The 60948-nt window shown below is 36.6% G+C and overlaps 2 protein-coding genes across 2 annotated transcripts; one reads left to right on the top strand and one right to left on the bottom strand.

Moving 5' to 3' along the window:
- Positions 1-498: 498 nt before the first annotated feature.
- TMA16 (translation machinery associated 16 homolog) lies at positions 499-36873 on the bottom strand. The gene is made up of 7 exons (XM_063108512.1): positions 36748-36873; positions 21130-21242; positions 9181-9218; positions 7925-8009; positions 6641-6789; positions 3135-3177; positions 499-1620 (listed from the first exon to the last, which is right to left on the bottom strand). Exons 1-7 carry the CDS (start codon positions 36748-36750, stop codon positions 1440-1442), a joined length of 612 nt encoding a protein of 203 aa, XP_062964582.1. The 5' UTR covers positions 36751-36873; the 3' UTR covers positions 499-1439.
- Positions 36874-53955: 17082 nt separating this feature from the next.
- On the top strand, positions 53956-55783 carry TKTL2 (transketolase like 2). The gene is given in 5 exon segments (XM_063108689.1): positions 53956-54111; positions 54114-54143; positions 54259-54538; positions 54541-55062; positions 55065-55783. Coding segments are annotated over 5 exon segments (1605 nt in total). The 5' UTR covers positions 53956-54057.
- Positions 55784-60948: the final 5165 nt, after the last annotated feature.

The following is a 60948-nucleotide window of genomic DNA, read 5'->3' as shown; positions in this document are numbered from 1 at the left end:
GGTAATGTAAACTCATTCTTTCAAAGAATATTCATCTCTTTTAGTTTTTAACAGTGTAGCTTGTTAGTTTTATTTTTTACTTTGACAGCATAGGAAAACTAGGAACAAATGCTTGAGGGGGAGAACCACCTGCTGTTTTCACAAGTTATTCATCTAACAGTATGGCCTTTTAAATATCAGACCAGATAAAACAGTTCTTATTCTCTTTACTGTAATTTATGACTCAGTTTTTACAACCATTTTGAGACTAAATACAAACAAAAAAAGAGAACAAACTTCTCAGTGACTAAAGAGATATTAATTTCTCATGTAACCATAAATGACACTTTTACATAGATTACTATTAGCTAATCAGCATTGGTTATATCACTGAAAATTAAATAACTAGAATCTTAAGAAGTGAAATTATGTAAATAAATTTTATTTTTCATTTTCGGAAGTAAAAAAGCTATACTACTTTAAATAAACTGTTAAGAAAACTTAGTTGATATCTAGTTAACTTCACACAATGCTAATTTTTCTTTTTTTGAAGACATTCAAATACACTTGCCTTGCAACCTTCTGAAAACTGACTAAAGGATACTTGAATTTAACAAATTCTGTGAAAAACAAAATTCTTCAACACTCATCTTTCTAATGATACTTGAAATAGCATTACATATCAATTTAACCTATCGCTAGGAAGAAAAAATTAACACAACTAAAATCATTGGTTCACCAATCATTAGTTCTGTCTCCATAAATAAAATCTATTACTTTTCACAATGAGAAGGCAGAAAATAGTATGCAATCAAAAGGAGCTAACCTGGTATCATTTATCCCCTTTGTCAAAAGATGACAGATTAAGTGGGGAGATCAACATAACAAGGACAATCATTGTTTATTTTTTTACCATTTAACTCCTGCTCAGTAGATAATAAATAATAATGTACATCAGTGTATGTGAATTCCATATCACATCATTCCCCTGTTTTATACTGAAAGAAAATAGGTTTAATGTTTAAGGGGAGGATTAGTGTGACATTATTGTTGAAAGACAATTTTGCTATTGTCACAGCTCAAGAACTATCCACAGGAGCTTTTTAGAAAATAGGTTACTGTCCATTCCCCCAAATGTGAGATTAGGCAATTCTAACTGCACATGAGGAAAAAAAATCAAAATTTTTTTGTTCTCACCCACATTGCCCCCCCCCCCCCAAAATACAGGTCAAATAGTTTTTGCAGATCACTTTTATCTATTTTAACAATTTAATGTAAATGAAAAGCAATCTTCATTTTCAAATAAAAATCATAACACCATTTTTGAAACTGCAAATAGAATACTCATCATGTAATAAAATGAGCGAAATAGCAAATTCTTTAATCTAGACAATTATTTAACATAATGAATGAGTGTAACCTGAAGCTTTCAAATTATTTTTCAACTCAAGTAAAGACAATTAGGCCACTGCAGTCATTTCCTCATCTGAGTCACTTGATTCATCTTTCAGTTCCAGTTCCTCTAAACCTCTGTCTACAGTTCTAACAGTTTTCCTCTTGTGCTTCTTGGAAATTGCATCATTAGCACAAATTTTTCTCATTTTAATGTTTGGCAATTTCTTCAGATCAAAATCCCATTCCCTAGAAAAAAGAAAGAGTATAGAATGTCGGTGCGAGTTGAGGTGGGAAAGCAGAAGACAGTCAATTTTTGAAACTCTTAAAGTAGCAGAAGAAAGCTTATATAAATTTAAAGCAGATTCAAATGGAATAGAAAATTCACTAGAGAAAAAAAACAATGTTCCAAGAACTGAGGCTTGCTTTTACCATATTTATTGTATTTTCTCATTAATCTACAGTAGCAATAACCGCACAGAGAATCCCACATAATCAAAATTTCAAAAGCAATATGGGAAAATACTAAGCAGAAGTTTCAAGGAGGCTGTGTTCCCTTATTTTATTCTCTCTAACCTGAATATCTCCTTCTAATGGACAGACTACATGGTATCAGGAACTCAAAAGTAGAAAGTATGTCATACTTGGCAAATCTCCAAAACAGATAGTCAAAAGAGCTTTCTCTTTTTACACACAGGTATATGTCACAGTTAAGCTTCAGTAATCTAACAACTGTTATTTTTACAACAGAATATTTTCAGTTTTCAACCTTAGTATATTCTGTGGCAATTTTATGTTCAACTGCTTTAGGAGCAATGTGAAGACTGTTTTGAGAATTACACTCTAACCAGCAATACTAACAGGCTAAATCCATCGCTTCTCTTGTTTCTGGATTTCTTTGGCAGAGGCACAACACACACTGTTTTAGAAATAAGAAGCATATTTATATACTTGAGTAATTAATATTACAGGAAAAAATAGATTTAGGGTATAAAAAGGATCTTAAGCTCCGTGTATGTAAATTATAAATACATGTTGTACATGAGGCTAAAGAGTGAACAGCTTCTTAAATATGATAGATGAATTCTATTAGAGTTAATTTAGTTCCTTGAATTCAGAAGTATAAGAATACTATAAAATAACTTTGAAAAAGTATGACTAGATTTAAATTTATCTAATTTCAATTAACATTAAATTTCAGACCCATCAACATGGTCTAGTTAAGACCAAAATGATTAATAAAAATTACTTTTTAAAGACAGAGAACCTATGCTTGAGAACTAAAAAACTGAAATCCTACTGAGTCGTCTCCCTGCTCACAAAGGAGTACAATTAGAGAGACCCCTGGACCAAGCAGCTATTGATGACTTAATCCTTTCCCTGGCATCACTTTCCATTAACCATCTTCTCTTCAAAAGAGGGTTGCAGGTTAGTCTTAGTCTGGGGATGTTACTGTTATTTTACCATTTTAAAAAACAAAAGCTGGGGAGGAATAGTGAGATCAAGTTCTTTGAAGTACTATATCAAAGTATTCTAAACTATTTTGAAAAACAAAAGGTATACCGTGTCATTATCATTTCAGTGTATATAGGTGCTTCAAATAAACACAACTTTGAAAAATTTCTCCTTTGATAAAAGAGAAAAGGTTAAAACAAACCCTTGATTTTTTTCAGCTCTAACATCCAGAATCAAAAGGGAAGAAAGTTTATGCTTCATATATTTTACATGGAGCTTCCAGGGAACAATCAAAGAGACAGACGTACCTAAAAGTTTTCAGATTACTTGCATTTAGAATGTCTGGAATCTCTGGGCAAAAAAAAAAAAAAAGATTATATCCATTAAGCAATGTTTTCTAAATCACATCACTGCACAGCTTCCTCATTTATTATCTCTGATACAAGCAAACAAACAAACAAAAAAACCAATTAACAGCAAAAATATCCAAAGGAAAACAAAATTTCAAAGCACTGGTATAATTAATGTGAAAAGTAAAGTTTGGAAAGTATAAAGTGCTTAGTTTAAGAAGGTGATTTAAGAAGAATGCTATTAAATATTAAAGTCAAGCACAGAATCTGTGAAATAAAACAAACCTATTAACAAAATAAACCTCATCCTTTTTAACCATAAAAGTTATAACAAAATCTAACTATCAGTTCCCTAAAACAACATGCTGGGCTGTGTTGTATTTTTGGGAGTTTTTTTTGGTGAAAAGTACAATTTTTTTTCAAGCATATACTTTACCTTACAAAGTAAAATTTATTGGAGGGATGCAAGGATTATTTAATATTAAAAAAATCACATTATTCAAACTGTGAAAATTTTTTTTTTTAAAAACTACTATCAATAGATGCTAAAAAAAGTTGAATAAAATTTAAACCCATTTTTAATAAAAACTAGGTGTATGGCAGTTCTCTATCATGATTATTAGAAAGTTTATCACAGGGCCGGCTCCATGGCACACTCGGGAGAGTGCAGCAGCGCTCCCACCGCGGGTTCGGATCCTATATAGGGATGGCCGGTGCGCTCACTGGCTGAGCGTGGTGCGGGCGACACCAAGCCAAGGGTTGCGATCCCCTTACCGATCACAAGAAAAGGACAAAAAAAAAAAAAAAGAAAGTTTATCATAAACCAATACACGTAATCATACTTACTGGTGAAACACAAGAGGCATGTATAACAAAAACTGGAACCTGTTGCAAAAAATTTGGCCAATGCAATATTTTTAAAAATTCAGTATTCAATTAATAAAAAACAAAAACCAAAAATGTTTGATACAACTGTATACTGACTTTTACAATAGTTTCAGAAAAGAGTCTGAGGGGTTAAGTATAAAAGGTGTAAATTAAAGCACAAATTTTTTTAAAAAATCCTAATAAAATGAGTCAGAAGCAGTTATGCCACCAGAGGGTGAGGGGGAGGTGGTGTTCACATCTAGTCTTCTCAGAATCTTATCAAAACAGAATTTGTGACAATTTCCCCACAGGTTTCTAGACACTTGTGAAGTAGAGTTCACTTAACAAATTTGATGATTCTGGACGAAGCATTTGGCACACCTGGAAGGACACTTGATTTGAGTTCTTGTACTGGCTCTATCTTCAGTAAATGTTTTACCTTGGACGTGCTCTGCTAATTCCTCCTACTTAATTTAGCTGCTACACGTTGAGCAAAGTTTAGGGGGAAAGAGTGGAAGCACAGAGACCGACTGGGAGGCCGTTACAATGGTACAGTTGAGAGGACGGTGGCTTGAACTAGGGAGGTGATGGCAGGAGTAGCAAAAAGTCATCAGATTCTAAGCATATGCTGTGGATGGGCTGGATGTGGACTGTGAAAGTGACTCTAGGGTTTCTGATCTGAGAGACTGGGGAAGTGGCAATGCCACTGACTGAAATAGGGAACTTATAGGAGGAGCAAGTTTTAGGTGAAAAGTGGGACTTTGCTTTGTGACAAGTCAAGTTTGAGATGCCTATAAGACATTCAAGCAGAGTTTGAGAAACCCAAGTTGGATAATGCAAGTCTGGAGTTCTGGGAACAAGTAGGGGTTGACAACATAAATTTGGAAGTTATCGGCATTTACACGGTATTTAAACCCACAGGAGTGAATGAGATCAACTCAGGAAGGGGTGTAAAGAGAAGAGGTCCAAGGACAGAGACCTGGGCCATCGTAGTTTGTGAAGATGATGAGGATTCAACTTAGGACATGGAAAAGCCATGGCCAGTGAACTAAGAAGAAAACTAGGAGACGTCAAGGTCTTCTCTGCCAAGTAAAAAGTGTGACAAGAAAATGAATTATCATCTGTATCAAATGCTGGAGAAAAGTTGATTAAGAGTCAATGCCCAGTATAGCAACTATTTGTTTTAGCAACTTGAAGTTCATCGGTGATGACTACCTTTTGGTTGAGTGGTTGGAACAAAGGCCTAATTAAAAAAAGTTCCGAAGATAATTTAAAATGAGGAAATGGAAACTACAAGTAAAGACAAATTTTACACTTGTAAAAGGTAACTACTTAGGTGAAAAAGGACTGGCTGAAGCCCTCCAACACCCTCTTATATTAGGTACGGTGTCAGGCAGTTTCATAAATAAAATCTCACTTAACTTTTAAACAACCTGCAGAAGTGGGTATACTCTTTATTCTATTTTTAAATTGAGGAAAAGGAGGCCTAGGACTTGTTAAATAACTTGCCCTCCATTATACGGTAAGTTGTAAGGATTGAAGTATAGATCTAAATAGTTCTAAAGCTATTCTCTGTTGCTTTTTCAGCTAAGACACTTCTCAGGAATAAAGAGGAATTGCCATCTACTTCAGGGTTTCTAGTGTTACCCACAGGATATTTCCTTTAGGGTTTTATACAAGGGTACTTCAAAAGGTTTGTGAAAAAATAGAATTAAAAAATAATACAAATCTTTCCATGAACTCTTTGAAGTACCTTTGTACTTCTGTGTTATTAAAATTTTAAAACTTGATCTTGTTATTAAATATTTCACTTACTATACTTTCCAAACAAATCCACATAACACAAATGCCTACAAGGACCAAGCAAAGAATGTGAATGAAGGAAGGGTTAGAACAATAGAAAACTTGAGAATATATGTCATCTAAAAAGGACAGTTGCTACTCCACTCCAGCAGATTAAGTTGCCAGACTTAAGAGATTTTTTTAAGAGAATCTGAAAATCCATATTTTTCAGGTGAAATCACCAGATATTTTTAATATTGACAATTAATAAGCCAATCAAATATATCTGCAGGCCATATGTAGCCTTTAGGCAGTGACTAGTTTGTGGCTTTGCAAGTCTTAAGCATACTCTCCCTCTGTTTTTCTTCAGACTGTTGCCAAACTAATAACATACTACAATGCTAAGAGAGAAAACTTTATTTCTATAGTTTCTCAAGAATGACCGTAAGTGTACCTAGGTACTGTAAGAATGACAAAAATCAGAAGGACATACTGCCTGCTCTAAAGAAGGTTGGATGTAGTTGGAGATGGGCAAGTAATAACCCTATAACAAAGCAAAGTAGGTATGTGCCAGAAAGGAAAGGAAAACATACTGGAACAGTAGAAAGGGATGATGTCACTTTCGTAAAATTGATAGTTTTGTTGGGAATGTAGAAGAAAAAAATATCTGACATTATTCTAAACACTCAGAAAAGGAAATCAAAGGAAGAAAATCAAACTAAATAAAAAGAACAAATAAAATTAAACCTTTGAAATGAATTATAAATCTGATATGTCTACGTATTTTAGAAAGAAAAAAGTTGCAGTGGACACACCAAGGCCGTATCCTTCATACTGCTGTCGCTCCCGCTCTGTGGTCTGCTTGATGACTGTCTCTCGGGAACAGTGCCGCCTTCCCTGCCTGTCTTTGATGCTGTTGTGCAGCTCAATCTGCTCCAGCTCACTGATGAATCGATTTAAATATCTAAAAAATAAGAAAACAATTTGAGTTACAAAGTCCATATATTCAGCTTTTATTAATGCACTTAAAACTTAATCCCCAGGCTTCACCTGTCTTTAAATTTTTATATTCCTCTCGGTACCTCGCTTCCTCAGACCTCTTTACTTCTTTCCTGGATAACTCAACCACTTCCTTAACTTCAGTGACTAAATCACAGCCTGCCATTAAACTATCTATTGATGTCCCCTCGTGGCTTCACCACATCAAATCTGAACTTGTCATCAGTCACCCTGCCCCCACCCATTCCCCATCATAACTGCTCCATCTCTTGGGCTCCCTATCTCAGGAAACAGTATGACCATTGATCCAGCTGACCAAACGAGGAATGTAGGCATCTTCCTTGAAACCGCTTCTCTCTTCCTTTTATTCTACATCTAAGTTTTCACTGAAGACTGAAACTTCTACTTCTTAACATCTTTGGAATCTTTCACTTCTCTTCATCAAACTGCCACTAACCAGGCAGAGGCCAGCATCACCTCTTGCCTGGATTGCTACATCCACCTCTCAGTGGTCTCCTGGCCAAACCTATGTACCTTCATTCTCATTTTCCTCATTCTCACAACTGTGGCCTTTCTAAAGTTTAAATATGAACATCTCAGCTGCTTGCTCTATGGCTCCTTAATGTACAAACTCTTAGACTGACACCTGTGGTCTTTCATTAGCTGATTGTAACTTATTGTACTTGCCACACTTCCCTACTTGAACTTGTAATTTTAATCATATTAAATGTCTAGCAGATCATTAAATATGTCATCTTTGCTCTCAACTCTGGGCCTCGTAGATATCATTCTCTCTGGCTAGAGGCTCTTCAGACTAAATTGTCTTAGTCTACTAATCCCTACTTCTGAGGTGCCAGTGTAGATGACATTTCTCCAGGAAGCCTTTCCTGATCCCAAGAAACTGGATTAAGTACCACTCTGAGGCCCAGAAAGATTTCAAACTTACTAAAGTGGCTAAGCTAGGATAAGAATCTAAAGTCTTTCTTACAACGAATCCCACCTACTCTTCTACAAATCCAGAACAGAGCTCTAGCTCATAAAGAACCAGGTTGGAGAATTCCCTCTTCTGACCCTTTGCTCATAATATGCGCAGTGTTTACCTTTCAATTAATTCACAAGCATCTTTCTTAGAATATCTCACTTTTTGGGGATCAAGATGATTTTGAAACCACTGCAGTTTTTCACCTATAAACAACAAATACCAAGATAGTTTACCACCACAAGTCATCATATTAGTAAAGTGGTATTCATTATAATTTTCAACATCAATATGTTTAAAACAGAAACAAAATTTATTTTAATGTTAAATATAAAGCTTTAGTGGGCTCAATGCTAATTAAACCAGTCTGTCAGAAATTAAATTGTCAAATTTTAATTTAGAGAAGAGACAGGAGTGCGAGGGATGCACTTCTGTGTATATGTCTTATCCAATATGGACGTAAAAAAAAAAATAATAAAAATACTTTAACATGAAGTTCTAAGTATTTAAAAAGCAAAGAAACAGAATTTATCTAAATTTAATAACATTAAAACTTGATTAGATTAATGATGAGCCTGATATATGCTCAACATTTAATAAGCTGCAGGCACTATGTCACAAGCTTTACAATCCTACGGGGATAAATACTATTATTATCCCCCATTTACAGATGAAAGAGGTTAAAGACTCCAAAGTTAGTAACTACATTAAACATACAATAGCTGCCAGATACCATGCAAAAAGTGACTGAGATACATTATTAAAGAGCCAAAAGAATTCATCCTTATGAGTAAATCTAATCATCGGAGTCACTTTCAGTTAGATTTCTCAACATTACAGATCAAGAAATGGCCCTACCCAACATACTGATACCTTGTTTAGAAATACTATTCTATTACCCAATGAAGAATTAGAGACGAGGGTTCAAATACCTTTAATTTTAGTAATAAAGCCTAGATGACTATTTTTAAATCTCAGACTTATCAGTAAAAAGTTACTAACAATAAATTTGACCCAAAAAGTTTAAAAAAAAGATTGTGAAGCTAAGATACAGACTGAAGATACGCATATTCATAACATTAAATGTGAACTGTTGTTTCCACAATAGGCCATAATCCTTCATAATCCTAAAGGTCAGTAAACTAGAATTAAACTATACATAGATAGAAAGACAGATGGATATAGAGACAGTCCCCAACTTATGATGGTTTGACTTAATTTTTTTTTTTTTTACTTTACAATGTGTTTGTTGGGGTGTTAAATGAAAATTAATTTTGATAAATGTAGTATTTCACTAGGAGAGTAAAAGGAAAAATAAGTATAGGGCAGAAATTCACTATACTCTAGCCAGAATTTCAAGTACATAAACCCACTTACCAATAAGATTGAGACGCAAAGCCTTTTCATTCTTCAACCTTAGAAGAAAAGGTGTATGTGTTAGAAAATTTTGAAACCTAGTTTTAAAAATCTGTCAATAACAACAAAAAGAAAATCTGACTAAACAACTTCAATTCAAAGATCATTCTTTTACACGTGAAATTAATTTTGTTAACACAGAAACACTGAATACTTTTAAGTCAATGGAACAAAATGTTATCAGAAACTTTTTTCTTAGCTCTTCAATGACTAAAGGAAGCCTATGGAACAAATCAGTTTTGAAAACGCAAATCAAAATGTGACTAGATTATCAAAGTTAAGATAGGTTTTATAATACGTAGAATACTGTGCACAAAAGAGTAACAAACACCTTCTAGATGACTGAGTGCTGCCACCAAAACCAAAATGTATACTGTAATCTTCTAAACTTCAATAGGAACAAAACAGAATGATTATGTTTTCATAAATTTGAAAAGAATTATAACAAAAAATAAACATTTATTCTCAAAGAGTATAGGTAATCTATGTCTCGTATTTATTGGTATTCTAAATACTTATTTAAGAAGCCTCTGGATACCTAGTCTTTGCCAGACTTTACACTAGCCCCTAGAGATACAGCAATGAACAAAAAAAATCTACTGCCCCTATCCCAACAAAGCTTAAAATCTAGAGGGCAATTAGAATATAGAGAAGCAAACAGAGCCACTAAAACATATTTACAAAGCACCTACAGGAATTTTCAGGATTTGGGAAGGTTTTCCAGAGTAAGTAATTGTAAGCTGAAACCTGAACATACAGAGAAATTATCCAGGATTAAGAAAAACAGAAAAGAAAGGAATGGCGCGCAAAGGAATGGGGTGGGGGGACTTTTTCTCTAAAGGAGAAGACTTCTTATACAGAGAAGTACACATTGCTTGTACTCTTTAAGGAGTAAGTAAACCAGATTTACCCTCCCATTTTATACAACTAGAAAACTAGAGAAATAAAATGAAGCCTTTTTTAAAAAAAAATGTTTTTAGACACAGTGTAAGAGAAAATATTCATAATACAAGTAACTAAAAAAGGACATATACCTAGAATATACAAACCGTTCTTACTACTTAATAGACAAACAACACAGTACCAAAAAGAGCTAAAAGAGCTAAAGATTTAAACAGATTCTTCATCAAAGACATATAAGTGACCAAGAAGCACATAAAAAAAGCTCAACATTAGTCATCAAGAAATGAAAATTAAAGCCATACTGAGATAATACTATCCACCTATTAGATTGGCTAAAATTAAAAAGAAACAAACCATAAAAAACCTGACAGTACAACATGTTCAAGATATGTAGCAATTATTACTCTTATAACTGGTGGTAAAAATATAAAATGGTACTATCACTTGGGAAAAGGTCATTAAACATAAACCTACTGTATGACCCAGGAATTCTTAGAAAGTTAATTTCTTAAAAACTGAATTTCATATATTCTTAAACATCTATCATATTACCCAGCAATTCCAGTTCTAGGAACTAAAAGAAAAATGAAAACATATGTCCACACAAACACTTGTACATGAATGTTCATAGCAGCTTTATTCATAGCAGAGTTAGCAATATTTTCTTAAATGGCCAGATAGTAACATTTTAGGCTTTGGGAGACATGTAGTCTGTCACAACTACTCAATTCTGCCATTGCAGCATGAAAGGAGCCATAGAAAACAAAAAAGGAATAGGCACAGGTGTTTTCCCCGTTTATTGTAACATGTGGTTGGCCCATTAGTTTGCACCCCCTAATAATATAGCCTAAAACTGTAAAAAATACGAATGACTATCAACAGTAAATGGATAAAAAAGTTGTATGTGCATGCAATGGAATAATACTTGCAATAAAGAAAAGGACAACTAATACATGAAATGACATGGATAAATCTCACAAACAGTATGCTAAGTGAAAGAAGTTTCCACAAAAGATTACATACAATCTAATTCTATTTATATGCAACATTAGGAAAGACAAATCTCCCTATCAAAATAAAGAGCAAATCAGTGGCTGTCTGAGGTTAGGGGTGGAGGATTAGGATTGATTGGGAAGATGCACAAGAGAATGTTTTGGGAGAATGAAATTGTTCTACATATTGATCATGGTGGTTACACCAACATATACAATTGCTGAAACCCAAAAATTGTACACTTAAAATGGGTCCATTCTATTGTATGTTAATTATCATAACAAGGTGGAAAATGGCTTTGCGAGGAATTCATTCCTTTCAAATAAGCCTGGAGGAAAGAATGTAGTTCGAAGTCAAGATGCAATAATTCTGAAAAAACTCAATGGGGGCCTAAACTACAATGGTATCAGTTGGAATAAAGAAAAGTAGAGAGATTCGAGAATTACTTAAAACTGTAACTGAATGTAAATATAGGAAAATTCCTAAGATAGGCTTAATATGTGAAGTGACTTTTAAAAAGAATCAATTCTTTAAATGAGGTGGTATCAATCAACAAGATTTATTCTCAAAAGTAATTGTTTCCTAGATTCTTATCCATTATGCTTAGTTTCCTCTGTTAATGTTCCATACAGTCGTTTGCATTTGGTATCTAGAATTCTTTGCTAAAATGTTGCTACACTCAGAAACCATAAAACAGAGTTAAAATCATACAATAAAGAACAGCCATTCACCACCTGTAAGTTGTGCAGTTTAGAATGTGCTAGTCTTCAAACTACCTTAGCTTTTGTTCATAGTTACTATGAACATAAACAATATTTTATAAAGCCCTAAACCAGAGCTTTCAAATGCAGAAGATGAAGAACATGTTTGAACTTCTACTCTAGCACTGCTATTTACTCCTGCAGTTATCTTTAAGTAAACTAAGGCCTTTACTAAGCATCAACCCAATCAAGCCAGCAAGTCTCGTTTTGTATTTTCTTCCACACATCAAAAGGCACAGTGCCCTAATGGACATCCTCCCTGACCTTCCCCCCACCTCTCCTTCTCCCTGAAAAGAAACCCTAGGAAATGTTATGAAGAATCCTGAGTTCTGTGAACAAGTATAGAGACTGGATACTTCAGGCTGCCAGGCTACCTTTGTTCCTTATAAAGCAAGTACCATTGGTAGACATGTACTACCAAAAGACTGTAGTGTCGAGGATGGTCCCCAGTGATCCTTGCTCTCTATGTGTATGACTGAACCTAGAGACACACTTCTAACAAATAAAATAGTGCAATAGTGATGAATGTGTTATTCCAAAATTAGGTTACAAAGACTGACTTCTGTCTTACTCATCCTCTCTTCCTCTCCATCTCAGAGCCCTTGCTCTGGGGAAACAATGCTGCCATGTTTTAAGCAGTCTTATGATATCCTCAGCCAACAGCCAGCCATGACCTGAGGTCTGCCAACAGCAATGTGAGTAAGCTTGGAAGCAGAACCTCTCCTTAATCAAGCTCTGAGATGAATGCAGTCACAGCCAACACTTTCACTGCAACCTTGTGAGAGCTCCTGAGGCAGAAGCATCCAGTTAAGTGGTACTCGAATTCCTGAACCAGAAACTGTGCTTTGAGATGTTAAATTGTGATGTAATTTCTCACACACCAATAGTAAACTAAAATAGTATCTGGTAACTGCTCTTTATGTCTAAGAAGCCACAGGTACTTGATGTTCAAGTTAATCCTGTTGGTATCTTTTCTGTCATCTTGCTTTCAGTTGTCCCAACCACCTGGGCATCTTGTAACCAACCATCTTTTGAAAATAAGCAACAGCATTTCTGTCTTGCTGGAAGTACTGCTCTAGTACAGGGAGATAAACAGCATTTCAAGATGCTATTTGTGATCATGCACTTAAAGTTACATGTGACTCATGGTAACTGATGCTATTACTCAAAAAACGGACACCTATGACAGGCCTAAGTCTAAGGTTTCACAGTCATTAAATATGTTAGACACTACCAAAACTGTATTTGCTTCTGGGGCCATGACTGTTAAGACGGTGACTTCCTCAAAATAAACGAGAAAAAGGAGAAAGCCCAAACTGTTTAGAACATTGCCCAAGCAGAAAAATTAAGTAATACCTTTCAACCCTACGCTACCAAAATAAGAGCCCTGAACAATAGTAGAATTTCCTTAGGACAAGTTATATATGATATTACCATGTTGTTCTATTTTAATTCATCCATAATTCTACTTAGTGCTGATTCTGTAAATCAAGACATAAAATCCTGAATATACTTGACAACATACAAACATCCTAGGCTCACTGTCACAGTGAACCAAACTACTTAATCATATTCTAAGGCAGTATTTCCTAAAATATTTCCCATTATGCAATTGCTACTATGTAAGATCATTAAATAGTTCACAGACACAGAATTAAACTATGTTTAATCAAATGGTAAGCAAGTTCCCCCTCATCCCCCCCATTTTCTTTTGACCCTTCCAGGTTACATCAAGGACAAAACTTAAGTTTAGTGTTAAGTTTATTTTACAAGTCTTCCAAGCTTGGCCAAGGATAACACAAGCATGTCCCAGGCTCAGACCATTCACAGCAGGTAATAGTATCTAGTTGATTTTAACAGAGATAAAATGTCTTCATTTACAAAAAGGTATTTAAGAGAAAAAGATTTTAAAAGAATAGTAAACAAATAATAGTATAGGTCAGTGGTTTTGATAGCGTGATCCCTGAACCATCAGCAACGGCATCAGCACTACCTGGAAACTTGACGGAAATGCAAAATCTTAGGCCCTGCCCCAGACCTTTTGAATGGAAAACTCTGCGGGTTGGCACAAACAAACTGTTTTAATAAGCCCTACAGATGTATTTCATATACACTGAAGTTTGTGAAATACAGGTGTAAATGATAGCTGAAACTGCAAAATCATAGTAGTAGTAAATCATGTTAAGAAGAAATAATAAAAATCATGAAAGTGATACATGAATACCTAAAGTTTGAAAATTACCATCTTAAAGCAATAATACTACCATAATAATAAACCTTTATGTAAAACTCCCCCCTCCCTGCCAAAAGAAAGAAAACTTGACAATGCTATCACAACACAACAATTCTTATAAAAAACTTGTAGCCAAATCATTATGAAACAGCTAAACTCTACTAAACATGGCTTTAGGTCTTGGGCAGGGAATCAATACACAGTTACCCCTCCGTAACTGCAGATTCCAAATCCTCCCATTCAATCAACTGTGTATTGAAAATATTTGGGAGGAAAAGAACAATAAAAAAATAGCAATTCAAGACTAAAAATAACACACAAACATGAAATACAGTATAACAACTATGTACATTGAATTTACTTTACATTAGGTATTACAAGTAATCTACAGATGATTTAAAGTGTATGGGAGGATGTGCATAGGTTATATGTAAGTATTATGCCATTTTACATAAGGGACTTGAGCATCCCCAGATTTTGGTATCCATAGTAGATCCTGGAACCAATTCCTGCAGATACCTAGGGACAACTGTTTAACAATGAAAGTGCTGGTTTCCATCAGCTAGCATGCAAATGTGTCTAATATTCATTAAAATGGTAAGGCTAGCAGCTGGAAAAGCCGAAGATCCGCGGAGACCATGCGCCCTGCGGTACCACCACTTGACCCAGCAGGTAGGCCTCACCGCCACCAGCCAACTCCATCCCCAGCCCAGCCAAGTGCGTGTCGATCAGAGAGGTGCCCAGCTGGAGAGGCCCAAGACCTGTGGAGACCATGCACCCTGTGGTGCCAGCGAGTGACCCGACAGGTAGGCCACACACCGTCACCGCCCGAATCCATCCTCAGCCCAGCTGAGTGCGCGCTGACCAGAGAGGTACCTCCGCGGAGAGGCCCAAGACCCAAGGCAACCATGCATCTCAGCTAACAGTGGACAACCACGCAGACACTGAGGCAGCCATGCCAAATTGGCAGCCCCAGCAGCATCCTAGCCAGACAATAGTGCTGAACAAGTGGATCATGAAATCCCCTGCCACAATGACTGAACATCAAAGGAAAGACACCAGAAATATGAAAAATCAAGAAAGTACACCACCAAAGGGTAATAAATCTCAAGCTCTAGATCCTATAGAACAAGAAGCCCTTGAAATGTCTGATAAGGAATTTCGAGTGATAATTTTAAGAAAACTAAATGAGATACAAGAATACTCAGCTAGACAACATGATGAAATGAGGAAAAGTATACAGGAGCTGAAAGAAGAAATGTACAAGGAAATCAATGCCCTGAAAAAGAATGTAGCAGAGCTTGCCAAGCTGAAGAATTCATTCAATGAAATAAAAAGCACAACAGAGAGTTTAACCAGCAGGATTGCAGAAGCAGAAGAGAGAACTAATGACCTTGAAGATGAATGTTTGAAATAACAAAGGCAGACAAAAAGAAAAAAGAATTAAAAACATTGAAGAAAATCTAAGAGAGATATCAGACAACCTTTAAGAGCTCAAATATCCGAGTCATGGGTATTCCAGAAGGGGAGGAAAAAGGAGATTGCATTGAAAACATATTCAACAAAATAGTGGCAGAAAACTTCCCAGGTATAGGAAGAGACACAGATCTTCAGATTCAGGAAATTCAAAGATCCCCAACTGTATTCAACCCAAAAAGGTCTTCTCCAAGACATGTTCTAGTCAAATTAGCAAAAGTCAAAGACAAAGAGAGAATCTTAAAAGCTGCAAGAGAGAAGCATCAAATCACCTATAAGGGAGACCCAATCAACCTAATATCAGACTTTTCATCACAAACCCAAAAAGCCAGAAAGGAATGGGATGATATATTCAACATACTAAAAGACAGAGATTGCCAGCCAAGAATACTTTACTCAGCAAGGCTATCCTTCCAAAATGAAGGGCAAATAGTATATTTCTGAGACAAATAAAAACTGCAGGAGTTCACTACCACACAACCACCTTTACAAGAAACTCTCAAGGGGGTACAGGGTTTGGCACCTGAAAAATAACTACCACTGTCATAAAAACTCAAGAAAAATCAAAACCCACTACTAAAATAAAATGGCCAACAATGAAGAGAAAAAAAAAAGGTTTATCTACAAACCAAAGAACCAACAAATACAGAAGACAAACAGTAAATCAGAATGAAAAGATCAAAAGACACTTAAGACATCCAAAAAAAAAAAAAAAAAAAAAATCAATAAAATGCTAGGAGTGAATCAACACTTTTCAGTAACAACTCTTGATGTAAAAGGATTAAATTCTCCAATCAGAAGACACAGACTGGCTGACTGGATTAAAAAGGTGGCCCCAAATATATGCTGCCTTCAAGAGACCCACATCACCTATAAAGACTCACACAGACTAAGAGTGAAAGGATGGAAAAAGATTTACCATGCAAACAGAAAAGAAAAACGAGCTGGAGTAGCTATTCTTATATCTGATAAAAAAGACTATAAACTAAAAACTATAAAAACAGATAATGAGGGCCACTACATACTGATAAAAGGATTCATCCATCAAGAAGATATAACAATCATAAATATATATGCATGCAATGTCAGAGCAGCCAGATTTATTAAGAAAACTCTATTAGACCTAAAGAAAGAAACAGACACTAATACCAGAATAGCAGGGGACCTGAATACCCCACTATCAATATTGGACAGATCATCTAGGCAAAGAATCAGGAGAGAAACACAAGATCTATACAACACTTTAGACCAATTGAACTTGGCACATATCTACAGAACATTCCATCCAACAACCTCAGAATATTGATTCTTCTTATCAGCACATGGATCATTCTCTAGGATAGATCAAATGTTAGGTCACACATCAACTCTCAACAAATTCAAAACAACTGGAATTATCCCATGTATTTTTTTCAGACCACAATGGATTAAAATTAGAAATCAATAACAAATGAAATTCTGGAAACTATACAAACACATGGAAATTAAACAGCATTCTACTTAATGACATATGGGTCCAAGAAAAAATCAAACAGGAAATCAAAAAATTTATTGAAACTAATGAAAACAATGATACATCAAACCAAAACCTATGGGACACTGCAAAAGCAGTACTAAGGGGGAAATTTATCACATTAAATGCTTACTTCAAAAGAATGGAAAGATGGCCAGTGAACAACCTAATACTTCATCTTAAAGAACTAGAAAAACAAGAACAATCCAAACCCAAAGTTGGCAGACAGAAAGAAATCATTAAGATCAGAACAGGACTTAATGAAATTGAAACCCAGAAAACAATACAAAAGATCAATGAATCAAAAAGCGGGTTTGTTGAAAAGATAAATAAAATTGACAAACCATTAGCATGGCTAACTAAAAAAAGAAGAGAGAAGACACAAATAACAAAAATTAGAATGAAGAAGGTGATATTACAACTAATACCTCTGAAATACAAGGAATCATTCGAGACTACTATAAAACAACTATATGCCAACAAATTTGAACATCTGGAGGAAATGGATAAATTTCTGGACACACACAAACTACCAAAACTGAGCCAAGAAGATGTAGAAAATCTGAAAAGACCAATAACAATAAAAGAGATTGAAGCTGTTATCAGAAGGCTCCCAACAAAGAAAAGCTCAGGACCAGATGGGTTCACTGCAGAATTCTACCAAACATTCAAAGAGGAATTGACACCAATTCTCTACAAACTATTCCAAAAGACTGAAACAGAGGCAATTCTCCCAAACTCATTCTATGAAGCAAACATCACCCCGATACCAAAACCAAGTAAAGATATAACCAAAAAAGAAAACTACAGGCCGATATCCTGGATGAATATACATGCAAAAATCCTCAACAAAATACTAGCTAACAGAATACAGCAACACATATATAAAATTATACACCATGATCAAGTGGGATTCATCCCAGGGACGCAAGGTTGGTTCAACATATTCAAATCAATTAATGTGATACAGCATATCAATAAAATCAAACCCAAGGACCATCCAATCATCTCTATAGATGCTGAAAAAGCATTTGACAAAATTCAACACTCATTTATGATAAAGACTCTCTATAAGTTAGGTACAGATGGAAAGTATCTCAACATAATTAAAGGCATATATGAGAAACCCATTGCCAATATCATCCTGAATGGGGAAAAGCTGAAAGCTTTTCCTTTAAGAATTGGAAATAGACAAGGATGCCCACTCTCACCACTCCTATTCCACACAGTGCTGGAAGTACTAGCCAGAGCAATCAGAGAAGAGAAAGAAATGAAGGGCATCCAGATTGGAAAAGATGAAGTCAAACTGTCTCTGCAGATGACACGAACCTGTATATCAAATAGCCTAAAGCCTCTCGAAAAACCTCTTGGAATTGATAAATGATTTCAGCAAAGTTGCAGAATACAAAATCAATACACAAAGATCAATAGCATTTCTATTCTCCAATAGTGAACATGGAGAAAGAGAAATCAAGAAAGCTTGCCCATTTACAATAGCCACCCAAAATTAAAATGCTTAGGAATAGAGTTAACCAAGGATGTGAAAAATCTCTATAATGAGAACTACAAACCACTGCTGAGAATAATTAAAGAGGAAACAAGAAGATGGAACGATATCTCATGCTCTTGGATTGGAAGAATCAACATTGTGAAAATGTCCATACTACCCAAAGTGATATACAAATTCAATGCAATCCCCATCAAAATTCCAATGACATTTTTCTCAGAAATGGGAAAAAAAACTATCCAGACATTTATATGGTATAACAAAAGACCACGCAAAGCCAAAGCAATTCTGAGCAAAAATAAATAAATAAATAAAGCAGGAGGCATAACACTACCTGACTTTAAACTATACCACAAATAATAACCAAAACAGCATAGTTCTGGCATAAAAACAGACACACTGATTAATGGAATAGAATAAGAATCCAGAAATGAACCCCCACACACACCTACAGCCATCTGATCTTTGACAAAGGCAGCAAGTCTATACACTGAGGAAGAGACTGCCTCTTCAGCAAATAGTGCTGGGATAACTGGATATCCATATGCAGGAGAATGAAACTAGACCCATACCTTTCACCATACACTAAAGTCAACTCAAAATGGATTAAAGAATTAAATATACACCCTGAAACAATAAAACTTCTTAAAGAAAACATAGGAGAAACACTTCAGGAAGTAGGACTGGACACAGACTTCATGAATATGACCCCCAAAGCATGGGCAACCAAATGAAAAATAAATAAATGGGATTATATCAAACTAAAAAGCTTCTGCACAGGAAAAGAAACAATTAACAGAGTTAAAAGACAACCAACAGAGTGGGAGAAAATATTTGCAAAATATACATCTGACAAAGGGTTAATATCCAGAATATACAAGGAACTGAAACATCTTTACAACAACAAAACAAGTAACCCAATTAAAAAATGGGCAAAAGAGCTAAATAGGTATTTCTCAAAGGAAGATATATGAATGGCCAAAGACACATGAAAAAATGCTCAACATCACTCAGCGTCAGGGAAATGCAAATCAAAACCACAATGAGATACCATCTAACCCCAGTTAGGATGGCGAAAATCCAAAAGACTTTGAAGGATAAATGCTGGCAAGGTTGCGGAGGAAATGGAACTCTCATACGTTGCTGGTGGGACGGCAAAATGGTGCAGCCTCTATGGAAAATGGTATGGAGGTTCCTCAAACAATTGTAGATAGATCTGCCATATGACCCAGCTATCCCACTGCTGGGAATATACCCAGAGGAATGGAAATCATCAAGTCGAAGGTATACCTGTTCCCCAATGTTCATCACAGCACTCTTTACAATAGCCAAGAGTTGGAACCAGCCCAAATGTCCATCATCAGATGAGTGGATACGGAAAATGTGGTACATCTACACAATGGAATACTACTCAGCTATAAAAACGAATGAAATACTGCCATTTGCAACAACATGGATGGACCTAGAGAGAATTATATTAAGTGAAACAAGTCAGGCACAGAAAGAGAAACATCACATGTTCTCGCTTATTTGTGGGAGCTAAAAATAAATAAATGAATAAATACATAAGTAACTGGGGGTGGAGGGGAAGAAGACATAACAGTTACAATTCCTTGAAGTTGATATGACAAGTAAACAGAAAGGACATTGTTGGGAGGAGGGAGGGAGGTTTTGGTAAGGGGCAACAATAATCAACCAGATTGTATATTGATAAAATAAAAAAATAAAAATAAAATAAAAGAGCCACCTATTAAGTGTCAAAAGTAAAATAAAATAAGATAATGGTAAGGTTATTCTAAAATAGTCAAAAGGATGATTTTTATTTGGTCTACATTTTAAGGTATCTGTGAAACACCACCTTCTTCCCTCTTGTCAGTTTCATTTGTGGGCTCTTTTCAGCCCTTGTCAGCTCCTTTTCCCAGCCTCTTAATGGTGGAGGGCCTCTGGACTTAATCCTTTGCTCCCTTCTTTCTGATCCAGTTATTTGTTAGGTGATAATATCCAGTCTAATGGCTTGACATCCCATGTGCACGGTGATGGTGCTCCCACAAATGTGTCTACATCCCTAAGCTATCCACTGAACCACAGACCCAACATATCCAGTTGCCACGTAGGTCCTCTTCCGTGCCTCACAGGCCCTCGAACCTAATGCCCAATGTATAGCAGTACAGCACGCTCCCTCACATCTTCCTACTATCTGCTCGAATGTCACTTCTTCAGGCAAGGCTTCCATGACTATCCTATGTAAAGCAGAACCTTTTCCTCATGCTCCATCTCATAACCCTTTTTTAATTTCAATTTTCCTTCACTGCCCTCATCACTGCTATTTAAAAATATTATCTATTTTAGGTAAGCTCTATAAGAGTAGAGGTCTGTTCAGTTTTACCCTCAGTGCATAGAACATACTTCAGAAATATTATTAAAGGAACAGAGGGAGAAAATATTGAGGAAGGATACATGTTTGAAGGATAAATATATAAAGGAACATTTCACTAATGCATAATAAAAATGAAAAGATACTTACTTTTCCTTTTTTTCTTGTTTGTGGGACTCTCTTGCGATTTGAGCTGCTTTTCTACTGTATGGATGAATGACTTTTTTTTCATGTCCTGTACTTTTCCCCTTTGATGCTTTAGGCTAAAATGTAAAAAAACATATGACACATATAATCAGATACATAAGTGACTCCAATCACAAAATTTTCATTAGAAATAAAATTTTAAAATAGTAATATAACACAGTGAGCCAGAAACACTACACTAGGAGTCAGGAGATAAGCCAGACTTGTTAAATAATCCTAATAATCTTTATTTCCATGGTCATAACAGAATGATATATTCAGAACCATTCTCCAATAATATAAGAAAATAAAGGCACAGCTCTTCAACAGTTCCATCTTCAAAGCAAGTAAAGAGAATACAGAGAGTGCAGAGACTCACAGCTAGAAATTTATGTTATAGTTAAGATTAAGGGGGTAGAAGGAACATAGAATATTAGTGGGAATTTGATTGTAGAAACTGCACATGAAACAGAATGACCAGTGAATCAAAATCAAAGCTGGGCTCATGGCATGTGCAAATTAGGAACAGAGGAAACAACTGAAGTCATCTCAAAATTAGCACATCCAAAAGAAAACAATTTATTTTCCCACTTGAGCCTTATATCAGTTAATCAGGTCACAATTCATTCAGTATTCCAAACCAGACATCTCAGTAATTTTTTATTCCAACAGAATCCTATATTTTATCCCACCAATATTATTTTAGGTATCAGGTTTGGCTCTCTGTAATAGAAACTCAAAATAATAATGGCTTATTCCAGATAATTTTAGTTCTTTCCAGTTAAAAGTAGAAGCTAGAGGCTCTACTACAGAAAGCCCTCATCAATCTAGGCTCCTTCCATCTTGTCTACCATCCTTAGACTATAACCTACATGTCTATAGTCCAAGATGGCTTAATACCAGGTGTACACTCCAGCCAATGAGAAGAAAGAAAGAAAAATCAGAAGGCATTATCCCTTTTCTTTAAGAGAATGATGTGGGAACTTGGAAATTCTTTTGCTCATATCACACTGACCAAAATTTAGTCACAGTGTTACATAAAGGAGACTAGTAAATATAATCTTTATTCTATGCAAAAAAAAAATCCATTACTATAGAAGAAAAACAAAGAATATATTAGATGACAGCTGGCAGTCTCTAACATACCTAATTCTCAAAAAGGCCAAGTGTCTCTAGAATCTTCTCTTCAAAACTATTGACAATTGCCTTAATTCAGTCCACATGACCTTTCATGATTAGGACGGTCTTTAGTACTTTTTCCAGGGAAGTCACAAAACTTCTCTTCCCAAAACATTAACCTGCTAAAGTCCCTCTCTCTTGCTTAAAGAGCTCCACTAGCACACAGTTAAAACCTAAGTCTTCGGCATGGAAAACAATCTATCCACAATCTGCTTCTCCAGCATTACTTCCCATGCTCTTCCACAAAAGATCCTTCACCCCATTCTTAATGAACTTCTCACCACTCCAGAACACACCATGCTGTTTCATAACTTCTTGTGATTGTACCTGTTGCCTATAAAATGATTTCCCTTACTCATTCTTTGATAAGATGCAGCTCAAAATCATTCCCTTTGCAAAACTCTTCAGGCATATTTAATTAAAATGACCAACAATTCCTCATTCACACATGTACGCACTCTTTCACCAGATTCTCACTAAGTGCTCTGCTTATTTTTTTAATAAAGCTGGCCACAGAAGATATATCCAAGTCTGAAATCCAAGGTGTCACTGGAAGTTGGTTACAGGTATAGGGGAATGAGGAGTAAAACCATCATAAAACACAGATGTATTCTTTTTTGTGTCTCTGCACACACGGGGGGCAGAGGGGAGAAAGGGAGGTGTGAGAAGGATTTTTTCAGCATAAAGTCCACCTAGTGAACATGAATAAAGTAAAAACTTTCAGAAAATGTGGTAGGCTGACTCTAGGATGGCTCCCAACGAACTACCTCCTGATATTCATGTCCTTATACAATCCCCTTCCTTTGAGTGTGGGCTGGACTTAGTGACTCACTTTTAATGAACAGCATTTGGCAAAAGCAATGATATGTCAATTCCAAGATTAGGTTATAAAAAGACTCTACCTTCCATCTTGTTGACTCTCTCCTTTGCTTTCTCTCTTGGCTCACTATGATGGAAACCAGCTGTCATGTAGTGAGCTGCCCTACGGAGAGGCCCATGTGACAAACAACTGCAGAAGGCCTACAGCCAATAGCCAGTGAAGAACTGAGTCACTCAGTCCAATGGTCCACTAGGAACTGGATTCAACCAAGAACCATTTGAGTGAGCTTAGAAGTAGATCCTCCCCTGCTGTGCTTTAAAACCACAGCCACATGTGATACTTTGACTACAACCTTGTGAGAAATCTTGAGGCAGAGGATCCAAGTAAGCCATGCCTGATTCCCGACTCACAGAAACTGTGAGATAATAAATGTTGTTGTTTTCCGCCACTAAATTTTAGAACTTGTTACATAGGAATAGATAACACCTAACGCAAGACCAAAAAAATAAAGCAAAGATGCACTCTGGGAAGATATCTTGATCTCATATATAATAACAAATAAAATGCTTTAAAATTTTTTTAAAAGTTCACAAAAATCTTGAGGAAAAAACAAACTCTCTGAAGCTGCTAAAACTTAACAACTGAAGTTACAAAGCTATGAAGTTTCAGCAATATATGTACAAGTCTACAAAAATTTCCTCGAAAAACTTAAAAGCTTCTGCTAGAAATGGTTTGACACCCTTTGAATGTAGAAAATGTCCTCACAGCTTTAGATCTCCATTAAAGAACCTCCAAGACTTAGTATAAAGAAGATACAAAGAAATGGAACTTAACATTCTGTCTCAACTGTAGCTTATGTTCCCTTATAATAATTTATTCATGAAAAGGTTGCCTCAAGGCAGGACATGAATACATAATGAGGCACAGAAATATGTGCAAAAAATTTACTATATTTCAAAACATTTTCATATTTTTCAATACATTAAAATTAAAAAATGCTTGAATAGGGAAAACCTGAAGTAAAACCCTAACAATAAAAAGTTAATATATTAAGCAGTCTGTCCAAGTTAAATATCCCTCAACTAAAAAATCAATTAATCTACATCAGTCAGGGTTTCCCCAAATTCATTTTTAGAGCATCCAATGATTCACAGAACAATACAGAGTATAAACATATAACAAAACTGGGGGGAGGGGAGGAGGTTTAAGGTATATTTTCTATGAAAATTTAACATATGTTTTTAAAAGCCCCAAATTTAACCTTCAAAGATACAGCAAAAATAGCATTTCTTCTCATAACTAACAAACTATTTTGAATAACTATGCCTCGTCTGAAAAGTCTCTGGCACAACAGAACTATTCCAGTCAGAAAATTAGTATTAAAAATATCTTTTCCCTACAACTTTAGCAATTATTTCAGAAAATATCAATCGGAACATTCTTTGGATTCATAACTGAGAGTAAAAGAAGAAAATACATAGTTTATTCAAAAAACATGGCATATTTCACCAGAAAGATGCTTAAAATATACCTGTTAAAATCATAAATAACAAAAGAGAACTTTTCCTAAAAGACTGTCATAGAATTTAGGCTCAACTAGAGATAGAAATGCCATTTAGACTACCCAGTGTAACTAGAAACCTAAAAAAGTGGTCATTTCATCAAACACATTTAAGGTACACAAAGGTATATGAATACTTAAAAAGGAAGTGTAAGATTGAAGTCATGCCTACAACTGAGAAAGCTTACAGTATAATACCTTAAAACACCAAAATAAATTATAGTAAATGATGTACCAAGTCATTTAGTATCAGTGAAATGATGGAAATGAGATGAACTAATTAAGAGAAGCTGCATCTTTTCTTTGCAGTGAATCTACAGTGAAGAATCCTAGTAGATCTTCATTTCTTAGATAAACATGATGCCAATGACAAGTGTCAACAAAAAATAATTAATTAGGGCTTCCAAGAGGGATTCAATGGTTCCACACATAAACCTGTTCAAACCCGACCCCATATTCAAGGACCACTTAAAGGTCAAGTTCAAGGACTTCTTGAAGGGACTAAGAATAACTATTTCAGATCTCAGTAACCTCTCTCTCAGTAGCATTTAGTATTTAGCACTTAACAATATACTGCATTGCCCAGTCATTTAATTGTATGCATGTGTGTTATCTGCTCAATAGTGGCTCACTGAAGACTGCAAGTATGTCCTATGAGGTTGAAAATCAGAGTATGAAAGAAGTAAAAGAAAGTGGATGCTGCCCTGAGTGAGCATCTCCTGTGTACTGTATACTGAGCTACTATGAACATAAAGCATGTTCTTTAAGAGTTAGGTATCTCATATACAAATAATTTTTAAAATAACTCATGAACCATGCTCTCCTTAACATTAAAAAAAATCTTAATTCTCTGATGCAGACTTTAATTATATCTTTCATGTGAAATTCTAACATCTAGCTCGACTTCTTTTCTGAGTAACTGCAGACTTACCCACCAATATCTAATTAGAATGAACCTCTTCTCCCACATTCTCTGCTGCCACTATTTACAACTCTACCTTATACTAAAATCTGTTAATTAAAAAAAAAAAAAATTCCTGAATACACACTATATATACCACGTACTAGGACAGACACTGATCAAGAACAGACATGAACTTGCCCTCATGGAGCTTACAATCTAGTTATCTCATGAATAACTAATTAGTAAGTGCTGGCCAGAAAACAGCCAGAAAGCACAGGGTCTTGACTAACTCTGGGAACAGAAAAGGCCTCCCTGAGAAAGTAACTTGAAATCTAAAAGACAAGGTGTTCAGGGAAAAAGAAGAAGAAAGATCATTACAGCCTGATGAAGTAGAAGGTGCAAAGCTCTTATGATAAGAAAGAGTCTGGCATGCAAGGAACTAAGAAAAGTCCAACAGGGCTAGAGCATAGTGCATGAAGAAAGGCTGAACAAGAGGTGGCTAGAGGCAGATACAAGTCAGATCAGGCGAGGCCTTGTAGCTCACATTAAGCGCTATGAGAATTTATTTAAAAGACAGAGTGAGCTGCTATATATAAAGAACAGTTTGGAAGGAGATGGCACAGAAAGCAACATATATAGAAGTACTGAGATAGTCAAGAAGAGAAATGACAGCTGAGTGGCCAGTGGGTGGTGGCAGTAAAGATGGAGAGAAATGGTTTGAAATGTGTTTTGAAGATAGAATGATGGGACTTGAATGTGGAGCATGAGGGAAAGGGAAGAATCGAGTATGATTCCTGGGTTTGCAACCCAAGCAACCACATAGCCAGAAGTACCATCTACTAAAATAGAAATGGCACTTGGGATGGGAGCATCAAGAATTTGCTTTTAAACATTATTTTAAGGTTCCTGAGAAACAGTTAAGTAGAGATGTAAAGTAAGTAAATATATGAGTCTCATACTTATAAAAAAGTCTGGGCTGAAGATACAGATTTGGGATGACTTGGGGTTATAGAGCATACTTTAAAGCCATCAGAGATAAGAAGATTACCTTTAGTAAAAAAGTAATTAGAGAAAAGGGCCTAGGGCTAAGCATAGATGAAGTACAGACATTTAAGGAGCACCTACTATATTATAGGCACTATTCTAGGAACTGTATACCAGGTGGGGGAAGCGGTTAGGAACAGTTCATTTAAATCTAACCTCAGAGAGTTGACATTCTAGTGTTATTCCTATTTGCTTTACCAATCTTAAATTGTGAGATACTGGCAAACAACCCAAGCAGAGTCTTATAAACAGCTGTATCACAACAAACCTGAGCAGAGTCTTATAAATAGCTGCTACTGAGTAAATATTTGCTGAATTGCAAGACTACTAATGACTTCATTTTAAGAACTATAAGCCCTTAACCCATATCAGTGAACATATTGCCCTGATGAGAAATACTATATAAAATATGATGTAAATGTTCTTATATAACGGCAAGTTTTAAGTTCTTAATTTCCAAAACCTTTTTACAAGCCAGGATGCACAAATGAACAGTCCTTCTGTACAACCATTAATTATGATGATGACACATAGATATCCTTCAAAGTTTACTAAACATTTCCCAGTTTCCAAGCTACAAAAAAACCAACTACCTAATTAACATGAAAATTAATATTTAAATCAGAGAATCAAATCAAAATACCCCCTTTGTTCCTGGAACAAGAAAGAAAACAATATGAAATAATATAGCTCAGTACTGATTTTCATCCAACATGGATAAACCCTGCATCACTGTACCACACCTCTGTATCTATATCGAATAATCAACACTCTTTGCAGCAAGACAGTGAAAATCTAAAATCAGCATGAGTCGAACAACAATTGCCTTGCATATCCTTATTTTTTAATGGCAAAATGGTGAGAAACAGCAAACCTAAATAGAAAATGACAAGGAAAGCATTAAAATAAGCTATAGGAAAAACATAAACAGTTTGGTTTTAATTTTTTAACCTCAATCAGAATGTTCCAATCAAAGTTTAAAAGAGAAGTTTAAAGGGAGGAGGTTAGAATAAGGTATTTGACATAATTGTTTTTAATCCTTTAAAAGTATACAATAAATATAGTAAGTAAGAGGAAGTAGTATGGTTAAGTTCTTCATGGATCACATTTAAACATAAAAAATTAAACCATGCATGTCCTAGAAAAAAAGATTTTCTTGTTTGTTTGTAGATGAATCTTGAAATAAGGTCTTTCTAAACATTACATAAAATCCAGCAGATTTAAAATAACAAATCTACATAAAATTCAAAATCCTGGACTGTAAAATACATAAACCAAATCAAAAGACAAAATACAAAAAAAAAAAAAAATTGGAACACAAAAGAGCTAATTTCCTTAGTATAAAAACACTATTATAAGATTAATAAGAAAACAATCAGCAACCTAAAGTAAAAACAGGAAAAAGAATGCACACAAGTCACAGAAAGAGTAAAAATAAATGTTTTTTTAAAGGTTTGAAAAGAGTTTGAGTGTGATGTCATAACACCAAAGTCAAGGGTTCTGATTCCTATGTGGGGGTGGGAGGAGAAAAGGGGGTAAGATGTGTGGTCTAACTTAAAAGAAATGTAAATTAAAGCTTCAGTAAAATAGAATTGTTAATGTTATACGGCTGAGAAAGATAAAAAATTAGCATTGCATTAGTGAGGGTGAGTTAGGAGTCTAAGTCAGTGGAGTACAAACTGGTACAGTATTCTAGAGGTCAATTTGATAGTTCCCATCAAGATAAAAGTGGCACATGTCTTTTCCCCAAGATATTCAATTTCTGCTAATTTATTCTATATACATACATATTTACATACACATGTACTAAATAATGATCAATGTAGCAGCGTCTGTAGTAGCAAAAGAATGGAAACATTTTAAACAATCAGCAATCTTTTAAAATCAATTACAGTAAAAGCAAACAATGGAATATTAGCTGTTCAAAAAGCAAGAGGTAGATCTATATGTATTTACATGGGATGATCTCTAAGATATGGGTAAGACAAAAAAAGTAATGGGCATAGGAATGTGTCTAGTGCACTCTATGTATAAAAAGGAGGGAGGTGGTTAGAAGACATATATATATGCTTATAAATGCATATAAAATATCTGACTAGATAGCCAAGAAACTGATAACGGGTTGTTTCTCAGGTGAACTTGGGTACTAGGCAACAGAACTGGAGGAAGATTTACTTTTTTGTGGTAGTCAAAACAATGCCCCCCCCAACACCCCAAGACACCCATGCCCTAATTCTCCCAGAACTTATGAATATATTTACAAGGCAAAATTGCAGTAAAATATATATTACCATGTATTGCAAATGTGATTAAAGATATTAAGATGGGGATATTATCTAGATTATCCACGAGGGCCCAATATAATCCTAAGAATCCTTATAAAACGGAGGCAGGAGAATCATTGTCAAAAAGGAGATGTGACTTTCTCTGGAGGAAGATCTGAAGACGTTATGTTGCTCACTTTGAAGATGGAAAGAGCCAAGAGCCAAGGAATGCAAATTGGTCTCTAGAAACTGGAAAAACAAAAAGCAAAACAAAACAAAACAAAAAGCCCAAAACAGATTCTTCACTGGATGTCCTTGAAGGAAGACAGACCTACCAATATCTTGATTTTTATCTCAGTAAGACTCATTTTTGGGCTTTGGACCACCAAAAACATAAGAAAATGAATCTGTGTTTTTTTAAGGCACTAAATTTGAATTAATTTTTTACAGCAGTAATAGTAGATATACACTTTTCATGGACAATCATTTTTTACTCTTTTTTTTTTAACCATATACATCTAACACTGTTCCAAAAAAGGTTGGTATGCTACATAGATTCTTATTAACATTTTTCTTTAGTTTTACTAACTTTAAGGAGCAAGATTTCACTAACATAATCTCCTTGAGATTTATTAAATTGATTCATTTATAGGTGTGAACCAAACAGTGCACAATTCCTGCCATTAAGGAATTTATAAGTAGTCAGTAACAGTTAATGCCCACATTAATGTACAATGGTATAATTACCAAAGGATGAAGGCACACTTTTAAATGTGAAAAAGCAGTGAAAAAAAAACAGCCCACTTAAACTCCATAATAATATGCTTATGTAAAAAGTATACTCACGACCACCCCACCAGCCCAGGCAATGTACACGCTGACCAGAGAGGTCTGCCCAGAGAGGCACAACAGCCGCAGCGACCACATGCCCTGAGGCACACATATGCCAGAACACATAGCACACACACCGCCCCCCCCCCCGTCAGACCCCCCTGCCAGACCCCCCACTCCAGCCCAGGCAAGAGCGCACAGAACAGAGTGGCTTGAGCCTCCCACCCACAGGCACCAAGGCAGCCAGGCCAGAACTGCAGTCCTGGCAGGATCCTAGCCAGACAATAGGGTTGAACAAGTGGAACACGAAATCCCCTGCCACAATGACTAAACAACAAAGGAAAGATACCAGAAATATAAAAAATCAAGAAAGTACACCACCAAAGGGTAATAATTCTCAAGTTCAAGATCCTATAGAACAAGAAGCCCTTGAAATGTCTGACAAGGAATTTCGAGTGATAATTCTAAGGAAACTAAATGAGATAGAAGAAAACTCAGCTAGACAACATGATGAAATGAGGAAAAGTATACAGGACCTGAAAGAAGAAATGTACAAGGAAATCAATGCCCTGAAAAAGAATGTAGCAGAGCTTGCCAAGCTGAAGAATTCATTCAATGAAATAAAAAACACAACAGAGTTTTACCAGCAGGATTGCAGAAGCAGAAGAGAGAACTTCTGACTTTGAAGATGGGCTATTTGAAATAACAAAGACAGACAAAGAAAAAAGAATTAAAAACATTGAAGAAAATCTAAGAGAGATATCAGACACCCTTAAGAGCTCAAATATCCAAGTCATGGGTATCCCAGAAGGGGAGGAAAAAGGAGATTGCACTGAAAACTTATTCAACAAAATAGTGGCAGAAAACTTCCCAGGTATAGGAAGAGACACAGATTTTCAGATTCAGGAAGCTCAAAGATCCCCAAACATATTCAACCCAGAAAGGTCTTCTCTAAGACATGTTATAGTCAAATTAGCAAAAGTCAAAGACAGAGAGAGAATCTTAAAAGCTGCAAGAGAGAAGCATCAAATCACCTATAAGGGAGCCCCAATCAGATTAACATCAGACTTTTCCTAACAAACCCTACAAACCAGGAAGGAATAGGATGATATATTCAAAATACCAAAAGACAGAGATTGCCAGACAAGAATATTGCCATAAACATTCAAGCAAAATCAAAACACACTAGTAAAATAAAAATGCCAACAATGAAGAGACACAAACAAAAAGTTTATCTACCACCCCAAGAAACCAACAAATACAGAAGACAAACAATAAATCAGAAAAAAAAGAACAAAACACACTTAAGACATCCAAACAAAAATCACTAAAACTCTAGGAGTAAATCAACACTTTTCAATAAAAATTCTTAATATAAAAGGATTAAATTCCCCAATCAAAAGACACAGACTGACTGACTGGATCAAAAAGGAGGACCCAATTATATGCTGCCTTCAAGAGAATAACCTCACCTGTAAAGACACACATAGACTAAGAGTGAAAGGATGGAAAAAGATTTACCATGCAAACAGAAATGAAAAATGAGCTGGAGTAGCTATTCTTATATCTGACAAAATAGACTTTAAACCAAAAACCATAAAAAGAGACAATGAGGGACACTACTTAATGATAAAAGCATTTATCCATCAAGAAGAAATAACAATCATAAATACATACGCACCCAACATCGGAGCAGCCAGATTTATAAAGCAAACACTATTAGACCTAAAGAATGAGATAGACACTAATACCATAATAGCAGTGGACCTGAACACCTCACTATCAATATTGGACAGATCATCTAGGCAAAGAATCAGCAGAGAAACACAGGATTTATACAACACTTTAGACCAATTGGACTTGGCAGATACTATAGAACATTCCATCCAGCAACCTCAGAATATTCATTCTTCTCATCAGCACATGGATCATTCTCCAGGATAGATCACATGTTAGGTCACACATCAACTCTCAACAAATTCAAAACAATTGGAATTATCCCATGTATTTTTTCAGACCACAATGGATTAAAATTAGAAATCAATAATAAACGAAATTCTGGAAACTATACAAACACATGGAGATTAAACAGCATTCTACTTAATGACATAAAGGTCCAAGAAGAAATCAAACAGAAAATCAGAAAATGTATTGAAACTAATGAAAACAATGATACATCATACCAAAACTTGTGGGATACTGCAAAAGCAGTACTAAGGGTGAAATTTTTTGCATTAAATGCTTACTTACTTCAGAAGAATGGAAAGATGGCAAGTAAACAACCTAATACTTCACCATAAAGGACTAGAAAAACAGGAACAGTCCAAACCCAAAGTTAGCAGATAGAAAGAAATCATTAAGATCAGAACAGAAATTAATGAAATAGAAACCCAAAAAACGACACAAAAAGTTGGTTTTTTGAAAAGATGAATAAAATTGACAAATGATTAAAAGGCAAACAAAAAAAAAGGAGGAAGAAGACCCAAATAACAAAAATTACAAATGAACAATCACAACTGATACCTCAGAAATACAAGAAATAATTAGTGACTATGATAAACAACTATGTGCCAATCAACTTGAAAATCTGGAGGAAATGGATAAATTTCTGGACACACACAAACTACCAAAACTGAGCCAAGATGATGTAGAAAATCTGAAAAGACCAATAACAATAAAAGAGATTGAAGCTGTTATCATAAGGCTCCCAAAAAAGAAAAGCCCAGGACCAGTTGGGTTCCCCGCAGAATTCTACCAAACCTTCAAAGAGGAATTGACACCAATTCTCTACAAACTATTCGAAAGATTGAAACAAAGGCAATTCTCCCAAACTCATTCTATGAAGCAAACATCACCCTGATACCAAAACCAGACAAAGATACAACAAAAAAAGAAAACTACAGGCCAATATCCTTGATGAATATAGATGCAAAAATCCTCAATAAAATACTGGCTAACAGAATACAGCAACACATATGCAAAATTATACTCTATGATCAAGTGGGATTCATCCCAAGGATGCAAGGTTGGTTCAACATATGTAAATGAATGTGATACACCATATCAATAAAATGAAACATAAAGACCATATGATCATCTCTATAGATGCTGAAAAAGCATTTGTGAAAATTCAACATTCGTCAATTCAACTTCTCCACAAGTTAGGTATTGACAAAAAGTATGTCAACATAATTAAAGCCATATATGATAAGTCCACTGCCAATACCACCCTGAATGGGGAAAAGCTGAAAGCTTTTCCTTTAAGAACAGGAACTACACAAGGATGCCCACTCTCACCACTCCTATTCAACATAGTGCTGGAAGTAGTAGCCAGAGCAATCAGAGAAGAGAAGGAAATAAAGGGCATCCAGATTGGAAAAGATGAAGTCAAACTGTCTCTGTTTGCAGATGACATGATCCTATATATCAAACAGCCTAAAGCCTCTACAAAAAAACTCTTGGAGTTGATAAATGATTTCAGCAAAGTTGCAGGATACAAAATCAACACACAAAAATCAGTAGCATTTCTATTCTCTAATAGTGAACATGCAGAAAGAGAAATCAAGAAAGCTAGCCCATTTACAATAGCCACCCAAAATTAAAATACTTAGGAATACAGTTAATAAGGATGTGAAAAATCTCTATGAGAACTACAAACCATTGTTGAGAGAAATTAAAGAGGACACAAGAAGATGGAAAGATATCCCATGCTCTTGGATTGGAAGAATCAACACTGTGAAAATGTCCATACTACCCAAAGTGATATACAAATTTAATGCAATCCCCATCAAAATTCCAATGACATTTTTCTCAGAAATGGAAAATATCTACCCTAACATTTATATGGAATAACAAAAGATGAGGCATAGCCACAGCAATTCTGAGCAAAAACATAAAGGTGGAGGCATAACACTACCTGACTTTAAACTATACTACAAAGATATAATAACCAAAACAGCATGGTACTGGCATAAAAACAGACACACTGATCAATGGAATAGAACAGAGAATCCAGATATCAACCCACACACCTACAGCCATCTGATCTTTGACAAAGGCATCAAGCTGATACACTGAGGAAGAGACTGCCTCTTCAGCAAATAGTGCTGGGATAACTGGATATCCATATGCAGGAGCATGAAACTAGACCCATACCTCTCAACATATACCAAAATCAACACAAAATGGATTAAAAATTAAATATACACCCTGAAACAATTATACTTATTACAGAAAATATAGGGGAAACACTCCAGGAAGTAGGACTAGGCACAGCCTTCATGGATATAACCCCAAAAGCATGGGCAACCAAAGGAAAAATAGACAAATGGGATTATACCAAACTAAAAAGCTTCTGCAAAAAATCAATTAACAGAGTTAAAAGACAACCAACAGAGTGGGAGAAAATATTTGCAAAATATACATCTGACAAAGGATTAATATCCAGAATATACAAGGAACTGAAACAACTTTACAGGAAAAAAACAACTAACTCAATTAAAAAATGGGCAAAAGAGCTAAATAGGCATTTCTCAAAGGAAGATAGACAAATGGCCAAGAGACACATGAAAAAATGGTCAACATCACTCAGCATTTGGGAAATGCAAATCAAAACCACACTGAGATACCATCTCACCCCAGTTAGGATGGCTAATATCCAAAAAACTGTGAATGATAAAGGCTGATGAGGTTGCAGAGAAAAAGGAACTCTCATACACTGTTGGTCGCACTGCAAAATGGTGTAGCCTTTATGGAAAATGGTATGGAGGTTCCTCAAACAATTGCAGATAGATCTACTATATGATCCAGCTATTCCACTGTTGAGAATATACCCAGGGGAATGGACATCATCAAGTCGAAGGTATACCCGTACTCCAATGTTCACTGCACCACTATTTACAACATCCAAGAGTTGGAACCAGTCCAAATGTCCATCATCAGAGTAGTGGATATGGAAAATGCGGTATATCTACACAATGAAATACTATGCTGCTATAAAAAAGAGTGAAATAATACCATTTGCAACGTGGATGGACTTGGGAGAAAATTATATTAAGTGAAACTAGTCAGGCAAAGAAAGAGAAATACCACATGTTCTCACTTATCTGTGGGAGCTAAAAATAAATAAACAATACAGAAACAAATGTGGGGGAGTGAAGAAGACACAACAATCACAGTTCCTTGATGTTGTTAAGACAAGCAAACAGATATGAGGTTGATGGGAGGGAGGGAGGAGAGGTAGGGGTAAGGAGTATTTGGTAACGGGCCACAAAAATCAATCACATTGTATATTGATAAAATTAAATTAAATTAAACAAAAGTATACTCCTGAATGCCTAAAAGCATTGTAAGAACCAAACTTAAAACCACTAAAAACTTCTCTAATGCAGAATATAAAGACGTTCTGAGGGGGATGGACTAATCTGAAAAGATTCTTCATGTTGTTGAAAAAGATATGTAGCTACAGAAAAGATTCACGCAAACATAAATGAACAAAGTAACAAAAGCTACATTGTTATGATTTACTTCTATTACCAAAGTTAATAATAAAAGTGCCAGACACTAGGCTACGTACTTAACATTTAATTTTCATAACAATTCTATCAGGTAGGTACTATTGTGATCACAATTAAATAGATGAGAGGTTAAGTAATTTCACCAAGATAGCCATTTAGCAAATCTGTCCCCTAGGACCGTATTCCGAGCTATACTGAAGAGGGCGCAGAACCACTGAGAAGTTGTATCAGAAAAATGATAGGGTCAGAAATGTGCCAGTAAGAACAGATTTATACTCCACTCTTTTGACTTTTATGGTAAAGTAATACACTTCTACTATACAGCCTAACAAAAGTGAAGGGACAACTATAGTCAAATGCCAATCAACCGCCGAAATCACTCAAACACAATCATACCGAATTTCTTCAGTGCTCTGTTCTGAAAAGGAAAACTATGTTACAAAGGTTTGGAAATTCCGCAAGCATATGATAAGCACACACTGAATTTACACAAACGTGTACAATCTAAAACAAAACAAAAAAAAAAAAAAGGAAAAGAAAAAGAAAATGCATAAAGACATTGTGGCGTGAGTATCATAACTTTTTACCAGGTAATAAACTTTTTCTGATTATGTTGTCGTTTTTATTAAAAACTAACTTAATAATGAATAGGTATAAAACATGTTCCCATTGAAGAATGATTATCAAGAACAAATAAAAAAGCAAGAAGAAACAACATACATACAAATTTAAGTAGTAACAATAAAGAAGAGTAAGGGAATTATAAATACAAAATGTAGATACTGTTTACCTCTGAGGGGTTCCTGAAGGTTATATGTTCAAGGAGGGGAATACAGAGGCTTTCAAAAGCTATGTTATTTTTGACGAGTATTTTTTAAACTGCATAATGGGTAAACAGGGTTCCTTATACTAATAACCCTTATACTTAAATGTGTTTTATAAACACTCTTATTTACTCAGTTTCTAATAAAAACAAAACAGCTTCGGTGCCACGGCAGGAATAGGAAAGCAGAGGCAAGGTTTGGGGCAGAAATGGGTCCCTGAAGGGTGGTGAATGGACGCCGCGGACGGGACGAGCCCACCCAGTGGGGGGACAGGTGTGTGGGGCCACCGCGCTCAAGAGTTCTGCGGAAGTCCCCCCATCCGTTTACCAGTGAGTAGAGGCAATAAAAGGTGCGGGTCCCCCCCTACCCAGGAGGCAGTGACGAGGGAGAAGCTAGGTAAGAGGAGAAGAGTGGCAGGGCGGAAAGTGGGTACTGTCAGCACTGAAACGCGGAACTGTAAGGTAAGTAAGCCGGGCCTGGGACCCACTTCCCGGCTGCTTCCCCGGCACCCGCGACCACCGCCCAACAGAATCACTCTGCCTCCTTCCTTCTGCCAGGTTCCCGAGACCGCCCCCGGCTCCCGCAGGAGCCTTCCAGGGAACCAAACAAGCGGTTTCAGGGGAGCGGGAGGGGGCCCACCATGGTGACGTCCTCGCGGCCACCGAGGACCTCCGCACTTCAGACCCAGACGGTCTCACCGACAGCCACGGCAGCCGCTCACACGAGAAGCCCGGCCCCAACCCACGTGGAGCTAGAGAAGCCGGTGCGTCCCCAACCGGAAAGGGAAGGGCGAGCGCTTCTCTCTAAAACTTCCCCGGAAACTGATACCTCGTCTTTTTCGCCCGGGTTGGACTCGGAAGCCCTAGCCCCGTAGACAGCAGTCCCTGCACGTTCGCGGGCGCGGCAGAGGGAAGCTTGCGGCCGGATTGTGAACTTGGCCCCGAGCGGAATGCAAGGCTCAGCGACGCCTCCCTCCGGCTAATCGCGGTGCGTCCCCAAACCCAGTCCCGGTGAGCCACTCCAGAGCCCAGCGACGTCTTCCCCTGAGAGGTTCCCCGAGGGGGCTCCCTCCCTCCGAGGAGGGCTGCTCAGAGGTGGCCCGCGCCCTAGTGCGGCAGGTGGCCCTGCCCTGTGCTCTTCGCTGCACCAGGTTACCTTGGGCAAGGCTTTTCCCCAACTAGGTTGTAGTTTCTTCATCCGTAAAAGCCACTTCCAACCCAGTTTTGCAGTTTTCTTGTCACAGCATGTAGACGTCTTTGTTTTACCTCTCCTGGTTAGAATTTCATAGTGTATTCATTCAACAAATATTTATTTAACACCTGCTATTTGGCAGGCATTGGAGATACTCCGACAGTATCATCCCCTCCCTCAACTCAGCTCACGGGTGGGGGTGCGGAGGGGGCGCGGGTGGAGGGCGGGGGAGCGGACAAAAAAATCAAAGTAGTGTTGAGTACTCTGAAGAAAATAAAGCTGGTGGGGTGGTGGTCTCTACAAATCCTCTTCTAGATGTGAAAGTTAATTGGTTAGACGGCGGTAGTGATAATACCAAGGTCAAGGGTTCGGATCCCCATACCGGCCAGACGCCAAAAGAAGCAAATAGCAGTGGCAGTTGAGCAGAGACCTGAATGATAAGAGAAAAGTAGGCATGGGAAGAAGCTCCTGGCAGGATGAAATCGGTGTGCCTGGATATGTTTATGCAAGTACATGTGTTTAGTCGACAGATAAATACATTTTTAAAAAATATTTTAAATTGTAAACAAGAATGTGTAGCCAGAAGATTCCTGAATGTAGGCGCAAGGCATTTTCACCTGGCCTTTAAGTGTGTGAAAGTGCATTCGGTGTGAATCTACACAGTGAAGGTCACCCTTGCAATATATGCTGTGGAGACCGTTCTCTATTGAGGGCTTCAATCCCTCCAGAATGTTTACTAACTCCACACTCTAACCACTTCCTGTGAAGCGTCTTTCACACACCCTATCTCATTCCCTAAGTCTGGCCCAGTGCAAATTAGACTACTGAGTTCTGTGTCAGTGCAAATTTATTAAGCATTATCCTCATTCTGGCTGTTTCAGCTGTTACTAATTGCTCTATTGATCAAAAAATTCCTACCTACTTCTATGCCATTCCTAAATTTCAAACTGCCAGCAACTCAACACATCATGTGTACTATTTGTCCTGAAACTTGGTTTTTTTGTTTTAGTTGGATTCTGAAAATAAAAGACTATATTTTCCTCATTCAGATTCCACCACTAAATAACATTAATTACGGAAATGTTCAATATGTACTGTATATATCCAAAATACACTGTAGCAAATAATGAATTATACAGAGTAAGAGGAAAAATAATAATGGTTAATATTTGATCATAATTTAATGTGTAGGTGCACCACTATTATAAGCAGAATGAACCCTCCCAGTTTAATATCCTCCCCACCTCCATAACCACTATGGATGATTTGGAGACAAAGAGATATTTTCCTGTACTTTAACAAATATACTAAAATGTCTGTGTATGTCTGTGTATATGTTGTGTGCATGTGTGAGGGTTAAGTATTGATTAACATTAGGTGTTGATACAATAAGAATGTGTGCATAATTTTAAGGTAACCACTAAAAGAATAGAAACGGTGCCTAACTATACAGGTTACATAGAAGTAGAGGAAATAAAATAAATGTAATGATTAAAAAAATACTCATATTCAAACCAAAGAAATTAAAAAAAATAAAACTTAGGACAGAAGGCTAAATAAAAAACAAAAATATGGCAGTAGACTTAAATCCATAAAACAGTAATCAAAGACTGACTGCCCCGGATTTAAAAAAAATTATGTCAGATTCCTTTTTTTTTTTTTTTTTTTTTTGATGGCTGGTCAGTAAGGGGATCCAAACCCTTGACCTTGGTGTTATCAACATCACGCTCTAACCAACTGAACAGGCTGGATTTAAAACATCCAATTATGTCCTGTTTATAAGACACATCTAAAATATAAGAAATAAAAAAAAAATAAAAATGAAAGCTGGAAAGAGGTATGCTAAGCAAATAACTAACTGAAAGAATGCTGGTATGGATATATTAATGTTATACGGAATAGACTTAAGGGCAAAAAGGATGGTAGGTAAAAAAGATCATTTCAGAGTGATAAAAAGTTTCCATTTTAAATTCACGTGCAGCTATGAGTAGTAATATGGCCCTAAAATATATAATGGAAAAGCTAATACAATTTCAAAGAGAAATAGAAAAACCAACAACTTTGGTGGGAATTTTAACATGACTTTTTCAATAATTAGTAGAATAAGCAGTAAATTATCAACAATGATTTGGAAGATTTGACCACAGCCCAATTTGATCTAACAAATGTATGTAGAATACTACCTTCAGTGCTTACAAGAATACATGTGTTTTCAAACATATATGATATAATTAACAAAGTTGATCATGCATTGGGTCAGAAAGTGAGTCTAAACAAATCTGAAAGGATGGAAATTCTACAGAATGTGTTCACTGACCACCATGTAATTAAACTATACATTAACAAGAAGATAGCTAGAGAAGTCCCATATATTGACAAATTAAAAACTACACTTCTAAATAAGTCATGGGCTAAAGAAGAAATCATAATGTAAATTAGAAAGTAGTTTAGGTGGAGCGATAACAAAAGTGCTAAATATACAAATTTGTGGAATACATCTGAAGCAGTAATTAGCTCCTTGAGTGTAAATATTAGAGCTTTCAGTATAAATACTAGAAAATAAGAAAGGCTGAAAATTAATGAACTACGTATCCATATGTCAAAGGGTTAGAAAAAGAATAGCAAAATAAATTCGAAAAAGAAGGTAGAATAGAATAAAGAACAGAAATTATTGATGTAAAAAAATATATAATTGAGACTAGAAAAGCCAAAATTTGGGTTTTTTTTAAAGAATAACAACATTGATAAATCCCTACAGCATCACTGGAAAATAAAAAAGAGAAAACACAATTACCCAGTTAACCAATATCAGAATTAAAATAAGTGGTATCAGTTCAGATTATGCAAGCATAAGAGAATATTTTAGCCAAATGTGTCTTATTGAATTTTTAAATTTAGATAAAATGGACAAATTCTTAGGAAAAAATATAACCTATCCAAACTGACACAGAGGAATAGAAAACCTGAATAGTCCCATAATCGTTTAGAAAAATGGTTACTCAAATATCTTTCCGCATTAAAATTACAGGACCAGATTTTTTTAGATTTTATAAAAACAGTAGGAATAGGATAGAACTTCCTTAATATGATAAAAATGTGGATTAGAAATAGTGAAAATGTGGATCACTGTCTTATTCTTGCCCTAAAAGAACAAATTTTGTTTAAACATTGTGGAAAATAGTTTGGCATTGTCTAGAAAGTTGAAATGTGTACCTCGTCTAAGTCAACAGTGTCATTCCTGTATATGTGCCCTAGAAGAACTCCAGCACACGTCTTTCAGGGTAAATATACAAGAATAGCAGTATTGTTCATAATAAATCAAACTGGGAAAAAACCAAAACAGAACAAACAAACAAAAAACTAACTTCATTAACAGAAGAATAGGAAAATAAATTGTAGTAAATTTTATATAGCAATGATAGGAGCAAACTACAGCTGTGCCAAACAACATGGACAAATTTTAACTTATAACGTAAAAAAAGCAATACACAAAAAATGCATATAGTATAATTCCATTTTTATAAAGTTCAAAATCAGGCAGACTGATTTACGCTACATTTTTCATAAATACTCTCATAGGTGGCTAGCAATATTTCTTAACCTGTGTGGTGGTTACCTTGGTATTTGCTTTATAATTATTCTTTATGCTTCATATTTACATTTTATGCATCTTTTTGTTTGTAGGCTGTACTTCGCAATAAAATAAGTGAACTTTTTTTTAAAACCACAAATATATTACTTTATTGTGTCTTGAATTCAGTATCCCTATTGATAAGTCTCATGTTTGTTTAATTTTCTTTGTGGAATTGTTTAATAATTCCTATTGTCTTTGCTCTTCGATTTCACTATATGTGTCTAGGTATTGATATTTCCTTAAATATCTTTAGTACTCTGTAGCCCCTTTCATTTTCCTTCTGGAAGTTGTGTTACCTGGATACTGATAACTCTGTCCTTACTATCTTTTAGCCTTTCTTTTATTCATTTATTCATTTATTTATTTATTTTGGCAGCTGGCTAGTACAGGGATCTGAACCCTTGACCTTGGTGTTATAACACTAGTCCTTCTTTTATTTTTTCCATCTCTTTATCCATTTCTGCTGCCCCCTGGGAGAGTTCCTAATTTGATCTTCTGATTTATTATTTTGTTCTTTGCTGTAATTATCCTGCTGTCGTTTTCATTTCAACTATCTTCTTTTAAAAATATAGTATTTACGGGCCGAGCCCGTGGCGCACTTGGTAGAGTGCTGCGCTGGGAGCGCGGCGACGCGCCCGCCGCGGGTTCGGATCCTATATAGGACTGACCGTTGGTGCACTCACTGGCTGAGTGCCGGTCATGAAAAAACGACAAAAAAAAAAAAAAAAAAAAAAAAATATAGTATTTACACTTGTCTTTTAATGTAATTTCTTATTCCCTCTGCTTTATTGTCACTATTCTTCCTTAACTATTTTGGATATATATTGTGCTTGTTTTAAATTATTGGTCCATCTGCTCCAATAAATCTGCTTCCTGCTCCAATAAATCTGCTTTCCTGTGTTATTCAATTATTAAAAAAATTCTTTTGTAGTAGTTGTACTCCTTAGGTATATAGTTTCTTTGGGCCTGTAGTATCCCATCTATTCCTCTGAAGGAATTAGCTACCTTGTCCAGTAATGTGTGTTGGAGAAGTGCTCAAAGTCACACCTTCCATTTCATCCTTGGAGAATCTGAGGAAAGCAGAAGGGTTAAGTATCAGAGGAGAGAGCTCCAGAGACCGAAGAACCTCCATTGACAGGATAGCTGGAGGCACTGAATGTTCTAGGGCATCCTTCCTCCTGCTCCTGTTTTCACCAGCTCCTTACTTTAATCAGACCTTGTGCTCCTCTGGTAATGCCTCACTGGGAGACCAGGAATGTTTCCCTTTTCTAAGACAATGTACAAGACACAGGAGCAAAAATTACCACTTCTTCAGTCCTCCAGAGCTGCCACGCCCTGAGCTCCTCCTCAGGGCGACTGCTGTGTTCTTTGCCTGCACCCCCTCAACCCCCTGCCATCATCCCTCACTAGATCCCATCTTCCAGGGATGTCTCACGATTGTAATTTTCCTTCTAACAACCAATACCTTCCTGTTTCTGTATTTTGTCAGGGTTGATTTTGGAGAAGAGTGTGCTACTTTATCCTTTATCTTACTTATTTTTAGGAGTCCTCATTATATCAATAAAATTCCTTTTGTCATACATAATGTAAATCAGTTAGTAGTTTTTCTTTTGACAAGTCAGTGACATTTTTTGTTGTTGTGGGGGAGAAATTGTAAAATATCTTTCAATAGGGAGCGAGTTGTTACATAAATGAGTTAAAGATGGTCCCTGTATATTGCCCCTATGTTGTTTACTTCACAGTAGCCCAAGGCCTGTTAACTCAAAAGCCTGCCAGTGCCCAACGCAAATTTTTATATATCCAGTTATTTTTCATACAGCCCCCCAAAAGCAGATTGTATCCATTTAGAGCTTGCCTGCTTTGCAAACTCTGAGAAACTTCACCCAACATCTGCTAGCCAGAGATAACAAAGATAAGATTAACAAGCTGGGGCTGTAAAAGACCCCAAGCCACTGCTGCCTTTCAGAGTTCTCAGCCAGAGTACCCACCATGCTGCTGAGTGGCACCTCATAGACACATAAGCCCCCTCTCCAAACTCTTCTTAGATCCCTCTTTCTCCCTTTTCTGGGGACTGCTTCTGCACCCTTGCCTTTGAAAGATACTGTGAGGAACTGCGCCCCCCACCCCCCGAATCCATCAAGTCTCCTCCCAAATAAATGGTATCCTAGTGCCATCTGGTGGTCATAGCCATTTAACACCAGTTAAATGTTAACAAAAAAGTATTAGTTGCCGTTTTAAAAAATGAGATCTACATGTACCTACGTGGAAAAATGTTGTAGGTTAGTTAAGAAAAAATGAGTTATAAAAAAGTATGCATAATAAATTCCACTTACAAACTGTGGAATGAAGACGTGTATATGCTCATTCATGCATAGAAAATGTCTGGAAGAAATCACAAGAAAATTTACAGTTCATGAAATTAGGATTGAGGTGGGGGAACTCAGGAAAGGACTCTTCGCTCTATTCTTCCACAGTGTTTAAATTTTTCAAAACAGTATATCTTATAACTTTTTTTTTTTCCTATTTAAAAAAGACAGATTGAGAAAAACTGAGTTTGATGATAAAAGTGGACAAGGATTGTGGTGCAGTAGAGATATGTTAATGCAAACTAATTGAGATTAGGTGGCAAGTGTTCATTTCTCCTTTAAGAAAGATGTCAATAAAGGGAAGTTTTGAAGTAGAAAGAAGCAAATATTGGTTGTTCTTGTTAAGAATTTTTTTAAAAAATTTTGTTTTAGTATGGCTCATCCTAACCACGTATATGAACAGCAACAGGAAGAATCAATAAAAATGGAGTTTGCTAATGTTTGTGTTCCCTGTTGTCACATTTAAAAGGGGTTATGAGCCTGATATCATAGATTTCTTCAACAATTTGTGAATAGGTGATATATTTTTCTGAAATGAATTTTTAGAGAAATGCATATTTTAGCTGAATTCTCACTGTTATCGGTTGAATGTCCCTTCGAAATATATATGTTGATGTCCTAATGCCCAGTGCCTGTGCATGTGAACTTATTTGGAGGTAGGGTCATTGCAAATGTAATTAGTCAAGATGAGGTCATACTGGAGAAGGGTGGACCCCTAATGCAAGTGACTGGTGTCCTTATAAAAAGAAATTTGGACACAGATATGTACACAGAGAGAATTCCATACGAAGATTGGAGTTATGCTGCCACAAGTCAAATGTTATTTGTTGAGTTGTCCCCCCCAGCACACACACAAAAATATGTTAGAGTCCTAACCTCTAGTACTTTAAGATGGGATCTTATTTGAAGGCACTTTCAGAGGTCATTACAGGTTCTTAACACAAGCAATTAAGTTAAAATGAGGTTGTTATAGTGGGCTCTAATTCAATAATGGCTGGTGTCCTTATAAGAAGGGGAGAGTTAGACAGAGATATGCACAAAGGGAAGACACTGTGAAGAAACAGGGAGAAGTCAGCCATCCACAAGCCAAGGAAAGAGGCTAGGAGCAGATCCTTCCTCGTGGCTCTGAGAAGGAACCAAACATACTGACACATTGATTTTTGACTTGGAGCCTCAAGGTCTGAAAGACAATAAGTTTCTATTATTTAAACCATTCAGTTTGTGACGCTTTGTTACAGAAGACCTAGCAAATTAATACACTCACCAAGGCATATCCCCTGCTTTCCTCATTTCTTATTCTCAATCTTGTTAAATAAATGTACTTGCTTGCAACTCAGCCTATCCTTCCTAACACTACCAAAATAATTTTCCAAAACGTTAGTATTATCAAGATACTAAGATCATGAAAAGTTTTCCATTGCATTTCACCTTCAACCCCCAAACAAGAAAACAACAACAAAAAACCACCAAAACGACCCACTTGGCTCTGCTTCAATGACTTCAAAATCTGTCTTCCTGCTTCCCCCTCGCTGTTTCTCAGCATGAGTCTTCCCTTCATTTCAAATTAGAAATTCTCTTTTTCCAGTCTTGTAACTTTGTTCATTGGCTTCCTCTTTTACTTACTCTGACCTAACCAAAATTCTACCCATCCTGCAAAGCTTAGGTTGAAGATAACCTCTTCAATGACGCCTTCCTGGGTCACTAACGGAGAAAGAGAACTTGCTCCTCTGCTGTGACGTTACACTTTGCACCCATCCTCACTCACTGTAATCATTTGTGTGCCGTCTTGTCTTCCCTATTAGATTTAAGTCCAGTATCTGGAGGGCAAGAACCATCTCTGATTGCAGACCATTATATAAGGTTGTTATCTAAAAAGTATGTTGTTAAAAATGAATGAATTATTACTATTTAATAAAAAATCTGCTTTGGTGCTAAGGCATGCAAAGCATTACTTTGAAGAAAAACTGTTTTGGGCTTGAAAACACTATAAATAGTGTTACACAGCACAGCCAAAAGTTAAATATTGAAATAATATGCAACAGAAATTGTGACTTGTTCACAGTATTGGCTCTTGTTTTTTTCTTAGTATTATAACCTCCTACCCTAAGTTTTAACAGAGCAGTGGCCATACTGCTACCTTTCCCTACCTCTCTTAATGTTGGCTGTGGCTAGGCAAGTAAATTCTCACTAATGGAAAATAAGAAGTAAAGGTTACAATTTCTGGCTCACTTTCTAAAAAACAAATGGGTTGTCCTCTTGCATTCTCTTTCTGTTCCTTTCTGTAGTGGGGCAACTGGACAGGATGGTTTCTAGCTTCAACTTGGCAGGTGAGGGCAACACCAGAGCCAATAAATGGACAACAAAACAGAAGAATCTGGGATCCCATAACTGTAGAGCAGAGCTGCCTGACAAGCCAGGACCTCCCACCATCCTCTGAATATTTGTGTGAAGTCGAAAGTAGAAATAAATTTAAATCTTGCTTTTCCTTCCTTCCTTCCTTCCTTCCTTCCTTCCTTCCTTCCTTCCTTCCTTCCTTCCTTCCTTCCTTCCTTCTTTCCTTCCTTCCTTCCTTTATTTTTTTTTTTTTTTGTCATTTTGTTACCACAGCCATATAACCTGAAAAATATATTATGGTACAGTAATAAAAATTGAACATTTATTCTGAATAAATATGCTGGAATAACTCTCCTCAGACACCATTCTCAGTAGTTATTTTGATTTATTTGCCTGAATTTCAATACAGCATAATAGCCTCTATTTATAATAATGATCATTAGTCATCAGGAAGATGGTTAATGCTCCAACTGCCTTTACAAGAAGAAAGGTAGTTGTTTGATACGTTTTAGAAAGTTTGATTTAAAAATCATTCAAATGCAAAAGGTTTTTGTGTTTAATAGAGAAGTACTAAATCTGTCTGGAAGATTTAACTAACCATAACAATGGAATGATAGTTCTTAACAATTAAGATTTCATTAGACCATACTTTGGGGGACATCTTTTTAAAATGACACCAAAAAGGTAATAATAATTGGTGTAATTAGGAATCCCAAACCCCAAAGTCTTCTGGGGTCAGAGAGGTAATGAAAATATGTGACTTGGTGAAGCATTAGACAGTAGGGAGTGGTTCAGGTTGGGCTATATAGCTATCTGGAGAGTATAGCCCTATATAAGGTACTAACATTCAAAACATTTTAAATACTGTTCTGAAGCTCTGATAGAGTGACTGGAATGAGACACAAACAACTAGAAAACTAGACAAACTGTTCAAGACAACAGTTTTTATATATTGGAAAACAGGTAGCAATGAACTGTGATCCCTGAAAGAAGAAAAACAAATGAGGAAAACATATCATCTCTCTGGCTTTCTTCCTGGAGGCACTTTTAGACAGTGCCACAAGGGAGGGCATCTGACACAGAGCATGGCAGTCTGGCTGAAATAAGAAGAGAGATTGGAGCTCAGGAGGGCTGAGTCGGCTAGAATTTTGAAGGCAGGGTACTTACAAGAAACTACTGTCCGGACAGACATCTCCACAAATTTTTAAATGGGTACCTTTGCAGATGGTAAACCCCTACAAGGCCAGCCAAATAACAACTTGGGAGCAGTAACACTAACGAAGTTTTCCAGAGCTGAGGCACATTTGAATTCCGAACAGCCTGAGTAGAAGGTCTTTGTTGAACATGTGGGGCACTCAGTGGAGACCCTGGAGAGGTTATGCTTTTGTAGTGTAAAGCATATTTTAGATTTGCCTTAACAGACTTAAAATTCTTAAAAGGACCAAGCTGCCTGCCAGAACAACATCCAAAACTCTTTAAAAGAATACAACAAAATAGTATTCAGCATCCCAAAAGAAAGTCAAGTATTTAATTTTTTAAAATTGCCAGATATTTCAAAAAACAGGACAGTGTAACTCATTATTAGAAGAAAAATCAGTCAGTAGAAACACAACAGAGAGAGACAGAAATAATAGACTTAGCAGACAAGGACTTTTCAAAAGCTTTTAAAAATATGATAGAAGAAATAGAAAAATAATATTATGAATAGAAAAAGATATGAAGAAAAACCAAAGGGAACTCCTAGAGATGAAAATTACAACATTTAAAATGAAAAATTCAATGGATGGGTTTCATGGAAGATTAGACACTGCAGAAGAAAAGATCAGTGAACTTGAAGACATAGCAATAAACTATCCAAACTGAAGTTCAGGAGGGGCAAGACTAAAAAACAAACAAAAAACCAGAGCCTTAGACACAGAAAACAGATCAGTGGGGCCTAAGATGGATAGCAACTGAATACAGAAATCATAAGGAAATGTTGTGGGGTGATTGAAATATTAAAATAATATGTTGATTGTGGTGGTGGTTAAATAGAAAAATTTACTAAAACTCATTGGTTTGTTGATCAAATGGATTAATGTTATAATGTTATTGTTTGTAACTTGGAACTCAATAGATGTCTCTTAGCCAAAATAAAATCTCAGCTGAAGGCTGAATTTGACCTGGGGGTTGGAAAGGGTTAGGTGAGACACGGTACAAGTACTTATCCAATGTGTAATGAATGCAGTAGTAATACTTAGTAAAAATGTCCTACCCATATACTTAAAGTTGATCATACTGACTCACAATCAACAACATGTCTAGTACTTTGAATTTTTTTAAATTAATAGTTGCTTTTTTATTATCTTTTATTTTTCAAAGTAAGAGATGTTTGTAGTGATATATTTCAAGATTTTAATTCGTACAGGGAGAGAGGAATTTTCTCCACAAATGTAACTGGTTTTCCACCGAGCCACCAAAGGAAGTGCCCTGGGCTCCTGAGCCAGGGTAGTGGGGGGCTAACCCCTCAAATCTGCATCCAGCCTAGCAATGACCAAACCACTGTTAAAAGCCCCCTGGTCTCCCCTGCAGGAATGAGGAGGATGCCATAGGCCTCAACCACACTCCCCCATTCCTCCTTCTCTCACCGTATTTTCTTCCCCTTTTCCCTCTCCTCCTCCCCTCAACTGCTCTGCAACAACATCTTAGAATGTAAAAAGATAATATTAGTAAATAAATAAACTTAAAAATATATATAACTGGTTTATATGAGAATATAAATCCACATTTTCACGAGTTCTTTTCACATTTGCATCATACTCAACCAACTAGCCAGACACAAGATGAATATGATAGAGTATTTGAGTCTTTCCTATGCATTATGTCCAATACCAAGTCTAAAAATATTAGTTTTTCAAGAGATAATCAATTTAACAACAACAACAAAATAATAAGAAAAAGAAAAGCAGTAGGAGTATGGGTGGGACCAGGCATCAAGAATAAAGTACCGAGCAAGCTGTACTCCCATAGTTCGTTTCTCTTCTACTCTAAACATCTTTATCATTGTCTTTTTCCTGATTAATAGAGTTAAACAAGCTTGTTTAAGTGATCCACTTTTTTATCAGTTAGGTATGCTTTCAATTGCAGATAATAGAAACTTGCTTTCTGTCCCTATATTATAGTGATATAAATCACAGGGACATTTAATGTTTTCTTAACAAGAAGTCTAAAAGAAGCTTGTCCCAAGGATGGTGTAAATCTGCAAATTTATTAAGGATCAAACTCTCTATACTTCCATTCCACCATACTAAGCATGTTAACTTTCATTCCTAGACTTGTTACATTAAAGTAACAAGATGGCTGCTGTGGCTCCAACATCATATCATCTGGTGGTGATGATGATGGTGGTGGTACAAGGGATCAAAAGAAGTCATCACAATTCTCCTTGTACCAACTCCTGTTTGCCAGGAAGAAAACCTTTCATAGAAATTATTCCCACTCAAGTATAGGGGAAACACTTCATGAACTAGGATTGGGCACCGACTTTATGAACAAGTGCCCAAAAGCACAAGCAGCAAAATAAAAAATAAATAAATGAGATTATATCAAACTAGAAAGCTTCTGCACAGCAAAAGAAACAATCAACAAAGTAAAATGGCAACCTACAGAATGAGAGAAAAGATTTGCAAACTATGCATCCAACAAGGGATTAATATCCAGAACATACAAGGAATTCAAGCAACTATATGGTAAAAAAAAACAAATAATCCAATTAAAAAACAGAGGAGCTGAATAGACATTTTTCGAAGGAAGACATACAAATGGCCAACAGGCACTTTAAAAAATGCTCAACATCACTAATCAGGGAAATGCAAATAGCACCTCACCCCCATTAGATTGGCTATAATAAAAAAAACAGAGAATAACAAATGCTGACGAGGATGTGGAGAGAAGGGAATGCTCCTACAGTGTTGGTGGGACTGTAAATTAGTGCAACCACTATGGAAAACAATATGGAGGTTTCTCAAATAACTACAGATAGATCTTCCATACAAACCAGCAGTCCCACTTCTGGGTATATACCCAGAGGAATGGAAATCATCATGTCGAAGGGATACCTGCACTCCCATGTTCACCGCAGCCCTGTTTACAATAGCCAAGACATGGAGCCATCCTAAATGTCCATTGATGGATGATTGGATAAGGAAACTGTGGTATCGCTTCTTGGCCTTTTGGCTAAGATCAAGTGTAGGAAACTGTGGTATATATACACCACGGAATATGACTTTGCCATAGAAAAAAAATGAAATTCTCCCATTTGCAACAATGTGGATGAACCTGGAGAAACTTATGCTGAGTGAAAAAAGCAAAGCACAGAGGGATAAATACTGCATGTCCTTACTCATAATTGGGAACTAAGAGAGAAAGAAGGAAGGAAAGAAAGACCACAGTGGTGTGTTGGACTCCAAATAGGAGAAAGTATACATAGGGTTGCATGAGCGGAAGGGGGAGGTTTGGGATTAATTAGGTGGGAGACACGGGGCATAATCACAATCTGTGGTCATAGGCATCCCAATACTATTGATCTGACCATCACACCCTGGGTGCAGGTGGTGAAGGTCAGCTTTGTACTTCATGAATATGCATAATCAATAAAATAAAATTTTAAAAAAAAAGAAAAAAGAAAAATAAATTATTCCCACCCAAAGCAGTCTTCTGCTCATATGTTATTGACCAGGACTGGAACACATACTGATCCTTCTTACTAGAAAAGAAAAATGGTGCTATGATGCTGGTCTTAGATCAGTTGCGATTATCCCCTAACACTGGGACGTGGGCTTAGTTTCCTAAGTACATTGCTGCCTTTCTCTTCTCCCCCTCCACCCACCACCTCAAAGTGAAGACTTATAAACTATAGCAAAAGTAGGATAGGCAACAACAGCATATGCCATAATTTTCAAAGCAATAATCCAGGAAGGTAGAGCACGTATTTTCCCCAACCAAATTCAAACAAAGGAAGAAAAAGATGAATTCAGCATATGTGTTTCTTATATAATTCCATTTTAACAAAACTTAACAGTTTACATAGATGTAAGTAAAACTTCAATGTTCCCAACCTCTAAATATTACTCATCTCACATAGTGAAATGTACAATGATCTGCACTCTTGACCTTGCTGTCATCAGCAACACGTTCTACCAAGTGAGCCAACCTGCCAGCCCCACTGAAATGTATGTTTTCACAAATGGGTATAGACCTCCTGACTAATCAGTAATTGTGTGCTGTCTTCACTGCAGCCCAGCAGAAATTACACTTACAATCCGGCTGTTTCTATATTCCCTCCATGGCTACTTGTATTATTGATCCTGCTAGGTTTTATTTTCATTTAAAGTACACACTACAATAATTATCTTTCCATACTATGAGGAAAAAAATTATAGTTAAAAATTTAAACAAAGGTAGAACAAAAAATTATTATTGTTATTTTTAGATTGACTTTAAATCAGAGGTCAAAACTAGCAGCCTGAAGGTATGTTTTATTTGTCCAACAAAATGTTAACAGTTTTTCAATTTTGAGTGCCTTTAGTTGAGCTTGTGTTCTCCTCTGTACCACAGGCTCCTCCAACTGTCTTATATTAAATCCAACATCCATGTGTTCATGGTAACTCATTAGCACAATAGGCACTTGAATTTACCAATTTGATGTGATTAAACCAAGATTAATAAGTAAATTTTTTTTTCTATTTGCATAAAACTGGCTTCCAAAATAATCTCCAAAATTAATAGTGGACTTTTTCTCCAAGACAACTAAATTTTTGGCATGCTCGATTAAAATTTTTTGTCTGGCCTTTTGTCAGTAATATCCTCTTCTTAATAGGGAGAACAGAAGGTTGTATCATGTCTTCATTTTATTTATTTGAATAAGTTGTGTTCATAGCCACAGTGGGTAATTTTGCATTATCAAATTGTTCATACTTTATACTTATACAGCCATTGTCAATTGCATATTTTAAAATAAATTTTAAAAGACTAAAATGCTTAAAGATAATAATTATTAATAACTTACATATTTAACTTTCTAGACTTCCTTTTAAAAGATCTCAGAACACTTTATAAATATTTTGTGCTATAATTTACAAAATATTCTTTTCTATAAAGTATAAAAAAAATCCATAGTCTCACAGAATGACAGAGGGAAATTCACACTCACCATTTAGTGTATTATATCTCCAACACCACATTCTTTTCTTAACAAAATTGACCTTTGCTAATGTTAAAAATTTTTTATTTAATAGTTTAGGAAATAGTTGTGCAATACTTTAAATGAATGGAAGAATTTGGGAACTTGGAAAGAAATGTCAAGTAGATCCTATTTCTCTCATTTTTTCCCATGTGAACACTACCTCATAGATCGTTTTTTTATTATTATGTTTACAAGTTGTGTGGATTTATTAAAGCTCTCTTTAGTCAAAATAATAGTGAGCTACCTATGTTTATATTAGCTGCTTTCTTGTTAGTTCCTAGCAGTTTGTTATTGTGATGCTGTGATTTTTTCTCTCTAACTCTCATCTTTCTTCCTCCCAGTCCTGGTCTGCTCATATTTTCTCTGCCTTTATTTGTCTAAAAAGATAATCAAACATTAATTTACAAAGGGCATGGGGAGAGATGAATACAAGACGACCTCTTACAAACTTGTCCAAGTCCAACATTCCTTCAGCAAGTCTGAAAATATTGTTAGTGTCATACTATTACAGTTTGTTCTATTGTGTTCTTAAAAATTAAAATGATAGAACTAGTTGAAACAGCACATAGTATTTAAAATATTTTCTGAGATATAATTCAAGAGACAATAAATATAAAGAGTAGGAAGACTCCTTGAGTTAGTTGTTTCCAAGTCTGACTGAACATTAAAATCATCTGGGGAGATTTTAAAATTACTGATCTATTGCCCAGAAATTCTGATTTAATTGGTTTGGAGTAGAGCCTGGACATGAGATTTTTTTAAAAACTCCCCAGATGATTCTAAAGCACAACCAATGTTAAGTTAACCCCTGGTCTAAGTCTATCATCAGATTATCTGTTCTTAACCTTGATTATACACTAGAGTCAACGGGTGCATTTTTAAAATATAGCTTCCCAGACTTTAGTTCTAGAAATTAAAATTCAATTTGTCTGGGATGAAACCCAGTCATTTTTTTAATGTCACTATTTTAATGTAAAGTCAAGATTCACAATTACTGCTCAATAACTAAGATGTTTAACATCATAGCACGGGAGAGTAGGATACACTGTCATTGTGTTTTTGTTTTTTGGGTGACAAGCTATAATCTGCCTCCTAGAGGAGTTCAATGCATTTAGTTCTATAGCTAAAGTAAGTAAATTAATTTTGTTTTAAAAATTATTTGTAGTAGCAGTTGTTAAAAGATAAACTGAAGCACATTAAAGTATTAAAGAGTTTATTTGGACATTCAGTAATTCATGAATGCAGCAGCTCCCCCTCAAGGAATCCGAGGAGAAGGTTTATATAGGATCAATTTGGAAGCAAAGCAAAGCAGTAGCCTTATTTGGGCCATTCCAGTGGAAAATTCCAAGTTAGAGGTTAGTTGGTGGTTTCCGACTGGTTTAAGTAAAAGTTTACCTTTTACCCTGAGCTGGGTTTCCGTCTGCTTAGGTAGGAACCCAGGGAGGTGATGCTACCTCAGCCCAGTGGATCCCTAATTTTAACACAGTAATAGTACCTTAGCATACGCAGGGAAAATTTCAGTTCTAGATATTCTGCCATTGAGTGGTTTTAGATTTGTTCTCCCTGCAACGTTTGGTCACATTAGTCATATTTCTACGTGTAAGCCTGAGATTCCGAATTTTTAGTTGCTCTGAGATACTGTTGACATACTAGTCAGGTTGAAAGTGACTTTGGATGCTTTCTAGTAATGTTCTTATACAAACTTGTGAAGATGTCTTTGATACAGTGTTCATGCATAAAAAAAAGCACAACTTCACAAACAGCTGCCTGTGATCTGAGGGTACATCAAAAAGTTCGTAGAAAAATAGCATTAAAAGGAAATGTGAATCTTTCCATGAACGTTTTAAAGTACCCAGACATGAATATAAGAATGTTCCCTTTTGAATGTATAACATGAGAAAGATATAAAGGAATGCATTTATTTTTGAACATGCAAGGGATCGAGTCAGTATTAAAAGTCCATCCGGCTGGGCGCAGATGCAGGGGCGGTGCAAGGAGGTGCCCGCCCCGGGCCAAGCGGCGGCCCAGCCCTCTGCACGCCTCGGGCTGCTCCCTGAGCTCGTGCCTGCGCGTGGTCACGAGGCAGAACTGCGGTGCGGGTGCTGCGGGACACGGCCAACCGCCTGCGGATCCATTCCACCAGGGCCACGTGTGCCTCCAGCTCCGGCCACTGCACGCCGTGCTGCAGTGCAGCGGAGATCATGTCTGTCCTCTTCTTTCACACGACGAGGCATAGACAGAGAGACCCACAACACAACGCGACAGCGACCGGTTCATCCTTCTCCAAGGGCCATGCTGCTGCAGTGCTCTGTGCTGCTTGGGCAGAGGTGGGCAGCATCAGGGAAGCCGATCTGCTGAGCTTGAGGAAAAGTCACTGCGACTTGGAGGGACATCCCACCCCTCGACTACCGTTTGTTGACGTGGCAACAGGGTCCCTTGGGCAAGGATTAGGTGCTGCCTGTGGAATGGCTTACACTGGTAAGTACTCCGACAAGGCCAGCTGCCGGGTGTTCTGCCTGATGGGAGATGGTGAATCTTCAGAAGGCTCTGTCTGGGAGGCTTTGGCCTTTGCTTCCCACTACAGTTTGGACAATCTCGTGGCAGTCTTCGACGTGAACCGCTTGGGACAAAGTGGCACCACACCCCTTGAGCACTGCATAGACATCTATCAGAATCGCTGTGAAGCTTTGGGTGGAATACTTACTCAGTGGATGGCCACGATGTGGAAGCCTTGTGCCAAGTGTTCCTGCAAACCTCTCAAGTGAGGAACAAGCCTACTGCTATAGTCGCCAAGACCTTCAGGGGTCGGGGTATTCCTAACATGGAGGATGCACAAAATTGGCATGGAAAGCCAATGCCAGAGGGAAGAGCACATGCCATTATCAAATTAATACATACTGACAGGAATCTCATACCACGACCCCCTGTTGAAGATTCACCTCAAATCAGCATCACAAATATAAAAATGACCTCTCCACCTGCTTACAAGGTTGGTGACATGACAGCTACTCGAAAAGCATGTGGTTTGGCTCTGGCCAAGCTGGGTCATGCAAATGAGGAAGTTATTGTTCTGGATGGTGACACAAAGAACTCCACCTTTTCTGAGATATTCAAGAAAGAACACCCTGAGCGTTTCGTAGAGTGCTTTATTGCTGAGCAGAACATGGTAAGTGTGGCACTGGGCTGTGCCACACGTGATCGAACCATTGTTTTGCTAGTACCTTCGCTGCCTTTTTGACCCGAGTGTTTGATCAGATCCGTATGGGAGCCATCGCTCAAACCAATATCAATCTTATTGGTTCCCACTGTGGGATGTCCATTGGTGAAGATGGACCTTCCCAGATGGCCCTGGAGGATCTAGCTATGTTCTGAAGCATTCCCAATTGCACTCTTTTCTATCCAAGTGATGCTATCTCAACAGAGCATGCTGTTTATCTGGCCGCCAATACCAGGGGAATATGCTTCATTCGAACCAGCCAACCAAAAACTGCAGTTATTTGTACCCCGCAAGAAAATTTGGAGATTGGACAGGCTAAGGTGGTCCACCACAGTGTCAATGACAAGGTCAGAGTTATTGCAGCTCGAGTTACTCTACATGAGGCTTTAGCAGCCGCTGATGACCTTTCTCAACAAGGTTTTTCTATCTGTGTCATCGACCCATTTACCATTAAACCCCTGGATACTGCCACAATCATTTCCAGTGCAAAAGCCACAGGTGACCGGGTTATCACAGTGGAGGATCACCGTAGAGAAGGTGGCATCGGAGAAGCTGTATGCGCTACTGTCTCCAGGGAGTCTGACATCCTTGTTCATCGGCTGGCAGTGTCAGGAGTACTTCGAAGTGGGAAACCTAGTGAATTGATGGATATGTCTGGAATCAGTGCTGGACACATCATAGCAGCTGTGAAATCTACTTTAATGAACTAAAATGGCTCAGTTTTTAAAAAGTCAAGTTTGTTGGCTTTTGTCTTAAAACACTGGTATCTTTATATGAGTATTAAATTCATGCTTGTTACAAAACCATCATTTATATCTATACAATTGTACTTTTTTAAAAAAGCAAAACCATTTAACACCTTTTTTATTCCTAAATCAGAAATTCTAGTTAACTACTTTTCTGTTAAACTGTGACTATACAAACAAATGTCACTCTCATATTTGAGTGAGTTATAAAAGTTTAAATAACAGAATAGGAAATAGAGCAATTACAAAACAGAAAGTTTTCTGATAAGACTACAAATAACTGACTGGGTTGGAGATCAATGTAGAGGTAACTGTTTCTTAAATGTGTGTAATTGGTTTGTAAGTTAAGAAAATGTGTATTTAATTGTAGACATCAATAGTTTGGTTTTGAAGCCAGTTTGAGTTTTCATATAATACCGTCCTACAACTGCAGTTTTCTGTGTAACTTCAAACTGTAGTTACCTTGGAATTTCCTCTGAAGTTTGTTTTTCATCTCCCCTCTGTGGTTTAGAGTCTGTAGAGCATCACTGTAAGCACTTACGACGTGCAACAGTGCTTGTGGTGACTGTCCTGTAAAGAGAAAAAAGCATAACTAATTCTAGTCTGCACGCTACATCTGTGAAGATTCAGAAATGTTCCACTTTTTATATGACCAAACCAAATTGCTAACTTGATTATATTCATGTACGAAAGATACTAAAGTCAATGTAGTAAAACATTTAAAAACTAGATTCTTTATTTAGTTTATGCCATGAATGTGTAATTTGGTTTCTCAGTGAAATAATTGTAAGGAAGGAAGAAACTCGTTTCTCAATCAAACAAACGGAGGCATGTTCTCAATCACAAACAAACAGCAAACCTGGGAAAAGAGCAGGGCTGGAGATAAATTACTAGAGAGTGATGTCTGGACTGAAGAGCCAACCCTTAAGCAGACTCCTTACTTTTAGCCGTAAGTGCATACATTATATGCTTGGAATACAAGAAAGAAGTACCAGTCAAGTATTAAAGATGGACCCAAGGTTCCAAACTAAATTGAAATTACTCCCAGTGTGTTTACGTTAGGTAATTAGTTCCTTATTTTTATTGCACTCATTAAATGTCCTCATTAAGTTCTTCGGAGTCATAACCAATTTGTCTGGGCAATTCTTGTTCTAGAAGGTATGATAGAAGCCAAAAAGTACTAACCTGGGAATTGGAGAAACCAGAGCCTACTCATTCTGCTACTGTCCTTTTACTCTGAGCTAGCTTCTTCTTCTGTAAAATGTTCTATTTTTCATAAGACTTAAAAAATTATTGTGTAAAAACAAAAACACTTGATATAGGATCACTGTTTGGCATTTGGAAAATGCAAATAAGCAAAAATATTTTACCTCACATTTTACCGAAAACACCACCAAAAAAATCCATTTAATTGTATTTGCTACCATGTAATATGTAACTGGATCTTCCAAAATAGTCATTCACATCTAGTAACATCAATCAAATATTACATCTATCTATGAGTGGGGTAATACTAAATATGATAAATATGACTCCAGCCTTACATTTTTCATACCTTAAAGATGGATAACATTAATTCAGACACACAGTAAAATAGATAAAACAAGAACACGAAATTGCTTGTCATAACTTGGATGTGCCTTCTGGAGAAGGTCTTCAGTTTTTATTACTTTGTAACATGAATGTAGGGTGCAAAATGGTCTGTTTCCAACCAAACATGCATAAACACACTTTTAATAATGACAGTAGATCAGTTTTTTAATGTCTAATGGAATCTCAGAGACCACCATAAGTTATATTTTCTTGTAGGAGGGTGGGGAAGCCCTCAGAATCTCTCCTGCAAAGGTTTGATTTCACGAGGTATCAACCAGTAGCTATCAGCTTCAGAGAAAAGAAATAGAAGGGGAGACTTGTATCTACAATTCTTAAAGTAAGATGGAATCATATCCAATTTCAAAATATCGAAGGTTCTCTAGACTTGAATCTATCCTGAGATCTTTTAAGTGTCAATAGAAACCTTAGGACAGACTCATCCTGACTGATGCTAACTCTTGCCTGCTGAAGCTTGTGAAGATGTAGTTTTGATGAGCAATGTGATCACTGGTGTAACTCTATCTTCTGTTCATTGTTTTGCCTATAAGAAAGTCTTTTAGATTATCAAGAGATCCTGATGATATTCTGGGACAGCTGTGACACTAGCAGCTGCCTTGCTTATGGCTGCAGTAGTAAAGGCTGGGGCAGTCATCTGAGAGTGACCTTGATCATCCAGGTGGTGAAGCGCTCCTAGGTCATCTCCTGGTTTCTGTGACTCTTAGATACAATCAAAGAAGAAATCAGGACAGTGAGCTTTTATTTTACTTTATTTAAATACGTCAATGGCTCATAAGCTATCTGGAAATTTAATTGAGGTTCGTATTTGGGAAAAAAACCAAACTTTTTTTAAAAGAAAAAGTAAAAGATTCAATGTTTCTGATTTTTAAATTATGTAACAGTGATGTGAGGTACTAACTGAGATTTAGTTATCCTGAAGTTTACTGAACTGTACAACAGTTACTAAATTCTCCAGGGCCCAATCAGAAAGAGTCTGGTTTGGAAAGTTGAGAAGAAGTGAGCTGTGTTGGTGGCCTTTACTATTGTGATACATAAGGGAGGTCCTGGGACATTGTTGTGATAGGAGGGAAGGGTGTGCTGTTATTAGAGAAAGGCCATCTTCTCCATCTCTCCCATAGGAGATCGGAGAAGGCACTGAACCAATTCCCTTCACTGACATTGGTGGGGGTAAGGGTTCCCTAAGAGAATTGCTTCAAGGTTTGGCGTTAACTGCAAAAAGGGGAGACAGGTATTTCCTTGCAAGGTTGGATGTTGATTTAGACATGGCCTTGCTTCCCTGACCATAAAGCTATGGAGTTGGGGTAGAGGTAGAGCAGATTGGCAAACACCATCAGCAAGCAAAATCTGCCTGCCACCTGTTTTTATACAAATTTGAGCAAGCTGAGGATGATTTTACAATTTTAAATGCTTTAAAAAATTAGGAGAAAAGTACTATTTCATGACATGTAAAAATTGTATGAAATTCGAATTTCAGTGTCCATGAATAAAGCTTTATTGGATCACAGCCAGGCTCATTGTATGGTGTACTGTCTGGCTTCTTTGGAGCTAAATGATAGAGTTAAGTAGTTGTGACAAACACCACATGTTCTGTAAGACCTAAAATATTTACTATCTGGCCTTTCACAGTAAAAGTTTGGAAACCCTGGAGTACAGCACTGGGAAGATATGAGGGTGACAGCTGCATGAAGGGGATAAGAACTGACCCCTTGAGGTTTAGGCCTCAAGGCCACGTCTGTATTTGAGTATAAAGTGTTAATGGGATTGGAGGTTGCACGCTTGCCAGAAACCACCACATTGAGGACTAAAGAGGTACGTGTATCAGAGAAATTCTGTGTGATGCATGTAGTTTGGGAACAATAGAAAGGTATAACATCCCCTAGAAAGGAGCCACCAACTCTTAGAGTAGTTACTCACTATTAAATCCCTCAGTTGGAATCAGTTGGCCCTAAACCTTGCTGAGTTTATAAAACAGATCAGTAGTGGTGTTGAACAGAGAGGGCACAGTATCTATTAGAAGATACTATTGGGAAATGGGATAGAGGAAAGATGTGAGAAAGAAGACTGCCCTTCTCTTCAACTCTCAGTGAAGCAACTGGGGAGAAAGAATTTTGAGATTGTAGGCTTAAAGAATGTGCAGCTAAGTTTTGTGAAAATGAAGCTATTCTAATAACTGAAAGTGACTGAAAGTGCTAGGAAATTAGAGACTACATTAAGGGTGCTTTATATATAATGGAAAGGGATAGAAGAGGTTTCAACAGAATACAGACGACAGCAGTTAATGGAAAAATAAAACTATTTTGTGATTATACGTACAAGAGTTGAGTCACTGCAGTCAAAGCAGTTATGCTAAGAAGAAACATAACTCTTTGTATAATATTATTATCTATTTTAAATTCAGTATTTATAATATTGAAATATTTTGGTAACAAGCACATTGAATAAAAATGATTTATAATGAGATTAAAACAAAACTTTTGTTTCCCTCTGTCTCTTTAAAAAGAATTCAATGTGGGTAAACCTAACTGGTTCTGAATGGAAAGTTGGACAGATCCCACGACTTTCCCATGTACCTCTCAGTAACAGACAATCCTATGGTTACTTTACATTACAAAAATCCAATCTGGATTCAGTGATTAAACGCATTCATCTTAATATATCAAGCAATGCTTCAGTCTTCATTAAAATTAAGACTTTTGCATTACTTCACTCAAGCAAAGTCCTGTAGTTGACAGTTGCCTGCCCTCAGGGAAGGGTGTGTTGCTGCCTTCAGTTTTCTATACCCTTTCCCTTTTCTAAGCCTCTCCAACTTTCTCGCTAGAGTTTTAGACCAGAAAAAGGTGAGGGTGTGGGAAAGAGGAGAGGTCACTCTTATTTTGCTGGGAGACTATGCATTCCCAAAGTTTGGAAGGTGCTTAGAGCTGATGCCCCTTTGTACTTATATCTTTATTTCACATATGCAAGCATTTCTGAAATTTAGAGAACCTCATCACTATGTTACACATTAGAGCGAATGCAAGCTTAGAACAAAATCTGGCAAATATACAAGCATTTATTTGCAAAAAGACAAAAAAAAAAAAGCAGCCATGCAATGTGTAGAAGTAAGCTTAGGGAAGTCCCCACTATTGTCGGGCATTTTGACAAATCTGTGGATAAACATTTGCTCCAAGATGAACATTAGTAGAACTTGTAAAGTCCAAAATATGCAACAGCCAGTATGGAATGGGCTCCTACCACTAAGAATGAATGCCGACCTAATCAGAAGGTTCGCTACCTGTAAAAAACTAAGAGGGTGGTAGAATAATGTAGCCACTGATTATCAGCTCTGGAAATAGTGATATTCTGAAAAGAGGAGCAGCTAACCATTGAGTTGGGTCAGGATTACTCCACGAAGTGGAAGACACAGGACTACACAGAGCTCTAGACTCGGAGTTTTCTTTTTGTAAAAGAATAGACTCTGCGTTTTCAAGATTCTTAAATATCACACCTTCAGAGGGAGAACAATATGCATAAAATTTGTA

The sequence above is a fragment of the Cynocephalus volans genome, chromosome 9 (genome assembly GCF_027409185.1).
Source record: "Cynocephalus volans isolate mCynVol1 chromosome 9, mCynVol1.pri, whole genome shotgun sequence".
Taxonomy (NCBI): domain Eukaryota; kingdom Metazoa; phylum Chordata; class Mammalia; order Dermoptera; family Cynocephalidae; genus Cynocephalus; species Cynocephalus volans.
This window is presented reverse-complemented; position numbering and strand designations above follow the sequence as displayed.

Coding starts and splice junctions, on each gene's coding strand:
- TMA16 (XM_063108512.1), bottom strand. Junction 9,219..21,129: donor AAACAAGAAAAAAAGGAAAA/GTAAGTATCTTT, acceptor TTTTCTTCTAAG/GTTGAAGAATGAAAAGGCTT. Junction 6,790..7,924: donor GCTTGTGAATTAATTGAAAG/GTAAACACTGCG, acceptor CTTATTTTTTAG/ATATTTAAATCGATTCATCA.